This window comes from Impatiens glandulifera, chromosome 2 (genome assembly GCF_907164915.1).
Source record: "Impatiens glandulifera chromosome 2, dImpGla2.1, whole genome shotgun sequence".
Taxonomy (NCBI): domain Eukaryota; kingdom Viridiplantae; phylum Streptophyta; class Magnoliopsida; order Ericales; family Balsaminaceae; genus Impatiens; species Impatiens glandulifera.
The window spans coordinates 100,474-172,562 of record NC_061863.1 but is presented as its reverse complement, the minus strand read 5'-3'; the positions used below and the strand labels follow the sequence as shown (position 1 = coordinate 172,562).

The 72,089-nt window shown below is 33.9% G+C and overlaps 4 protein-coding genes and 1 non-coding gene across 5 annotated transcripts; 1 reads left to right on the top strand and 4 right to left on the bottom strand.

Moving 5' to 3' along the window:
* Positions 1-29,750: 29,750 nt before the first annotated feature.
* Positions 29,751-29,822, bottom strand: TRNAE-UUC. The gene has a single exon. It is a non-coding gene; the product is annotated as a tRNA-Glu (tRNA).
* A 2,579-nt stretch (positions 29,823-32,401) lies between these two features.
* LOC124926682 (reticulon-like protein B11) lies at positions 32,402-34,251 on the bottom strand. Its single transcript, XM_047466959.1, has 6 exons — positions 34,108-34,251; positions 33,712-33,892; positions 33,487-33,628; positions 33,324-33,393; positions 33,048-33,224; positions 32,402-32,714 (listed from the first exon to the last, which is right to left on the bottom strand). The coding sequence occupies exons 1-5, from the start codon at positions 34,157-34,159 to the stop codon at positions 33,058-33,060; spliced, it is 612 nt and encodes a 203-aa protein (XP_047322915.1). The 5' UTR covers positions 34,160-34,251; the 3' UTR covers positions 32,402-32,714; positions 33,048-33,057.
* A 1,229-nt stretch (positions 34,252-35,480) lies between these two features.
* Positions 35,481-42,233, bottom strand: LOC124928051 (probable phospholipid-transporting ATPase 4). Its single transcript, XM_047468583.1, has 12 exons — positions 41,844-42,233; positions 41,146-41,190; positions 38,902-40,773; positions 38,557-38,667; positions 38,208-38,484; positions 38,028-38,116; positions 37,434-37,527; positions 37,135-37,344; positions 36,930-37,055; positions 36,752-36,850; positions 36,463-36,654; positions 35,481-36,386 (listed from the first exon to the last, which is right to left on the bottom strand). The coding sequence occupies exons 3-12, from the start codon at positions 40,674-40,676 to the stop codon at positions 35,706-35,708; spliced, it is 3,654 nt and encodes a 1,217-aa protein (XP_047324539.1). The 5' UTR covers positions 40,677-40,773; positions 41,146-41,190; positions 41,844-42,233; the 3' UTR covers positions 35,481-35,705.
* A 12,723-nt stretch (positions 42,234-54,956) lies between these two features.
* On the bottom strand, positions 54,957-55,784 carry LOC124927407. Its single transcript, XM_047467812.1, has one exon. It carries the CDS (start codon positions 55,764-55,766, stop codon positions 55,014-55,016), a length of 753 nt encoding a protein of 250 aa, XP_047323768.1. The 5' UTR covers positions 55,767-55,784; the 3' UTR covers positions 54,957-55,013.
* A 2,857-nt stretch (positions 55,785-58,641) lies between these two features.
* LOC124926092 (protein ALP1-like) lies at positions 58,642-60,388 on the top strand. The gene has a single exon (XM_047466259.1). It carries the CDS (start codon positions 58,722-58,724, stop codon positions 60,066-60,068), a length of 1,347 nt encoding a protein of 448 aa, XP_047322215.1. The 5' UTR covers positions 58,642-58,721; the 3' UTR covers positions 60,069-60,388.
* Positions 60,389-72,089: the final 11,701 nt, after the last annotated feature.

Below are 72,089 nucleotides of genomic sequence, written 5' to 3'. Positions count from 1 at the left end.
CCGGTTTTAAAGAAAATTAACTTACTTAATTTTTCTATCATGAAGGCTTGGTCATTTTTAATTAAAAATTAAAATGACCAAGTATTACATCATTTATTAAATAAAGATTAAATCCCATTGGATTGAAAACTTGATTTAGTGACATGTCAAGTGGAGATTGCTCCATTATTTTAAACATTTGTAAATGTTTAAAATAGTTTTCTTTCCAACGGTCAAGTTTGTTAAATGGGCCTTTGGGCCCTAGGGTTTCATAGCTTGGCCTATAAATACCTCTCTTAACACCCTAGCAAAGAGGGGAATTTTCGACCTTCAATCTTCACCTTCTTCTCTCTCTTTACACATTAGGCTGCCGAATTAGACCCTACTTTTCTAAAAAACCTAAGCAAGAGCACCAACTAGATTTGTTGAGTCACAAGTCTCTTGATTAGGGTTTTCATTTTTTTGCAAGGATATAAAGAGTAACCCTTTGTAAGCTCTTTTTCCTTTCTTTTGTTTATTTAAATTTGAATTTGAATTTTACTTTCATTTGATTTTTATTTTCTTTGTACTTTATATTATGCATGATTTCCTTTAAATTTATTGTTTTGATAGGCGTATAGGTTTTATTTATGTACCTTAATCATGTAAATAAGTAGAATAGAAATAACATGTAAATAAATAAATAAAAAAGCAGAAAAAGTTTTCAAAAACACTACCAAAATAAAAAAAAATGTAAAATTTGCCTTATTTTGTATAGTTGATTTTTTTATTCTTTTAAGTAACTAGATCTAAGGTTATTTTTTATTTTTATTTTTATTTTATTTTATTTATTTTATAATCCTTAGTATTAAGATTTAGTATGGTAGGATCCAAAATGTCTAAAATGTAAAGTATAATAATATTTTTTTTTAAGGGCCAAAATTGTTAAAGTAGAGACTGTTTTTTAACAGGCATGTGAGACATAGCGCCAAAAGCCCTTTTTCACGTGTAACCAAGCACCGAACCTTTAAAGAATTTCTTTTTCAAAGGCGTTATTGTTTTACATGCCAAATAATTTATTTTCCTAGTTTTATAAAAATTTAGGTGGCGACTCTTTGGTCACAAACTGGTTTTTAAACAATTCACCAATTTGATTTTATTTCAATTTTGTTTAAGAGATTTTTATATGTTATATTTATTTCTTAAAAGTCAAGAAAATCATTTTTGGGGAAACGTTTTTAAACGCGCACAGAAAGAGAAGTTTCTGTGGGATCCTGGAGCAGATTGCACAGCAGCGAAGGTCCTTATGGAGGAGCAGGGACTTAGAATCAACATGTGTCTTATGGGGGATGCAGACCTCTATTGGAGGGCTTGGTTATTCGAAGGTACTTGTTCAAACCATAAGAAGATGGGCTTGTGGGAAGTCCTCTTAGGGGTTCTAAAGCGGGGATATGTTTGGTCCCAATATAAAGGCCGAGAGAAGGCCTTGAATTCCAAAGCAGCGCCGAGTAAAGGCGGGCAGATTGTTAATGTCCAGGTGGGATATTGGCCGGGGCAGATCAGGTGTGTTTCTGTCCTCCTAGATGTTGGTGATATCATCTTAGGAAAGATGTTTCTGGTCCAAGCAAAGGTGGAGGTGCAGGCTTATTTTGAAGTGCTGCCAAGTGGAGAGTCGGGTTCTCCCTCCTTTATGGCAGAAACATGCGATGCTCCAAGGAGAAAGAAATCGAGATGCCTCATAAATATTCAGCCAGTTGTAGGCCGAATGGGGGAGGAAGAGGCGGATGCGTCGGCTTGGATGGAGATGAGGGCCAACGAGGGCCAAGTGTCGGCCTATGTTAAAGGCCCGACGCTTAGGAAGTCCAGACTCTTGAAGGATGCTAAAAAGGTAACCAAGGGGGACTTCACACATCAGCTGTGGGGGAAGCTGATGGCTTGTTCAGTATGTAAACTGGGCAAGACCGAGAAGAAGATGGAAGTGGGTCTGCTGCAGCGACCATCACATATTCCGGGGAGAATGGGCAGATGTCTCTCAAAGGGCTTCGTTCTCGAATTCCCAAGGGCAAGTGGGAAGATCTCTACTCCGTGTGTGGGTAGATCAGCCAAGTATACGGTCTCAATGGGGGTGCTAAAGGTGTTTCCAGCAGAGGGGACCGAGGAATGTTTTCCTAAATACTTGGGTGCGGCGAAATTCCTGAAGGCGAGCAGGAAGACCTCGGTCCCAGGAGTGGGCCGATCATACAAGTATACGGTCTTATTGGAATGGCTGAAGGGATTCTCGGCCGAGAAGACTATTGAAGGGTGTTTCATATACTTGGATGCGGAAATATTCCCGAAGGCGAACAGGAAGACCTCTATCCAGGGTGCGGATAGATTTGCTGAGCACACGGTCCTGATGCGGATGCTAAAGGTGAGTTTGGCTAGGGGGACCGAGAAATTATATTCTAGGTGTTTGGGTGGGGCGAGTTTGGTGCAACCCACAACGAGGACGTTGTGTTCTTCTAGTGGGGGTGGTGTGTTACAAGCGTAACCTGCTGGCCTCGGTCCGGGCTTGATTGCGGATGGCCAGGACCGAGAGGTACCCAAAAAGAGTCGTGGGGGTGCGGCAGGGTACCGGAGATGAGAAGGCGATGAAACTAAAGCTGGTGTTCTGGCACTTGTGTGAAGCGCCAGGACCGAGAAGAAGCGTGCCGAGATGAAGTCGTGTGCGGGCGACTTAGGTGCAGGGTTTCAGCCGAGTTGTCTTGGCTGTGTGTTGGCCAGGACCGAGGGGTGCCGAGAAGAGTGTCGCGGGCGTGCGGCACTGGCGCCAGAATGCTATGTAATCAATGTTGCTGTCGGACCGAAGGGTTGAGTACCAGGACCGAGAGATTGATGTTAGCATGCGTTTGTCGTGGCCGGATTGCGGAAGGCCAAGACCGAGTGGAGGCCGAAGTGGGGTCGCGTGCGTGCGACCTAGGGCCGAAAGAATAACAACAGCCAGCGCATGGAGTGTGCGCGCAGCAGGTGGGAAAAGTGTGGAGAAGGTAGCATCAGACCGAGGGAAGGTCAGCCTTGCGGATGCATCCGACCGAGGGGGAAAGCTGACCAAGTGTAAGCATCAGACCGAGGACCGAGGACTGAGGACCGAGGACTGAGGACCGAGTATTTCAGACATGGGCCGGATCATTGTGCATGGGTTAGGCCTCGATCATGGATCGGGCCTTTGGCTGGTTTTGGACCGGTACCCGATCCGACCCACTGGGCGACCGAAGAGAAGCGCCGCGCCAGGTCAAAGAAGGAATAAGTCTCAGCCACGACCGAGTATTTCGGGAGGGCCCGGTCAAGATCCTATTATTTCGGAAGGCCAAGTCTTGGATGACTTTTTCAGCAACGACTTGGCCAAGGGTTGCTGCCTTAGTCTCTAGGTTTCCCATTGTTGTATTCTTAGGCTATAAATATATCATGAGCTGCACAAGACGTTTTGTTGGGATCCAGTTGGGTTTTGGTTGGATTTTTGGAGAGAAAAATATCCCCCACAAGTGAGAGTCATTTTGTGTGCAGCCTTGATAATTTATAGCCTCTTTGTAATTGATATTTGTGAGTGAATAGAATACAAAGTTGGGCATTTGCCCGTAATCTGGTGTGTGTTTATCTTTGCTGAATGTTTGATTTATCATTGTGGGTCTGGGCAGAATTGTTGAGTGAGTTATTTGTTTATTTCTTTGTGAGAAGTGAACCTCGGAGTTGGCTGACTGTTTTGGTGCGCAAAACAGGCCGCACAAGGGCGAAAAACTTAGTAAAAATTCCGCTGCATAATTGCCTTTGTGACACCAAACACATAAATCATCGGTCTTAACACATAAATAATAAGTCCTAAGTCTCATATTTGATTCGGTCCTAATTTTCAATCACAAGAGTGCTTGGTCTTGGCCAGGACCGAAGGCATTCGGTCAAATATGAATTTTAGGGTGTGACAGTTTTGGTGCACAAAACAAGCCGCACAAGGGCGAACAAGTTAGTAAAATTCCGCTGCGTTATTTTCCCGTGTGACACTAAGCATGAGGTGGCTAAGCATGAGGTGGCTATAAGTCTCGGTCGGACCCCTCCGCCCAAACCAGAATTCCTCGGTCCTAAGACATATATCCTCGGTCATAACACATATTTACTCAGTCTTAACATATTTCCTCAGTCCTAACATATATTTCCTTGGTCCTAACACATATATACTCGGTCCTAACACATATATCTCGGCCCTGACCCATATTTCTCGGCCCTGGTACATATTTCTAGGCCCTGACACATATTTATCGGCACTAACACATATTTCCTCGTCCCAAACACATAAATCATCGGTCTTAACACATAAATAATCAGTCCTAAGTCTCATATTTGATTCGGTCCTAATTTTCAATCACAAGAGTGCTTGGTCTTGGCCAGGACCGAAGGCATTCGGTCAAATATGAATTTTAGGGTGTGACAGTTTTGGTGCACAAAACAAGCCGCACAAGGGCGAACAAGTTAGTAAAATTCCGCTGCGTTATTTGCCCGTGTGACACTAAGCATGAGGTGGCTATAAATCTCGGTCGGACCCCTCCGCCCAAACCAGAATTCCTCGGTCCTAAGACATATATTCTCGGTCATAACACATATTTACTCAGTCTTAACATATTTCCTCGGTCCTAACATATATTTCTTTGGTCCTAACACATATATACTCGGTCCTAACACATATATCTCGGCCCTGACCCATATTTTTCGGCCCTGACACATATTTCTAGACCCTGACACATATTTATCGGCACTAACACATATTTCCTCGTCCCAAACACATAAATCAACGGTCTTAACACATAAATAATCAGTCCCAAGTCTCATATTTGATTCGGTCCTAATTTTCAATCACAAGAGTGCTTGGTCTTGGCCAGGACCGAAGGCATTCGGTCAAATATGAATTTTAGGGTGTGACAGTTTTGGTGCACAAAACAAGCCGCACAAGGGCGAACAAGTTAGTAAAATTCCGCTGCGTTATTTGCCCGTTTGACACTAAGCATGAGGTGTCTAAGCATGAGGTGGCTATAAGTCTCGGTCGGACCCCTCCGCCCAAACCAGAATTCCTCGGTCCTAAGACATATATTCTCGGTCATAACACATATTTACTCAGTCTTAACATATTTCCTCGGTCCTAACATATATTTCCTTGGTCCTAACACATATATACTCGGTCCTAACAAATATATCTCGGCCCTGACCCATATTTCTCGGCCCTGGCCCATATTTCTCGGCCCTGACACACATATTTCTAGGCCCTGACACATATTTACTCGGCCCAAACACATAAATCATCGGTCTTAACACATAAATCATCGGTCCTAAGTCTCAGATTTTCCTCGGTCCTAATTTCCAATCACATGGGTGCTTGGTCTTGGTCAAGACCGAAGGCATTTGGTCAAATATGCATTTTAGGGTGTGACAATTCTACCCCACTTAAAGGAATTTTGACCTCGAAATTAAACTTATTTAGCACTATTGATGCAGTTTTAATGAAAACAGTTTTATAATGAACTTTATTTAAAACAATTTACCAACCTGAAGGTCAGCTCTTGGAGGTGCAATTGCAGGAGCATGTGTGAAAGTACTAAGGTTCGGAACCGTTGCTCTGATACCAACTGTCACACCGAAAATTTCATTTTAGACTGAGTAAACTTCGGTCTTGGCAGTAACCAAGGGCCCAGGTCAAATCAGGGTCGGGGCCGAGGTTAAATCTATGTCATGACCGAGGGGGTCCGACCGAGGGAAAATCTATGTCACGACCGAGGGAGTCCGACCGTGGGGGTCCGACTGTTTATATTTTTCCACCTCATGTTTATTCCACCTCATGCTTAGCACCCATACTTATTCAACAAGTAGGTGACAAGCTGGTGACCAGCCCTTTTTATTATTATATTATTAAACCCAAGTGATGACAAGCAGGTGACCGACCATCTTTTCTTAGCCATGCCTAAGACAAGCAGGTGACCAACCCTTTTTATTATTATATTATTAAACCCAAGTGATGACAAGCAGGTAACCAGCCATCTTTTGTTAGCCCATGCCTAAGACAAACAGGTGACCAGCCCTTTGTATTATTATATTATTAAACCCAAGTGATGACAAGCAGGTTACCAGCCATCTTTTGTTAGCCCATGCCTAAGACAAGCAGGTGACCAACCCTTTGTATTATTATATTATTAAACCCAGTTGGTGACAAGCAGGTGACCAGCCTTCTTTTAGTACTATACATAGGGCACCCCTTCCTTCATTATTTTCTTTTCCACCATCTCTCTACTAAGAAAATCAGAGGCACACTTTTAGAAGCAAGACCATAGCACCTTTAGGAGCAGGATCATAACATAGCTGCAAGATCATCTTATAAGGCAAGCTCTTTTCTCAACTCATCTTTAGAAATCCACACTTGTTTATATAATCTGTATTTGCAAAGTATATTTTGTGTTAGGATCGGGGACGCCCTTGGAGGACCGGGGTGTATTTTCCGGTTTTGAGTAAGGGAGGCCGCTTACAACAACACACACAACTTGGTGATAGTCCGGTTAAAGACTAAAACCGTTCTCAGCACTGCACAACCTGTCACAGACTCTTGAACCGGTGTTCAAGGGCGGAAGTGTCTATTTCAGGTTGAAGTAACGTTTGCGACTCTTAGATGATGTTTAAGGAGGAGGATATTTAATGAGAGTGATTGACCGGTTTTGGAAGTATGGTTTTGCGGTTTTAAGGAAAGATAGCGGGAATTGAAAAACGAAATGAAAGAACACAAGACACGGAATTTGTTTATGGATGTTCGGAGCAAACCCTCCTACGTCACCCCTTCTTCTCAGGTTATGAGAAGGATCTCCACTAACTCTTTAGAGTTACAATTACACTTCCGGTCGAGCCCAACTTCGCTACTCGCCGGTTACACCAAACTCACACTTTGATGTAATACAACACAACACAATAATCACACACAAGGATTTCCGGTTTTAGGCAAACCGGCTTTAGAATATAAGACTTTATCTCTCTAGAATTTAATGCTTTGATACTTTGTTTTTCGTAATCTGTCACTTGTAGAACTTGCATTTAATGAAGACGATCCGTCTTCCTTTTATAGCTGAAAGTAGCTAACGGCTACTTTCTTCTCTCTCTTGCGGATTGGTTGACCATTAGCACGCCTATCTGCAGGAGGGTTTCTTGCACGCTTCAACTTCCTCAACACCTGGCATTCATGCAGGTGACTCTGAACAAATGATGACATAACCGGTTTTCAGATTGATACACGTGTTGAGCATCCGCTTCCGGTCGTCAGCATCGGATCACCAAGGCATCATTGCTTTCCTCCCATGCTTCTGATCGGATCCGATCTTCTTTTATCTTTTCGAGACACGTTTCCTCCGTCACAGTACGTCACTCTTGAGATTTGAATCTTCCGACTTTTGATCTGTACTTTCCGGTTTCTGTGTCTTTGTGCATTATGATCCGGTTGAGGTGTATTCTTCTGTCTTGGCTAACCGGTTGCTTGAGAAGGTGAAGCCGGTTCCTGTGATCATTTATCTTGATCACTTGAAACCGGTTTCTTTGAAGTGATAGCAGCTGGTTATTGATGCACGATTTCCGGTTCCGGTTTGTTCAGTACCTGCACATGAAGTTTAATTTCTGTTTAGTTTGTCTGGCCGGTTCCAAAATTAATCTACTTAATTTTTCTATCATTTTGTTTTCAAAGGCATGATCTATTTCAAAGGTAAGTTCTGTTTTCCAAAGGTATAATACGTTATTTATGAACAATGAGATATGGACTGGACGGATCTGGGCAGAGGGCTAGCCAGGTTGAGCTCTAGTAGTCTGAAGCCAAAATATGTGATGGGGTTCTATTGGGACTGGACTTCTGGGACGAGCTCTAGAAGATCCTACCCACACAGACAAGTGTCTATTCAGGTTGTGGACTTTAGGGATAGACTCCGAAGAGTGCCCTTCCAACTATGTGCTCAACAGGATTCCTAACTTTCAGGATCAGCTCTGAAATATAAAGGGCCAGTATGTGCTCAAGGATGTTTCTGTTCTAACCATTTTATAAATTGTTTTACAAGGCAACACATCAATATCAGTCAGCTTTTACTTGTCTTTTTATATACTCTTTAAAATATGCTTGTTGGGTCTTTAGACTCACTATACTTGTGTAGTGTAGGTACACAACCACATCATTCTGTTGATCCATGAAGGGAGGCTTGGAGGGTGGGCAGGGGAGGTGTGTGTGTGGGAGGAGGGACAGATGTATTTCAAGTGCTTTTAAGGTCTGGCACTTAATGACCAAACGTTTTATATTTCAAGTGCTTTTAAGGTCTGGCACTTATTGACCAATGTTTTTATATTTAAAGTGCTTTTAAGGTCTGGCACTTAAAGACCAATGTTTTGTATTAAGGGACCATGTTATAATTATTTTTAATGTAAAGGGCCTTTGCTGTTTTTAAAGGGTCTGGTTTTGTAATGACAATCATATTTTTATAACTCTTCCGCAAATGTTTCTGTTTTCCGCTTAAATATATACGTTTTTAAAAATCCAGCACTCGGTCTAATTAAAGTGAGAGTCAAGGTTGTTACACCAATTGTGACACCTCTGACTCCTAATTTACTTAGACCGAGTGAAGGATGTTTGAAAACGTACATACATAAGCGGAAAAATAGAAACATGTGTGGAAGCGTTTTGTCATTTATAAAAGTGGTGCTACAAAATTTCGGTTTTAAAAAAACAAGACAAGGTCCTTTGCTTATAAAATACAGACTTTTAATAATAGACCCAAGAAAGGACTTGGTCTTCTGCCTTGGTCCCTCCTTTCACACACAACCCTGCACCTTGCCCCACTCCAAGCCTCCCTTCACTTGACATAAAAAGACTATGGATGTGTACCTACACCACACAAGCATAGTGAGTCTAAAGACCCAACAAGTTATAAAAAGATTTATAGAAAATACTTTTAAAAGCTTCTTTGGATCCATATGCTGGTTTATAAAGTGATTTATAATAATGATGGTACAGCTATATTCTTGAGCACATATTTGGCCCTTTACTATTCAGAGTTGATCCTGAAAGTTAGGAATCCGGTTTGAGCACATTTTTGGATAGGCACTCTTCGGAGTTTATCCCTAAAGCCCACAACCTGGTTCGACACTTGTCTGTGTGGGTAGGATCTTGCAGAGCTCATCCCCGAAGTCCAATCCCAATAGAAACTTCATCACATATTTTGGAATTAGACTACCAGAGTTCATCCTGAGTAGCCCTCCTCCCATTCCGTCAATTCTCATGCATCATTGTTCACAATGATTCTATAAAACGTTTCATACTTTGGAAAACAGATCCTTGTTTAGAAAAGAGGTGGTACTTTGGAAAACAGTTTGTCCTTTGAAAAACAGATTATCTTTTGGAAAACAGATTGTCCTTTGAAAAACAGTTATTTATCTTTAAAGATATGGATATGCAATGAAATCATGCTATAAAAACAGTATGCATAATTTATAGAATATACATGAATTATATAAAGCATGTGTGGGTTTCTAAAGAGTGATATAGAAAGGTTTTCTTGCCTTATACTTTGAAGATGTTAAGGATTGATCTTAATATGAAGAGTGGTTGTTCTTCAATGCTTCTAGAGGACGTCTAATGATTCTTAGTGAAGAGGGAAGATGAATTGATATCATTTAAAGAATCCACGGTGAAGTATATATATATATATATATAAAGAGCTAAGGTCGATTATGGCAACATGAGGTGGTATCTTGCTAATTAAGATTGCAAAGCATGGGTATATCTAGCATGAGGTGGATACTTAATCATTAAGGGTGTTGGTAATAGGTTGGTCATAGCATGGGGAGGATACTTACTAATGTAGAGGGCTTGTCACTTGCTGGTCATAAGCATGGGATTAATAAAAGGTGATGAAGAGGACTGGTCACCTACTTGTCATGTCATGGGTTTAATAAAAAGGGCTGGTCACCTACTTTTCATGGCATGGGTTTAATAACAAGGGCTGGTCACCTACTTGTCATAGCATGGGATGGATGAAGCATGAGGTGGTTAAGCATGAGGTGGCTAATCATGAGGTGGCTAAGCATGAGGTGTCTAAGCATGAGGTGGCTAAGCATGAGGTGGCTAAGCATGAGGTGGCTAAGCATGAGGTGGATAAGCATGAGGTGGATAAGCATCAGGTGGCTAGGCATGAGGTGGCTAGGCATGAGGTGTACTAATCATGAGGTGTACTTAAGCATGAGGTGTATTTAAGCATGAGGTATATTAAGCATGGGGTGTATTTAAGCATGAGGTGGCTAAGCATGAGATGGCTATAAGTCTCGGTCGGACCCCTCGGTCCAAACCAGAATTCCTTAGTCCTAAGACATATATTATCGGTCATAACACATATTTACTCGGTCTTAACATATTTTCTACGTCCTAACATATATTTCCTTGGTCCTAACACATATATACTCGGTCCTAACACATATATACTCGGTCCTAACACATATATCTCGGACCTAACCCATATTTCTCGGCCCTGACACATATTTCTCGGCCCTGACACATATTTCTCGGCCCTAACACATATTTCCTCGGCCCAAACACATAAATCATCGGTAATAAGTCTCATATTTGTCTCGGTCATAATTTCCAATCGCATGGGTGCTTGGTCTTGGCCAGGACCGAAGGCATTTGGTCAAATATGCATTTTAGGGTGTGACAGATAGAGTCCTATGTAGTTGAGTCATAGTCCTAGGTAGTTGATTCATAGTCCATGGAAGATGCTAGGTCATGGCTAGCCTCAATTTTAAAATTTCTATTCACTATAAACACATCAATGTTTGTGTGATTGATATTTTACGTTGACAACAACATCTTGAAATGTTTTTCTGGGATCTCACTTTAAAAAAGATTGTTTTAGAAATAGTCAAATGTGAGGGAATTAATTTTAAGGTTCGAAAAATTTAAGTTTATAAAACGAGGCTTTGTAGACAACTCCATAACTTACCACCATCGAATCTGGAAGAGAATGAAAGTATTTTAATGGGAAGTATGTTACAGGTTTATTTAATTTTTTTTTTCAATTTTAATTTTCTCACGACTATAGAGTCGCCAACTAATTTTAATAATTAGGAATTATGAGATTGAGTTCTGCGTTTGGTTACGAGTGTGAAATTGGGTGCAAATCATAGCCCAAAGAGGCTAATATACAATATAAAAAATAAAAAAAAAAATAATAAAAAACAAAAAAGGTTAGCCCGAGGCTATGTCTTCTTGGCCGGATGAAGAGTCTCAGGTCTATTCTGTCGATCATAAGCGTCAGGAAAAATGTTTAAGGTGTAGAGCCAAGATAGTTTTCTTGGTCGTGTGTGCACAATAGCGTCCAAAAGCACTGGAAGCGTCGGGAAGGTGTCGATCTCTGCGTGCAGAGAAACTACTCGGTTGACTGGCACCCGCGTGCGCTTCAGGGTGCATATTTCTTAGTAGGAGGCTCTTCCAGTGCACTACAGGGCTAATTTCTTTGGTCCTAAGCGCCACTACTCAATAGAAGGTCTTCTGTTCTTCTAGTTTTTGACCTAACCTTAATCTAACTAAGTTTTGGTGATCCAAATAGGTCCCAATTTACACAAAAACTTCCATAATGACTATTAGCATGTATATAAACAATAATATCAATTAAAACCACAAGATCAAGGCATGCAAAATAGAAACAAATAAGAAGAGACAAAAACATTTATTTTGGGTTTTCTCGGTCAAGTGACCTAAATTTCCTTCAAAATATAATTCCAACTGGACTTAAATGATTAATTTTGCAAATAATTTAGAACAGCCCAGGACGAATTTTATTTTATTTTATTTCTAAAAGATATGACCGATAAAGTTTTATCGTTAAAGTTCATCCTCGGTCAAGTGATATTTTAAAATTTTAATTTTAGTTTTGGCTTGAGCTTAATCTATTTATTTTTAAAATAATTTAAATTAGTGCTAACTAAATTTATTTTTAAGTTTTTTAAATGTAAGATGACCGAAAAGGTTAAATCTTGGGCTAGTTTTCATGGTTTTCGGTTTTGATTTTAAAAAATGATAGAAATTTTATGTTTTTTTTTTGTTTTACTGTATAATTATATGTTACATATGTGCATATTTACAAGATCATGTACAAAATAAAGAATATCAAGCAATATTGAAATTTAAAGAATACAGATTTTTTTTTTTGTATTTTCTGTCTTTTAATTGTTTAATTATGTTACATATATTCACATAGAAAATAAATCCCTAAACACTTATCAAAATAGTAAGTTTAAAGGAAAAATCATGCATAATAGTGAATGTAAATAAAGAAAAATTAAAATTAAAATTAAAATTCAAAAAGGAAGGGAAACAGAGCTTACAAAAGGGGTTGTTCCTTTGACGTAAGGTGAATCTAGCCAAAACAGAAAGAGACTTGAGACACAACCACACTAGTTGGTACTCTTGTTTAAGTTTTAAAAATGGGCAGATTTGGTGTGTTTTGTGGAGAAAAGAAAATAACAGCCTAGGGGCGACTTGGAGGTGAGAAAATTGTGTTTATTGAAGGAGGGATTGCCTAGTCTTAAGGGATTGAATTTTTAATATAAAAAATGACTTAAGTCTTTTCTCCTATTTCCTTGCTAATTCATGTTCACTGTTGCAAGAGTGTCTTCTAAATTCTTCCACCGACCATGGACTTGAGAATCTTCTAGATTCTTCCATTGACTTTGAAAAATAAAATCAAAATTCTGAAATTGCCTTTTTTCAAAGATTTTGGTTTATCTTGATGGACCTAAAACCTTCTTGATGATTCTTGAATCCTTTTGATGGTTCTTGAATCTTCTTTCCCTTTTAATTTTCCTCTAACATTTTTCTAAAGTTCTACAAAATCATTGTTAAAATAAAAAAACAAACTATTAATTAACTTAATCAATTAACGAATTAATAATAAAAGGAAAAATATTAAGTTGCGACAACTTAGTCTTATACCCAAGAAGATTTTATTTCTTAATTAATCAAATTAAATCAACTAACCTAACTTAATCTAAAAAATAAACAACTAAATTAATTATTTAAAATAACTAATCTAATCTAATTAATAAAAATATAATTAACGAATTTTTATTTTTAAAAAATCTTTATAAAAACGTTAATATATACATTTTGTATTTTTTTGCTTTTATAAATACCCAAGATAATTAATTAAAACCTTGAATATTCTAAGTATAATAACTTTCCTAAGTGTTATAACTTAGACAAATTACTACATTAACTTATTAAAATCCCAAAGCAATTTTTTCTTGAAAAATCAGTTATTTCAAAGATAGTTGTTTGTAAACTATAAAAATGGGAGGGAGGCTAAAAATTGAGTGTCTACAAAATGCCCCTCTTGGACAAAATTTGTAGAAATCACTCGGTTTAGAAAAATGCATGTCCAAGCTTGAACATAGGCATTGCGTTTTGAAAATACCCAATTTATAATTTATTTTGGATTCCTTGAATGAAAAGAGAGCTAACTTGACGAGCCTTTCGGGAGACTCGTGTAATTTTACTCTTCATTCTTAAAAATTAGTTTATCATCCACTTGTTGATGATTCACCTTCGTTTATAATATACATCGCTCAAGGTTTATCGACCGTGTAGATCGAGCCTGGTTGTTTCGACTATATTTCTATGCACCTCACCTAGTCTTTAGATTGTACGTGAGTCCTCGGCCCTCGGTCCTGAGTTCTCGGTCTTGAGTCCTCGGTCCTGTGTCAGCTTCAGGTGCAGGCTGGAGGTCCTAAGCGTTGCTAAAACAGCAGACCTACTGTTCTTTCCAATTTTCACCTGACCCTAACGAACTATGACTTTGGTGATCCAAATTGTAACACCCTAAAATTCATATTTGACCGAAAGCCTTCGGTCCTGGCCAAGACCAAGCAACCATGTGATTGGAAATTAGGACCGAAGCAAATCCGAGACTTAGGACTGATTATTTATATGTTAATATCGATGATTTATGTGTTTGGGCCGAGGAAATATGTGTTAAGGCCGAGATATATGGGTCAGGGCCGAGAAATATATGTGTTAGGGCCGAGAAATATGGGTCAGGGCCGAGATATATGTGTTAGGACAGAGTATATATATGTTAGGAAATATATATATGTGTTATGACCGTGAATATATGTGTTAGGACCGTGAGTATATGTGTTAGGACTGAGAAGACCGAGGGAAATCTATTCACGACCCATAGGGTCCGACCGAGAGGGTCCGACCGAGAGGGTCTGACCGAGGTAGATCCGACCGAGACTTATACCCTTGATTTGCTTTTCCACCTCATGCTTTTCCACCTCATGCTTAAGTACACCTCATGCTTAAATACATCTCATGCTTAAGTACACCTCATGCTTAAATACACCTCATGCTAAGTACACCTCATGCATAAGTACACATCATGCTTAAGTACACCTCATTCTTAAATACACCTCATGCTTAAGTACACCTCATGCTTAAGTACACCTCATGCTTAAATACACCTCATGCTTAAATACACCTCATGCTTTAGTACACCTCATGCTTAAGTACACCTCATGCTTAAATACACCTCATGCTTAAGTACACCTCATGCTTAAGTACACCTCATGCTTAAATACACCTCATGCTTAAATACACCTCATGCTTTAGTACACCTCATGCTTAAATACACATCATGCTTAAGTACACATCATGCTTAAATACACCTCATGCTTAAAGAACACCTCATGCTTAAGTACACCTCATGCTTAGCCACCTCATGCTTATGCATCACATGCTAGGATATGCCCATGCTTTATTATCTTAAGTGTTAAGTATAATCCACCTCATGCTTCACCCACCCATGCCATGCCAAGTAGGTGACCAGCCCCTTCATCACCTTTTTATTAATCACATGTTTAGGACCAGCAGGTGACAAGCTGGTGACCAACCTATTTGTTCATCCCATACTTAGGACAGCAGGTGACAAGCCCTCTACATTAGTAAAGTGTCCTCCCCATGCTTTGACAAGTCTATGACCAGCCCCCTTAATAATTAAGTATCCACCTCATGCTTCATTAACCGACCTTAGTTTTTATATATATATACATCACCATGGATTGATTAAATGATATCAATCCATCTTTCCTCTTCACTAAGAATCATTAGACGTCCTCTAGAAGCCCTTGAAGAACAGCCACTCTTCAAGCTAGATCAAACCTTAGCATCTTCAAAGTATAAGGCAAGAAAACATTTCAATATCACTCTTTAGAAACCCACACATGCTTATATAATTCATGTATATTCTATAAATTATGCATACTGTTTTTATAGCATATTTTCCTTGCATATTCATATCTTTAATGATGAACCAAGTATGATCTGTTTCAAAAAGACATTCTGTTTTCCAAAGGCTGATCTGTTTTATAAACAAGGGTTTGTTTTCTAAAAGAATGGTCTGTTTTATAAACAATTGTATGTTTTATAAACAATTGTATGTTTTTAAAAGAGGGATCTATTTTACAAAGTATGAAACGTTTTATGGAATCATTGTGAACAAGGATGTATGAGTATTGACGGAATGGGAGGAGGGCTACTCAGGATGAGCTCTGGTAGTCTGATTCCAAAATATGTGTTGGGGTTTCTATTGGGACTGGACTTCTAGGACGAGCTCTAGAAGATCCTACCCACACAGACAAGTGTTTATTCAGGTTGTGGACTTTAGGGATAGACTCCGAAGAGTGCCCTTCCAGGTGTCTATTAAGGTTGTGGACTTTAGGGATAGACTCCGAAGAGTGCCCTTCCAACTATGTGCTCAACCGGATTCCTAACTTTCAGGATCAGCTCTGAATTGTAAAGGGCCAACTATGTGCTCAAGATCTTACTGTATTTTCACAAGTGATGCTTTACTTTACAAACCAGCAAGTGGACCCAAAGAAGCTTTTTAAATGTCTTTTCTACAATCTGTTTTATAACTTGCTGGGTCTTTAGACTCACTATGCTTGTGTGGTGTAGGTACACAACTTTAGACTTTATTTGAGAAGTGAAGGGAGGCTTGGAGTGGGGCAAGGTGCGGGGATGTGTGTGAAAGGAGGGACCAAGGCAGAAGACCGAGCCCTTTGTTGGGTCTTTTATTTAAAGTCTGTATTTTATAAGCAAAGGACCTTGTCTTGTTTTTATAAACCGGAATTTTGTAGCACCACTTTTATACTTAACAAAATGCTTCCGCAACGTTTCTGTTTTTCCGCTTAAGTTTGCACGGTCTCAAAACACGTCCCTCACTCGGTCTGAGTAGATTAGGAGTGAGGGGTGTCACACAAATTGATCACAAACTAAATGAAAACTTCCATAAAAACTATTAACATGCATATAAAAACCAATATCAATTAAAATCACAGGATCAGGGCATACAAAACAAAATCAAACAAAAAAGGCAAAAACATGTTTTTTTCTTTTTTTTTCGATCAAGTCATCTAAATTTCATCCAAAATAAAATTCCACTCGGAGTCATATGATTTATTTAGAAAATAATTTAGAATAGCCCAGGCCAATTTCGATTTTACTTCATTTTAATGGACATGACCGAAATTTTTAAATATTAAGGTTCATCCTAAGTCAAGTGTTGTTTTAAAAAGTTAAGTTTAGTTTTGGTTTGAGATGTATCTATTTATTTTTAAAAATATTAATATGAGTGCAAACAGAATTTAATTCTAGGTCTTTAAATGCAAGATGACCGAAAAAGATAAATCTTAGGCTAGTTTTCATGATTTCCAGTTTTGATTTTTTTTTAAAAAGGTAAGAAAGTCTATGTTTTTTTTACTTACTAACACCCATTTACAAGATCATGCATAAAATAAGGAAAGTCAAGAGATATTAAAATCAAAGCATGCAGATTTTTTTTTGTACTTTTTTGTGTGTTATGTATTATTGTTATATTATATTACATATGTACATACAGAAAAAAAATAGAATCCTACACGCCTATCAAAACAACAAACTTAAAAGGGAATCATGAATGGAAGGGAATAATAATAAAAAGGCAAGCAAAACTAAAATTCAAATTCAACAAAAATAAGAGGAAAAGGCAAATAGCTTACAAAGGGGCTACTCTTTTTATTGTGAAATTAAAACATAAATTTTCTAAGAAAAACGTATGACACAACTCTACAATGGTTGGTGTTTGCTTAGGGTTTCAGTTGTGGAAAAGATTGGGCAGCCTAGGGACACTTGAGAGTGAAAAGAATGTATTTTGCAAGGTGTTTATAGGAAAAACCATGAAACCCTAGGGTCAAAGTCCCACTTAACATCCTACACACACGGTTTGCCAAAATATTTTTTTTAATTAATTAAAATGGCCTAGTCTTAAGGGAATTCCTAGTAAGAGGCTGAATTTTTTTTAATTAATAAAAACTAAGTCAATTCTCTCTTCTTTGCTCACTCACAGTTGGGAGAGACTTCAAGATTCTTCAACCGTCACCAACATGAAGATGAACGTTGGATTCTCCTTTTTTTCTTTAGCACTTGATCTCATGGGTCGAATCTTGGGCATTGGTCGATCCATTGGTCAGGTCACTAGTCGTATCCATCAATTGGATCATTTCTTTGGTTTGACCCTTAAAAAGTCACACATCTCCCTTCATCCTACTATTTTTTTTTGTTAAAAAATAAATTTAAAACAAGAAATTTTATTTTTTATTTATTCCTATTTATAAGGAATAATTCTAATTATAATAAAATGCTAACTAAACTAACAATTTAAAACAACTATTTTAATTATCAAAATAATAAAATTATAACGATATTTTTTTATTTTTAAATTAAAAAACGTTAATATATATATATATATATATATTGTATGCTTTTTTATTTATTATAAATATCCAAGGTATTTACTTAAATGAAACCTTGAATATTCAAAGTATAATAACTTATTCTCTAAGTGTTGTTAACTTAGACAAATTTGCAAGCCCGTGAATGAATTTGAGAGATTTGTATAGGCTCAGATTTATTAAAATTATAAACTATAAAATTGGGGGTGATGAAAAATGAGTGTCTGATCTCAATGTGTTGATTGTATACATTGCTTCGTAATCTCAAAGTACCGATTTATCTCTTCTGATCTTAGTGTGCTGATGTAGACACTCATTTTTCACCTCCTAATTTTAAAGTTTATGCTTTTAATAAATCTGAACCTATACAAATTTCTCGAATTCATTCACTCATTACATTATTTATTTTAAAAATAATTGATTTTGGATTCTTAGTAAGTTAAGGTAGTAATTTATCTAAGTTACAACACTTAGATAAGCTATTATACTTTGAATATTCAAAGCTTCATTTAAATACCTTGCATATTTATAAAAAAAAACATACAAAATATATATATTAAAATAAAAAATTTCGTTATGTATAATTTTGCTATTTTTATAATTAAAATAGTTGTTTTGAATTGTTAGTTTAGTTGTCGACTTAATTGTTAGATTAGATTTTTCAATTTAATTTTTGAATTTGAATTAGTTAATTAGAATTTTTATTATTAATTAGAATTGTTCCTTAGAAGAAATATGAATAATTAAAAATAAAATTACTTATTTGTTTTAAACAAAAAAAATTTGTAAGATGAAGGGAGATATGTGACTCTTCAAAAGTAGGATATGTGAATGGAGCTAAGAAAATCCAAATCAAAGGTAAGTTAACCCGAAGTCAAGCCAAGGAAAGAATCTAATTGACGGATCCGATTGGTGACCCGACCTATGAACTGACCCATGCCCAAGATCCGACCCATGGAATCAAATGCTAAAAAGGAAAAGATGAATGGTGTTCATCTCCATGATGGTGACTGTTGAAAATCTTGAAGTTTCATTCCAATCGTGAGTGGCCAAGGGAAAAGGGAGAAGTTGCCATAAGACGAGGGAAATTTCCTTAGGACTAGGCATTTTAATTAAATTAAATTAAAAAAATGGACTAGGTTGTGAGGAACCTTTCCTCGTAGGGTGTTTAGTGGGCCTTTGGGCCTAGGGTTTCATAGTTTTGTCTATAAATACCCCTCTTAACACCTAGAAAAAGACACTTTTTTTCACTCTCAAGTTCCCCGCCCTTTCTATTTCTCCACAAAAACTGTCCACTTTAAAAACCTGAGCAAGAGCACTAACTAATGTGATTGTGTCTCAAGTTTATTGCTTAGAGTTTTCATCTGTCTTGTAAGATCTAAGAAGCAGCCCCATTGTAAGCTCCCTCTTGATCTTATATATATATATATATATATATATATATATATATATATATATATATTTCAATGCATTGTCTATTACACATTATAAGAAATGCATATATTTTAGGGTCCTAGGCAGTAGAGAACTAGCATAGGCGCAGATCTAGGCTAGTTTCGTCAGTCTTCATGTGTACAGAGGTGTCCAGAATTAACAGAAACGTTAGGAAGGCGTCGGATTTCGCATGTAGAGAGGTTGTTTTGGTCGGTTGGTGCTCGAGTATGCTTCAGGGTGCTTTTTTCGGTCAAATGCTACCCCAGGGCTAGCTTTTCCGGTCCTAAAGCAGCATACCTGCTATTCTACCGAGCTTTCCACCTAATCATAATCTAACTAACTTTTGGTGATCCAAATAGATCCCAACTTACAAAATAAAATTTGAAATGTTTAAAACATTTAAATAAAAAAACTTATATACATATATACATCCTAATTCTAATGTCATACAAATAATAAATTAAACCAAAATTAATTTTTTTTTTATATCTTTAAGTTTTTTCTCTTTTTTTTAACCTAACTAGATTATTAATAATATACAAGTAAATCCTAGATCTAATATTATATAAACAATGAATTAAATCAAAACAAATTTTTTAACTTTTCAGTCTTTTTAAATGGCCAATTCAAGGGCCGATTTTGGTTTCATAAAAAAAATGTTTTTTTCTTGGTCAAAGACCTTTAATTTATATTGAACTTTCTATTTTTTCGTTAGATTTTATTTATTTGCATGTTAAATTTATTATTAAGGTTTACATATTTACAAATATCAAAATAGAATCTTAAACTCCTATCAAAATAACAATCTTAAAAAGAAATCATGCATGGGATGGTATATATAGATAAAAAATAAAATTATAATCTAAAAAGATATATGCAAAGGGCTTACAATTGGGCTGCTCATTTACTTTTGGAATCAAAACCGAAATTTTCCAAGAAAAACTTGTGACACAACCCAAGAATGGTTGGTGTTTGCTTAGGGTTTTGGTTGTGGAAAAGGTTGGGTAGAAAAAGAGGTCAATTCAGCAGCCTAAGGGCGTTTTTTAATGTGTAAAAGAGAGGTCCTTTGCTAGGGTGTTAAGAGGCCTATTTATAGGCAAAGCTATGAAACCTTAGGACCCAAAGGCCCATTTAAACACTTGACGTTAGAAAAAGAAAATTATTTTAAACATTTACAAATGTTTAAAAACAATGGAGCAATCTCCACTTGACATGTCACTAAATGTCAAGTTTTCATGCAATAGGATTTAAGCTTTTAAATAATAATGATGTAATACATGGTCATTTTAATTTTAAATAAAAAAATATGACCAATCCTTCAAGCTTTTCTTCCACAGTGGTGAAACTTTATCCCTTGTAACTTCCTCCCCTATTTTAGCAACTTCTTTTTTTTTATTTTGACCGCACATGACAGGATTGGCATTTCAAGATTTGTGGTTGTCACCATTAAGAAGATGACTGCTGCCTTCACCTAATTCTTTTTAGCATTTGATTTCATGGGTCGAATCTTGGGCATGGGTCGGTCCATTAGTCGGGTCACCGGTCGAATCCGTCAATTGGATCCTTTCCTTGGCCTTTCTTCGGGTTGCCTTGCCTTTAGTTTGAATCTTCTTGGCCCATTGGCCCATTCACAAATCTAATCCGGATCTTGTATGTGGATCTTGGATTGACCAATTTCCCTTTTTCCTAAAACAAAATTAAAACATACAATTAAAGAAACAAAATTATTATTATTAATTATTCCTATTTCTAAGAAATAATTCTAATTATGAAAAGAAAATGCTAACCAACTTATAAAAATAAAATCGCAAAACATAATCTAACAAACTAATTTAACAACTAATCTAATTAAAAGAAAATAAAATATACCTAAATAAATTTTAAAAAACGTTAATATATATTTTGTAAAATAATTTATTTTTATTTTTTATAAATACCCAAAGTAATTAATTAAATAAAACCTTAAATATTCTAAGTATAATAACTTTCCTAAGTGTTGTAAAATAGACAAATTACTACCTTAACTTTATTAAGAATCTAAAAATCAATTATTTTTCAAAAACTCAAGTGTTCTAAAAAATAATTGGCTTTTTTTTAAAATAAATCGTGCAATGAGCCCGTGAATGAATTCGAGAAATCTATATAGGCTCGGATTTATTAAAAACAAAAACTATAAAATTAGAGGGCGAAATTGAGTGTCTACAATGATCCTTCAATTAGGACCGAGAGGTCCGACCGATGATCATATGCTTAACCCACCTTATACTTAAACCACCTCATGCTCAGTCAACCTTTAGAAGCAATTGAAGAACATCTATCCTTAGCAGTTCGAAATATATGACAAGCAATCTTTCTTAAACATCTTTAGAAACCCACACAATGCTATATTTTCATGTATTTTAAATAAATAATGCATACTATTTTTAAAGCATGATTTCATTGCAAATCCATGATTTTAATGAAAACCATGTTTTCCAAAGTATGATATATTTTATGGAACTTTAATGTTAAGGGTTATAGAATCATAGTGATAAAATACTGATGAAGGAATTGACGAATGAATATGGGAGGAGGGCTAACCAAGATGAGCTTTGGTAGTATGATTCCAAAATATTGACTGTGAATTGACGGATATAATAGTCTAAACAGTTTGTGGACATTAGGGATAGACTCCGAAAAGTGCCCTTTCAAAAAGGATTCCTCACCTACAGGATCAGCTTTTAAGGTCTAGGAACGAAATATGTCTCAAGATGTAACTGTACCTTCACTATTGATATTATACTCTTAAAAATCTACATATGAATACAATGTAGTTTAAATATCCTTTTATAATCTTGTAAATTCTTTTTGAGTCTATTGACTCACTATGCTTGTGTGGTGTAGGTACCCAGTAATAGTTTTTAGGTGATAGGTGAAAGGAGACTTGGAGTAGATCAAGATGTAAGAGATGTGTTTGGAAGGAGGGACCTAGAATGTACGACCGTAGTTTTGTATGAACATGTAGTGAATGACCGACTTTTATAACACCATTTTGATAGTAATGATAAAAGGTAGCACTTCCACATATGTGACTGAATTGGTTACGTTTCACCCCCTCTATCCTAGACTAGAATTTAGGAATTTAGGGTGTCACAATTTGGTATCAATCTTAGTACTTTTACACTCATGCTCCTGCAATTGCACCTCCAAAAGTTCACCTTCATGTTTGTAAATTGCTTTAAATAATGTTTTGCATGAAACTGTTTTCATGATGACAATAGTAGTACTACCAATAAGTTCGAATTTCGAGGTCGAAATTACTTATTAGTAGGGTAGTTTGTCACATCCTAAAAATCCATTTTTCTGACCGAACATCTTTGGTCCTGGCTAAGACCTAGGTCCGAGGAAATTGGAACACAGGACCGAGAGGTCCGACCGATGATCCTTCAATTAGGATCGAGAGGTCCGACCAACAAGTCCAACCGAGGATCATATGTTTAACCCACCTCATACTTAAACCACCTCATGCTCATCCAATCTTTAGAAGCAATTAAAGAACAACCATCCTTAGTAGTTCAAAATATAAGGCAAGCAATATTTTTTAAACATCTTTAGAAACCCACACAATGTTATATATTCATGTATTTTATATAAATGATGCATATTATTTTTAAAGCATGATTTCATTGCATGTCCATAATTTTAATGAAACTCATGTTCTCCAAAGTATGATCTATTTTATGGAACTTTAATGTTAAGGATTATGGAATCATAGTGATAAAATATTAATGAAGAAATTGACGATTGAATACGGGAGGAGGGCTAACCAAGATGAGCTTTGGTAGTCTGATTCCAAAATACTAGCTGCAAATTGACGGATATAATGGTCTAAACAGGTTGTGGACTTTAGACATAGACTCCGAAAAGTGTCCTTCCAAAAATATAAGAACCTAAATATGGTTCAAGATGTTACTGTACCTTCATTGTCGATGATATACTCTTAAAAACCCACATATGGATGCAATGTAGTTTAAATGTTATTTTTATAATCTTTTAAATGATTGTTGAGTCTATTGACTCACTATGCTTGTGTGGTGTAGGTACCCAACAACAGTTTTTAGGTGACATATGAAGAGAGACTTGGAGTAGAGCAAGGTGTAGGAGATGTGTATGGAAGGAGGGATCGAGACTGTATGGTTGTAGTTTTGTAGGAACATATAGTGAACGGTCGAATTTTATAACACCATTTTACTAGTAATGATAAAAAAACACCACTTAGCTTCCGCATATGTGATTGAATTGGTTACGTTTCACACCCTCTATCCTAGACTAGAATTTAGGATTTTAGGGTGTCATAATACGTCTCTCCGTAATTTTAGTGTGTTGATTGTCGCTCTAGATCTCAGTGTGTTGATTGTAAATGTCGCTCAGTAATCTTAGTGTGCTGATTGTCGCTCCTAATCTCAATGTGTTGACTATATACGTCGCTTCGTAATCTCAGTGTGCTAATTGTATGCATTTGGAATATACATCATTCCTAGTTTATCAATCGCGTCGATCGACACCTGATTAGTTCGACTATATTACTACATATCTTGCCTCGCCTTTGGATTGTACGTGAGTACACATCTTAACTTAGTTTTCTGATTGTGTTCATTTGGTCTCCTCATTGAACAAGAAAACTTAATGATTATTCTAACTACAACTCTACTTAGTGATTATTTTCGTGTCACTTCTCTCATTTAGCGATAAATAAGTATTATAATCATAATTCATTTAGTAGTTATATTCATGCCACTCCTCTCATTAAGCAATAAATAATTATTCTAATCAAAATTATGTTTAGTGATTATATTTGTGTTGCTCCTCTCATTGAACGAGAAATTTAAAGATTATGTCACTCCTCTCATTGAGCAAGAAATTTTAATGATTATTCTAATCACAATTCTACTTACTGATTATGTTTGAAGTTAGACTCCCTCAATTTTTAAGGTACTAGCGTCTTCTTCATCGGTCTTAAAATACTTTCAAGAATCAGTTTCGTACTTCCTTCCTTGGAGTGTGTATAGAGGAAACTGCATATAACTGATGTTCTTTGAGGTTGGTACTATAAATTTAGGGACTTTTATTTTTCCATGATGTTTTGTCCTGAGTTCTTTGAGAGATTTGTTCAATCGAACGCTTATTTTTTCAACCATGCATCATGAAGTTGAGTCTCGTTTCTCTAATTCAGAGGTTAGTGTGTTATTAGATTATAAGATCTTTGGGCTCTTTTTATACTCGGGGTATATTTAATCGAATCAGTACATTCTTGTTCTTGCATTGACCATTTAGACAAGGGTCTAAATGAACAACAAATGGTGATTTCAATATCTCAACCTTTGTGAGTATTGTTCTATTTTTTGGCTTTTTTTCTTGATGATCGGGGTGTATCTGATAGACTCGGACACTTTGTTCTTGCTTGGTAATTAGATAAAAAAAATCTTAATGAACAACATTATTGTATTCATATCTCAACCAAGACAGTCTTTTTTGATTGATTGATTTTACTTGAGGTCTTAGATTTTGCACTTGACCTCTAGTTGAGATGAGACCTCGTCTCTATTGATGATATGGTTCCGAGTTTAGGCATTCATCTTTTATGATCTCTTTCTTAAACATCAGTAGTTTATGTTTTCGTCTGGGCTCGAGGTAGATCCATTTGTGAAGCGCCTTACTCAGATCTCTCTAGTTACATTGAATCGTCAAGAAACATTCGTTGGGAAGAAATATCTTTTTCCGCTTCCCTACTTATTTTTTGTGATCACTCATTAGTTTGTTTGGTACTAGAAAGGTCTAAGGGTATAATTTATTTTATCTTCCAAAAATTCCCTAATATTGATCTAAGGGTTTGATTGTTTTGGATAGATTTGTAATCTCATATTCTTGTTGCTTGAACTCTGTCATGATATATTTTGTCCCAGCGCAATAATTGACTTGTTGGGGATTTTATTTTGTTTGGGACCGAGCTCGTGACAATCTGCCTACGTATTCTTATAACAAGGAGAAATCAGGTCTGAACGTAGTTACCAAATTGTATTACAGATAGATTGTGATTCCGCATTTCGTTGATGATAGTTTCTTAAGTTTCTACTGGAATGACAATTGACTTGAGATATAGAAAATTCTTAAATGACTACTGGAATGTCAATTGACTTAAGTTGTGGGGATTTCTTGAGTATCTACTAGAGTGGAAATTGACTTGAGTTAAGAAAATATATTAAGTGTATGTTGGAGTGACAATTGACTTAAGGTTAGGGGAGTGACGATTTATTTTCATTTTTTCAAAAATACCACTAGTGTTGACAAATGGATTTGGTTATTTTAGGTTTATTGGGACCGAGCTCGTGATAAGTTGCCTACGTATTCTCATAAAAGGAGAACTTAGGTCTAAACGTATTTCCGAAATTGTATCACGGGTAGATTGTGACTCTAAGTTTCATTGGGGGTCAGCAAATGAGTTTGTTATGAAATTACTAGATGTTTAGTCTCTTGTGTGAACCGTTGGGGATTATTTTTATCATCCAGGTTTGTTGATGATTTGTTTTGTTTTATTTTATATAGACTTGTATCCTTGGAAAAACCCTTTTAATTTATGTTTTGCAAAAATGTTCGAGGTTCGAGAATTTCAATATCAGTTTGCGTGTCAAGAATTTTTTTAAATCATTTTAAAAGATTTTTAAATGATCCCTGACAAGTTTTAAAATTAATTAAAAATAATTAATTTGGGGTTCCATTTTTAAATAATCAGGAGATTTACGCAAATCAAAACAAAATTTGATTTTTTAGAAATCCTTTAGTTTAAATTAATTAAACATAATTAATTTAAAAAATTATTTATTTAGAAACAGAGTCGCTAATTGATTTCAGAAAATCAATAAAAGTTTACATACATGTACAAACGTATTGTCCATAGTTTTCTTTTAGTTCGTAGTTTGGTGATACTCGGGAAAGAGCTTTTGTGCTTCATTCTCCGTAACCGTTTTAAAAATGATCTCTATTTATAAAGTTGGTTTTTGAAAATTGGTTGTATAACGTTTGAGTTTTAAGCAATTATTCTTCCGATCCTAGTTATGCTTCTAGGTTTTAGCATTATTTAAAATATTGAAACAACAATATTTAAATGATGGTATTTGTTGTTGATGATAACTAAGGAGGATTATACCTAAAGAACATCAGTCATTTTTAAGGGTGTTGGGGTTTAGAAATAAACACTAAACAGGCCTTAATCAAAATATTTTTTATGGAAACATCCCAAAAATATTTTGAAATCATTTTCTAATTTTTTGGGATTTATAGAAAATGGTTTAGGATTCCAAAATTTCAAAAATACTTTTAGGTTTTGAAAATTGGAACCAAACAAGCATTAAAACCAGAGTCCTAAGCCTTGGGTCCGTTTTTATCGATCAGGGTCTAAAAATCCTCGATATTGGTGTTAAGGACTCTCGGTCATTGGCTGAGATTATCGGTCTGTGCGTATAAACCCATCGATCCTAGGTTAACCCCGGACTAAGTCCCTCGATCTCGGGTTTAGGAATTCTTGATCTTGAGTCGAGATTCCTCGGTCTTGGGTTTGGACCTCTCGGTCCTAGGCTCTAATATTCTCGATCCTAGGTGGGACCTCTCGGTCCTAGATAAAAATCATTGGTCGGACCTCTTGGTCCTGTTTAAATTCTCGGTCCTAGGTCTCGGTCCTAGGTCTTGGTCCGGACTGATGATCGCCGTTCGGACTTCTCAGTCCTCAAGAACACAAAAATGCAAATTTTGTATTTTGATTTAAGCTTAGATTCTTCGATCTAAGGGTTTTGGTAGCTTCACAAAGCTCTCATAAATATGTTGATCATCATCTCAATGTATTAATCAACTTGAATTCGAAACAAGTGGTGCCCCTACCTTTGGATTCGGAACAACTACTGCCTCGGCTTTAGTCGCTTCCACACCTTCCTTCGGAACAACTGGTTTCTCGTCTTCAGTCACTTCCACACCTTCATTTGGATTTGGCGCAACTAGAGCCTCTGCTCTTTTCGGGTCTAGATTAACCAACACACCGACTTCCACAACCTCCACTCTTTCATTAGGATTTGGATCAATTGTCGTTTGTTCTTCGTCATCTCCTCCTTTTGGAATGGAAACTAGTGCATCGTCGTCTCCTTTTGGTGCATCTACTTTCGGATCATTTGCGACCTTAGTAGCGCTTAGATCTTCATTTGTTGTTACTCTGATTGTGACACCTTCTTCGGCTTCGGCTACTACACCATCGTTGTTTAGGGTTTCTTCAGGGTTTTTTGAAGAGTTTTGATTCAATCTCAGCATACATCGCTCACCTGCTTCGATTGCAGGGGTGTAATAAATATAATCAATCTAATATATTGGAGATATAATATAAAGATAATATATTTGTAAGATATTATTACAATATGATAAATTGTGATAATATCGATATTATATTATATTAATTTTCTTATAAGTCTAATTTAATGTCTATATAAGAGACATACCATATGTAATTCAGAAATCATTCAATACAATCTCATTCTATATTCTTATAGTTACAACCGAATTTGCAGCCATCGGATGAGCATCAGATCTCCATCCGACGCTCCAAACGCGCCTACATAGCTTGTTGTAGCGGAAGGAGCGTGCGCCCGAGCTATAGGGGATAAGCTAACGCGGATGTTAGCTTTGTTAGCTATGACGCTAACGAAACACCCAAACGTCAACAACGCTAGACAAAACACCTGAACAAGCTCAAAATGACGTCATTTTGAGCGCAAACATCGTCTTCGTCGCGATGCCATAGTGGATAAGAACAATCCGCTTTTGATTTTCTAAAAAAATGGAACTCCTTCCATAGTCAACCAAAATGGATGATTCAAAAGGTAAAATGATCACCCTACTTTGGTGATCATTTCCCCTATAAATATAGGCACAATTAGTGCCTATGTCTTCAAGTGGGATCAAGAAAAGCCAAAACGTCATTAATGGCTTTTAGCTGATTCGATCCACTTGAAGCTCACAACCGACCTTGGATAGCTATAAATAGCCCCCTGAGTCAATCTAAAACCAAGGAATCCAATCTCAACCTTCAAATCACGATTTACAGAAAAAAAAATCCTCCATTGAAGCTCAAAGCTTTTGGATTTTTCGAAAATCCATTTAAAACTTTAAAGCTCCAAAAACTTCCCTAAGGATCAAGAAGTGTTCTCTAATCCTTGATAAGGTTGCAATCACCCTATAATTCATACTTACAGTTTGAATTTGAAATTTATATATTTCAAATTGTATAAGCTTGTATGTTTGATGTTCATGGTATTTTATGGTTGGATATTGATCTTATGATCATTTATGAACTTTCTGGATAGGTTAGAAATAATCAATCAACCTAAAACAGAAAAAATCCAAATTTAAATTTTTAAAATAAAAAAATGTATTTGTTCTTGAGTTAATTATGTTGAATCACGACACATAAAGCATCCCAACATGATTGTAATGATGTTGGGCAACTTTTTGGATCATGTTTGATCCATCCCTATCATTTTTAATCAAAATCAAAATTTTCAAAATAATTGAAATTTTTGAATTCTTGATTTGGTTAAAACGAACCGTCAGTATTTTTTTTTTATCAATCAACTATATAAGATATAAGGAAGTTATTGTATAGCTTCTTTATTCTCAAAACGACTTTAAAAACAAAAATCTATTTTTTTATCACAAATTGTTTTGAACAATTTGATCATCATCCATGTTGATTGATACCTTGATATGTTAATCAACATGTTCTTGAGAACTTTGTGAAGCTACTCAAACCTTTGGATCAAAGAATTCAAGCTAATATTTTTTTATAAAATTGCACTTTGGTGTTCTTGAGGACCATAGAGGTCCGACCAATAATCATCGGTCCAGACCTTGACCTAGGACCGAGAAAATCGAACATAAGACCAAGAAGTCCGATCGATGTTCTTCTCCAATGTAGTCATTCAGTCTACAAATGAACCTAAGACCGAGAAGTTCGACCGATGTTCTTCTCCAATGTAGTCATTCAGTCTACAAATGAACTGAAATACCAAAGAAACTATGAAAGGTGAACTTCTATAAGGTATATAAGAGTTTAACTTTTTTTTCATGTAAAAAAATAAATTCTGATGCCGGGAATTCCTTGAGATGATAATCAACATGTTCCTGAGAACTTTTTGAAGCTACTCAAACCCTTGGATCAAAGAATTCAAGCTAATTTTTTTTTATAAAATTGCACTTTGGTGTTCTTGAGGACCAAAGAGGTTCGACCAATAATCATCGGTCCGGACCTTAGCCTATGATCGAGAAAATCGAACCTAATACCGAGAAGTCCGACCGATGTTCTTCTCCAATGTAGTCATTCAAGCTACAAATGAACTGAAATATCAAAGAAACTATGAAAGGTGAGCTTCTATAAGGTATATAAGAGTTAACTTTTTTTCATGTAAAAAAATAAACCCTAAAAAAATAAATTCCGATGCCGGGAATCGAACCCGGGTCCCCTGGGTGAAAGCCAGATATCCTAACCGCTGGACGACATCGGATATTGAGATGCTTTATTTATTATATATAATTTGAAAGTTATATAGAAGAGGAAAAACAAAAAATTGAAAATAAAGAACATACAAATCAGTACAAACAAAATATAGTATTGTTATCTCAACTGCCTCAATACAGATAACAATACTACCTATATTTATTTAATAATACCAAGACCTATTTATTATCCAAAAAAGCGGATAGAGAACAGGACAGAGAAAAAGAGTATGTCATTGACAATTTTCTATTAAAAAACTTCTTATGTGACCCTCTCCGGTTTTGATTTCAAATTTTTTATTTAATTTTTCAAAAATATATTTATTTTTTATAATAAAGAAGAATGACGAACTACATGAATTAAGAATGAAGGCATTTTCATATAGATTTACCACCAAAACGTGGAAAACAAGGATGAAGCAGCCTTGTTTACAACATTTTCATCTATACGTGGTTAATCTTAAATAAATAAAATAAATTTTTAAAAAATAAAAATGAAACGAGTCTTGGAAATATTAAAAACCTTTAAATTCAAAACAACACTTTCAAACATTATTCTCTCTCGCTCGCAAAAAGTATAATTATAACTCTTAATGTAAAAGTGTTATGAACTCTCCTTTGTTGCCTAAAAACTCACGTTTAATTATGCCTTATTTTTTTTAGAGTAGATCCTCTGTTACCATTTTCTCCATATTCCCTCTTTCTTACCGTAGGGGTAAAACTGTTATTAAAAAAATACAAAGTAAAAATATTATAATTTTGCTTCTTTCCTGTTAGAGGGAAGTTATGGAGCAGAGAGAAAATTTACTTATTTTGTGGGCGAGAGATATAGTCTAATTTCATATGTGAGAGTTTGACGAAGGTGTTTTAATTTTTTAGTTTTTTACTGAGATTTTACATTACATAAATAAAATGGACATGGACTCAAATTCTCACGTTGTTTCAAAGGGTTTAGGGTTTGGACTAAAGCATGGATAGCTCTATTCAACTTTCTCATGTTTTATTTCTAATAAAAAGAAATATAACTTAAAGAAAATACATTTTAAGGAAAAATATATATTCTTAAAGCAAATTTTAACTTAAATGTTGATTAATCATATTTATTTTTAATTTTTTCAAATTATATTTATTAAATAATTTTTTATTTCAAATTTTATTTAATAATACATATTTTTAATAATATTATTAATTACTAAAACAAAAATATATGTAAAAATTATTTTAAAATATCAAAATATTATGTATTGACTATATTTTTTAAATTATTATTTTGAAATTATTAATTAATCATATAAATAAATGATAAAATACTACTAATATATAAAGACGATCTTAAATTGTGCATATATTGACAATTAATTTACAACCATAACTTTATTTCCACGGTTTGAAGTAGTTAAAAAAAATTATCTTTTAATTTGGATTATTTTTTAGAGAAACTTAGGTAGAGGAGAGATGAAAAATAATAAAGCTTGTTTGTTTGGTTAAATTTATTTAAAGCATTTTTTATTTTTATTTTTAAATTAAAAAATATATATACCAAACAAGGTTGAACAAAACTTTTAAAAACATGATAAGACTTCTCCGAATTCATTTGATTGAGATTTGAAACTGATTATCTGAAAAGTAAATATGGTAATTATTTTGTTGGAGGAAGGATAATTTTGTGATAAAAAACTTTTAAGATATTAATATTTATATGTAGATAAAATAGAGAAATAATTGTGTTTTGCTAGAACATGAATAAATTAAAACTAAAATAACATAGTACATTCATTATCCTTTTTGATGTTTATCAACTTCTCATAACTTATTTTGAATTGAACTTTAACAAGAATATTCTTCAGTTTTATATTAAAAATGATTTGCAAAACCTAGTACATGTTTTGGTTTGATATAATTCCTTTTATACTAGTCATTACAATTTCCTATATTTGCAAAACAAGATGAAGCAAGCGATTCCAAATCTCATTGCACTTTCACACATTTTAATAATCATAGACAATAATTCTCTCTCATCTTGTAATTAGATAATTCATCGTAAGAGAAACTAGTTGTTTGTTAATAGATAAACATTTAATCTGTTATAATTAGATTAAAACACTCATACTTTAACTTAAAACATTTTAAGTGAAAATTGAACTTAGATGTTTAATATCTTAAAGAAAAGACTATTTCCACTTAAACTATAACGAGCATTTCAAAACTTTTGATTATTAATTTTTTAAGTCTAAAAATTATTCCTTTTGGTAAACAACCAAGCAAAGCCGTGCATCATGCAAATTTTCACCTAAAGAAGTTTAAGCTTTTGAAAAATCGAAATTAAAAATGGAAAAAAAATATGAAACAACTTTCTCCTCTTCATAGAGCACACCCTGAGTTACATAAAGAACTTGTTTCCTTGCTTTGTTCAAGGCTTAAGCCTTGATTGGAGCTTCTGTTGGTTGCTGGGTTGTAACTCTTTTATTATATGTTGTTGGTCTCAAAAACAAAATCTGGCATTGCCTCTGCCCAGATGAGTAATTCTATCTATCGTTGAGCCGAACCAAGTTTTGATTCCAGAAATTTGGATGAAATAGTACTGGTGTTTTCCCATCTAATAATAGGCAATGCAATAACTACAATTTTGAATGTGCCAAGTAATTAAGAGTTGGAAAAATGTCAAACAAAGTTGGAATATTTCACAAAGAAAAACCGTAGCTACACCCTATTGCAGAACAGAAAAAAGAAATACATCAGACTGTTGTCTTTGCTGTGCTACTCATCTAAGAAATTCGTGCCCAAAAGAAAACATAGGAAGACTCGGAGCATAATAGATGCATCAACCAAAAGAGTCTTGTAAGTTGCAATTGATGATAATACCAGATGATATCAACAATCATCATTCAGCAAATGGAAACCTGAATCATTTTTATACACACATCAAGAAACCCAACTAGTCAACAATCTAGTATTTGATGGTTTGCATAACACATAAATACCTATGTCAAATGATTCATTTTTTTAAGATATCAAATGATTCTTCATAGAATTACAAACATGAGACCCTCGCAAGAAACCTAGGTTAGGTTTTTAACATATTAGATCCAAATAAAATTTAGTTTCCAAACGTTTCCATCTAGGATTTAGAAATAAAAAATAAAAAAGTGTTCAATATTGATATAAGACCAACCATTTCAGAATATAAGACAAGTGAAGAAAAACTAGCATGAATGCAGAAGAAAGAGACTTACAATTAGTCTATTAGATCTTCTTTTCCTTTTGAAATGGCATTTTAATCCTTCTAAGAATCTTGTCATCAAAACTCCTGCATTGCGTCTCAATCATTTTGTGAGCTACAGTCAATTTATCATCGACTGGATCCTGATATTTTTCATACAATGCTGGTAACGACAGGCTGACAAGAATGCCTACAGGTGAATAAGGAAGAAGAATCAAAGTGAAATTTGAGAACAATTTATAAGATTTTTTCCAGTCAAACAGCGAGAAACAAACAAACAAACACTCACCCAGATAGACTAAAGTGATGAAGTTGAAGAAACTACCAATAAAGGATATAACCCAAAGCCCAAAAGCAACCTGTTTCAATATTATTCAAATACATTTGAGGATGCAGCAAAGACAAAAAGAAAAGGGGAGGGAGGGAGGGAGGTTTATTTCCTTGATGTTTACCTTTAGAAAAAGTTTCAGATTCCCATCAACTGCAATTTCTCTAGCAACAGATAAAACACAATTCACTATTGGTTGGATTGTATCAGCAAGAACCAATACATATTCCTGGGAGATTTCCAGATTTGGCAATGGAGGCAGAGGTCTGAAATAATAATAACAACAACATCCTTCTTCAATAAGTTAAACAACAACAACAATGAAATCCAAATCTATATACAAGCTAACCTATTTAGAAGAGAAGCACATTTAGCCCAAAGGAAGAGGATGACAACAAGAAGTAATAGAACATTTGAAACAAACGATAGGATGTTGTAACCAGCTCGCTCAAAGAGTAACCATAAGGAAGTCGAAGCAACTAGTATAAACACACTTCCAACTCGTCTCCTCCAAAGCAACACGTCGGCAACTACATTGAAACGTATTACAAAAGTTAAAGCTAATACAAAGACGAACTAGACACATATATCTGGCATTTGCACAGAATTACTATTGACATCATAACGAATCAATAGATCAATGAATCAATACATCGAAGTGAACTCTCAATTGCGTAGATACCACATTCTATAGAACAGTATAAATATACAAGTGTTGAGTACAGTGATAATCGAGGAAGAGAACCTTGGCCACCACCAAGTGCTTGATGTACAGAACTTCGATGAGATTCATTCATGGCGATTAGGGTTTTCCGTCACCAAGATTGTTAGGAGGAAGATCGGACTGATGGATCCGATCGATTGAATTGGAAAAGGCGAAGATTGTAATTTGGTTAACAAAGAAACTGTTTCACTTTTAATTAGGATTAAAGTCTTATTTACCCCTAAACTTTTTAAAATAGAATATATTCATCTTTATACTTTTTCAAGAGAGGAAAATAAGCTTTTGGTAGCCATCGATCGCTATTTTTATTCTTTGTAGCCCAACAATGGCGTATTGAGTGAGTAATTTTGATGGCTGAATGGAAATTTATAACATCGTTGTTAGTGGTATTTGAAAAATAATGATGGGCAGTGATTTTAAAAACGTAAAATATATTTAAGTAAAACAATTTAAAAGATATTATAATATAATAAGAAAATAAAATTTAATAATTTAAAATAAATAATATTTTAATATTTTAGTTAATAAATTAAATTATACGATAAAGGGAAGGATAAAGGAAAGGAAAGTGAAAAAATATTTTTTTTAATTTGAATTATTTAAATAATTCAAACATAATAAGGACCTAAATGAGATGTATAAATAGAAGGAAAAAAATATATACATAATTAAACCAACTAAATCTAAAATTGTGAAGTTAGATTTAAACTGTTTTTTTAACCCATATTATTAAATTTCTTAATATATATAATTAAAGTATATTTCAAAAATGATATCATTTCATTTAGATTATGTTAATTCATTTTTTTGTAACCTAATTTATTATTATTGATCACAGTTTCTGAATTAAAATGTTCTTAAATAAGAATTGAGTCAAAATAGTCTTCGCTTTGTAATATTGTCTTACTTTTTTTGAAATTAAAGGAGAACTAATATGACACCTTATAGTCATGACTTCCCGCTTAAATTCAAAAGGCTTTTAGATAAAATTGAATTCGTGATATTTTGATCTCTTAAGTCGACCTCTTACCACCGAACTACCTTGGTGTTGGTGGGGTAATATTGTTTTGCTGTTACACTATTTTTTTTTTTTTTAATTGACTTATTGTCAAAAGGGAAATAACATTGATTTCAAGTTCTTTCTCATTTGTGAATTGAGAGTGTACATTTACATTTGAACATATTCATGGTCAATCTTCCATGTTTAGGAATATTCATGTTTGCTTACCAAGTTTGGGAAAAAATTCATTGTGGCAAATTTTTAGATTTGTTTTAATGAAGTATTTTTTTTTGTTCAAATTGTTTTCAATGTGCATGATTCCCATATGGTGTTAGGGGTTGTAAATCTAGTTAGAAAGTTGGAGAAGTTTGGAAGATTGATTGTGGAGAAACACTTTACAAACTAGTATTATGTAATTAAATCTTGCAAATAGCAACTATAATGGTAAATACAACTTCTTCAAGGTTCTTGATATGAAAACCTTAACAAAACCAACCCACCGATGGACATATTCACATGATGGAGGACAATGAATTGGTAAATAATAATGAGAGGCTAAAATTGGAAGAAAAAAAAAAAAAAACGCCAAAACCCTACATAAAAATGCACTCAAGTGATTCTAACCACCTGAAGGTGACATTGGGATGTTCGAACCTAACGACGACAAATACTTCCTAGAAAACCTCCCTTTCAAATGTCTTATCTTAGCATCCACTCTAGCCGTGAATCCAATCATAGTCTTTTGTCTCGCCCTGGACCTTTCCCTACTCCACATGATCCGATCCTCCACATCTTTCTTATAATACTTGATCTCTTGAATGATATGATGATCCATTGGATGAAAACATCTTTGGAATGATATATGGACAAGGTAAGGCAGGTTGCATAGAACCGCCACAAGGAGGGTCGTTGACCAATATATAGGAGCTGGGGCTAGTTTTTCAATTAAAAGCCTGAACGCGTCTCCAGAGTGTACAGCAGGAAGCAATCCGTAAAGTAGTAAAAATAAATACCAACCGGCAACACTTCCCCAAACGATGAAATGTTGGATCCATGTGAAGTGACTCATTGTGAGAGCTATCTGGAGGTTCACTGCCCAAATTATGCAAGTAAACATTGTCGTCCCGACTGCTGATCTGTCGGGAGTCTGTCCACTTTCACGAAAAGGTTGATCGTAGAAAATAAGAATGTTGAGGAAGAAAATAATTATAGAAGAGTATAGACCATTTCCCATCCATCCAAATATCCTGTGCCAGTCAAAGAACAAGTTTCTTGGCCCTTGCTGATAAAGTGCCGGGAACTACAAGAAAAGAAAAGAAAAAAAAAATCATTATTAACATGTGATTTAAGATTATAAAAATAAAAAATAAACTGACCTGTAAACAAATTTCTGAAGAAACGTCCTGCTCAAATACTCCAAGTGAAATGACAGGTAAGGAGGTGAGGACAACATTGAACAGAAGCATATACCAGTCATCGTAAACTGATTGCCCAGAGAAGCCAGCAAATGACTCAAAGTAGAAGAGCGTAAGACCAAAAGCTATGTTCTTGTAAAAGAAATAGCATATCTGCCCAATTAACAAACAGAATTAATTTATTCCAAAATAGGATCTTATAACATATTAGAAGGATACCCGAAAAAAGATTTTTTTACTGATTCTTTACCATTTGAGCAATTCTTTTGTAGCACCAATGTCCGTGTACAACCAGAAGTCTTTCCAGGAATCGAAACTGAGCAATGGAGAAATCGCTAGCCATCACAGCCTGTAAAAGACTGTCGGTTCTTACTAATAGACCAAAAAGAATAATTACTGACAAAACTAACAATAGAAGAAAAACAAACCTGCATGCCTTCAACCCCACTTATGCCAACACCGATATCTGCTTCTTGAATCATTCCAACATCATTTGCACCGTCACCGATTGCTAAGGTGGTCTTTCCTGTTCCTTCTTTCACTAATCTTGTCACCTAAAACCAGAAAGTTAATCAATAAATGCAAAATAGATTAAAAAAAAGGATAAATAGTTAATTGGAAAAGAAAAATTACCAAGGCCTTTTGTATAGGAGAGACACGACAACATATAACCGATGCACAACCGACTGCTAAGTTTAAGAATTGATGTTTCACATCATCCTCCAAAGCATATGCTAATGTTTTTCCATCAACTATCAATGCAAATGCTGCATTGGGGTCCTTCTCAAGCTTGACCATTTGAGTTGCATTAGTGATTTGCAGCAAAACATTCTCCTTTGCAGCCTAATCATTTGTTAAAATAGAAGGCAATGTGAGGAAAAATTATAGATGGAGTGCCAAAGAAAGGCATACTCTTTTCACATATAATCTACCTTTTTGGGATCTTGTGCTAATATATCTGTGTTCATGTTCGTTGATGATATACAAATCCGTTTCATGCCCTGTCTAAGCAAACTACACGCAAATCTGCATCAAGGACGCAATAACATTGTTTAAGTTGTTAAAATAAACGTTGTAGCAATCAGATAATGGCACTAATTGATAACACATTTATTTCTAAATTTGAATCCGGATCCAAATATGAGATAAACTGTGCATTTTTGTATGTGTCATATTAAGGCCTTGTTTGATGTGGGTTATTTGAGATTGGTCTTCAAATAACTCACTATCCAATGAAGCAGTTAACTCAACCCTCACATCATTCAAATAATCGACCAAAATGTCCACCCATAATGTTGTTTTTACCCAAATAACCTGATTTTTAATAACACCTAAATCAAACAAGATTATTTGAAAATAACCCAATATCAAACAAAACCTAAGTTTAGATGCATCATATTTTCAAATGTGATCCCATCTGAATCCACACATGTGATCCCATCTGAATCCACACATAGCTAAGAAATCTGAAAGAAATGATTCTTTCAAATGAAGTCAAATTATCTTTAATTGTTAGAGATACATACCCAATATTGATTGCAGTCTCCATCTTATCTCCAGTCAAGACCCAGATTTTAAGTCCAGCTTGGGCCAGTTTATCTATGCATTGTGGCACCTAAACGAAAAAAGATATATTAGAGACGAGCTAAAAAATACACCAACAAAATGCATGAATTGAAAAAATGTTTAGAAATGCAAACAAGTACCCCTTTCTGCAGTTTGTCTTCCACAGCAGTTGCACCAACTAGTGTTAAGTCCTTCTCCATTATATCGGACAACCTTTCAAGTAATGCATCCCTATCACCTCCAATAGTGGTCTTCGCCTTAACAAATTCACAGTTCCAAGAAGAATATTCGTCTTCTTCAAGCTTCTTGTATGCAAGTGCCAATGTACGCAACCCAGCCTCTCCATAATCATTTAGGTGCTTAGTGGTAGCTTCTTCGAATATTCTCCCATTTTTTGCCAAACGATCAAAGATGATGCTGATAAGAAAGCAATAACGTCAAAAGAGTGAAATTCAATTGGATTGAAGATGGTTATAATATGATTCATACCTGTCAGCCCCTTTACACAAAAGAAAGATCTGACCTTCCTCGTCCCGAACTATAACAGACATTCTCTTCCTCTTGCTAGTGAAATCCAATAGATTGAGAATTTTGAACTCCCTGAAAATACAAGAAATTTAAAATAATATTTAATGTTGAAAACAATTGTTTATGTTTATGTTTATGTTTATGTATCTTGATACATTTTCAAATAGAGAAACAAAATAAATTTTGGAATCTTTTTATGACCAAAGTCAGTTTCCAAACGTTTTTACCTGAAAATGTATCCAGATACTGAAATAGAAACAATAAGTGTTTCCTAATGGGGCAAATAGAAACAAAATTTAAATTAACCTCTCAATTGGCTCGTTGTAAGATGGATATCTTTCACGTACATAAATGCTGGATTGTGTTCTTCGACAGAATTCAAACCCGAACTCCTTTGCTGCCACAAGAAAAGCTCCTTCATCGGGAGATTCAGCTTCATAAGTCAATTCTCCAGTCTCTTCATTTTGTTCAGGAATTGCAGTATGACAAATAGATAGTATCCTGAAAAACAATAAAATGATGTCCGAATTCGGTTCACTCGTCCAATTTCCCTTCATTAGGCGGCTGTCCTCAAAGTTAAAACTTTTTATCGCATGCTTACGAGGTTGTTCAGTGTTAATCGCTTCTAGTTCAATCTCCGAAGTGTCTGCATCAACCCCATTCATATTAGGATCCTGTCCTTCGAGGTCTACAGCCATCTTTTCTGCAGCAGCAAGTTCCACTTCACTCGCTCGTGTTCCATACACATTTCCAGCAATTGAACACTTGAGGAAGTCCATTTGGTTGCACGTTAAAGTGCCTGTTTTATCAGAAAGGATGGTGTCAACCTGACCTAACTCTTCGTTCAAATTAGACGTACGAGCTTGAGCAGGAGTTCCTGTATCTTCATCAAACATATGAATGTCCTGGTTAATGAAGATTGCTTGAAGAACCTTCACTACTTCGATTGAAACATAAAGAGATATTGGAATCAGATACCCATAGAGGATAAGAGCAGTAACGAGATGGAATAAACCAGACAAAGCAGGTTTCTTAGGATTATAAAATTCGGATTTGTTAAATGGTTGCATGTACCACCAATCTGGCATCTTCTTTTCTGTCCTATCTGCAAAAGCTATTGAGCTCGCGAAGGATAATAAGAGAAGAAGGCTGAATAGAATATAAATGATCTTGTCCATTTGCTTTTCGATTGTACTCCGTTTAGACGGTGATCTAGTCGAGTTTTGCATGACTTTACTGTCATGGCCAGTGAATATTACAACTCCGTAAACGTAAGTCGTATTCCTAAGCTTCGAATCTCTAAGCAAAATCTGGTTTGGATCAAGAGGATACACCTGACGATCATACTCGAGATTTCCCACAAAAGTGTAGAGATTGGGGTTTGGATCCTCGCATCTAATTCTCCCAACGAAATCCTTAAACATTTTATCATCGTCCAAAGGTAACGTCACCTCCATAGCTCGCTTTACTTTAAGATTAGTTTCTCCATCTAAGTTCATCGTCTCGACATAACAGATTCCATCCACGTAGCTAGACGACAACAGGAGTAGGTCTGCAGGAAAGAAGCGATCTTTTTCGACTTTCACGACATCCCCAACCCGAAGTTTCATCCACGGCTTTTGACCAAACAAGCCATCACCCTTGTGAACACTAGCTTTCCGCATATTGACCTTCATATCCTGAATAAACCTTCGCCAATCTTCTAATGCCTCTTTTGCCATACTAAGTCCGACGACAAAGACCAAAGGGACGACCATACTAGCAGCGGTGAAAGGAGAAAGTGGCGTGAGGGACAGAAGGGTAGTGAAGAGAAAGTACATGTTGGCTACACGCCTGAATTGTTCAAACAGGGCCTTGGGTAGGAAAGTGATGAAGTTGTACTTTGTTGTTGAGATGTAGTTTGAACAATACCTAAGAGGCTTTTTTTCATGGAGTTTTGGTTGGTTACATTGCACAATTCTAGAGAATCCCGGGCCAGTGAATTGATGAGGCTCGTCACCTTCCTCAGCACGGGGTCGAACACATCCAAATGTGTAGAGACTGCTCAGACGGAGCCTTGCCCTTATTCTCCCCCGTGCCATTCTTTTTTTTCTCAACTCAATTTATGTATTTTCCTTCACCCAACACTGCATTTGGCGGGGATAGTCAAAGGCATGATCTACTGCTGAAACATCTAGCCTGTCAGAACACAAATGTTTGGGTAGTCAGAGCATTATGTGATTTAAAATTCGTTACCTTAACAAAATTTTGAATCAGACCAATAATCATTCACTCAACTATTCTCATCAAACAATCTTCCACTAATCATACTGTGCATAATAAATTGGATTAGAAGGCACTCACACACACATTGCCGTAGCTTTAGAAACAAATTGTGATGACTTATTACAGACAATTCAAAACATTCAAAATGGAGCCAAACAATGTCAAGGAATATTTAATGCTTCAGCAAAGTAAAGCATTGTATCAATCCAAAATATTCACAGGCTCGCCAAACAACATTTTAGAATTGAAATCATTTCATCGACTCGAATAGGGAAGATCATGTACCTGTTGCTGGAGTGAAGTGATTCAATCGGTCAACTCCTAATCTTCCTGATGCCGATTCGGAAAAAACAAAATACAAAAGTGGACCACTTCAGTCTTTCTGTCTAGATTCACAAAAGATTCAAATGCAAGTACACGAAAAAGAAAAAAAAAATACATTTGAACAGACTGCTCATTTTCAGTCAACAAGTAGTTCAACAAAAGAGGAAAGAAGACAACTACAAAATCAATATAAGAATTGTAAGAATGTTTAGAACATAAAAATTAAAATGCCAATTCAAATTAGTCATCTAAAAGCATAGAAACTAAGACAAAAGCTTCAATTCAACTAATAAAGTTGATTTCTCTTCATTAAAACTGGAAGAAAGAGTTGAGTATAACCAGGACCGCATTTCTCTTTCATGAACCAATATCCATTCCAGCCCTAAAAATCTAACAAATATATATTGGTTTATCCCTAGTTCCAAATTTGTGGATACCCAATTCTCAAAATTTGTCTCAATCATCACTCACAGATATTTATGCTTATTCAAGTAAATAAATAAAAAAATTGACTTTGAGCAGGAAGCAATTGAGCACCTGTCAGTTAGTTTCAGCCAGAAAACTCATATAATTGACTAATTCACAGTCAATTCTTCCAATATTGTGGCAATCACATTAAGTTACAGAGAGAGGGAGTGAAGGAATAACAATTTTTTTACCTGAATAGAGTTTCCTAGTTGAACATGTGAATCTCTTACAAAAATGACTTGCTTGAACAATGCAAGTGAAAGATCTGCAGAAGTAATTGTTAGGTGAAGCTAACAGCTAGGGTTTTTCTTCAATCAATCTTGTAAATTATTACATTAGAAGAAATTGTAGGGGTGAAATAGAGACAAAGAAACTAGTAAGGTATGGATTTTGAGAGGTCTGGCCGGCCGGCCGGCAGGAAGACCAAATTAACAAGGAGTTATAGAGAGAGAGAGAGAATCTAGAGGGAGGGAGGGAGGAAATGAGAAAAAGATATTTCGCCGTTCAAATCGGAGGGAAATGAGGGTAAGATAGCATGGGAAAGGTCTTCTTCTTCCTTGAGATCAAGAAACCACACTTGTATCTTCCCCCCTTTGACTGTAATAACTTTTTCATCTATTTATTTATTTATTTATTTATACTTAATTACACTAATTATAATGTCTTAAAATATATATTTTTTTTTTATTCGATTTTACGAAATCAAACTAGACTGAAAATAAATCCATACAGCACGTAAAACGTTGACAACTGCTCCTCAATGGAGGAGTCGTGTTGGTGATGTTTCACTACTACCTAATAAAATTGACTAATTTATTTATTTATTTATTTTTAAAAAATAAAATAAAATCATTTTCTCATAAAATTCTCAAGTGCAAAATGATCGTGACAGCCTGCAACTGACGGCACGCGCTGAATGAGTATGTTTATTAATTAATATTTACAACTATATCTATATATTATTATCTCTTAACTCTAATTTATAAAGAACCAATATACTTTAATTTACATAATACATATCATGTACTGTATAAAATATATTAAGTTAAATAAATTATCATAATCTAAGTCAATACTATAATTTAATTTGATTGGTAGGTTAAATGATATTAAAAAAGAAGTTAATAAACCCTTTTATTCATAAATAAAATAATATTAACCATTCATTTTTTTAAAATTATTTAAATATGAAAAATTTTAAAATTATTTTAAAATCATTTACATTGTTAACGTAGTTGGCCTGGATTTGGATTATTGTTATAATTTGGATTATTTGAAAATAAAGATGGTGGTGTTTTGATAAGATATAAAATATTTTTTATAAAAATATTTGAAGGGTATTAATATATAATAATAAAATAATAAAATAATAATTTAAAAGTATATATATATATATATTGTAGTATTTTATTAACGAATTGAACTATGTTAAAAAGATAATGAGTGAAAATATGTTTTTTGAATTTAGGTTATTTAAATAATTGAAACCCGAATAATGCTAATGAGTTCGAGTTTTACAAAATAAAAAATAATAATTTAAATTTACCTTTTCAATTTTCTGATTTCTTAATTCATCATTCTTGATTTTAACCAAAGTAATAAGTAACTATCATACAATCATACAATAAAAGAAATTATTATTATAATATCCTTCACTAAATATGATATAAAGTTTTATAGAAGATCGGTCACATACGTTAAAAGCTTATTCTTTCAATGCTTTACTTTTATTAAAAATTAAGCAATGCATGGGAGAAGTTTTCAATGTTTAGCCTGATTAATAAGTATTATTAATTAAGACAAAAGCCCCTCATTTTTTTTTTAAAAAAAAAAACTCCATTGTTACAATACACCTCTTAATTATATGCCTTTAAATTACATGTATCCTTTTTTTTATAAGTTTCTTTGAAGAGACTATTATATGCAGTGGCGGACCTACAAGGGGGGCCTTGGGGGGCCCGGGCCTCCCCCAACTAGGGTAAAAGTTTTAAGATATTATATATATATGTTTATCAAATAAGGCTTTGCCTGAGTGGTTTTGGAGTTGAAATCTATGGTAGAGGTCAGGTGATCAAACCCTGCCTCTACTATAATTATAACCTCACACTACTTTTTATACATACACTATTTTCTAATATTTATAATAAATTAACCCTTCCTTTTATAAAAATTAATAATAAAACTAATTCATAATTATATTATTCTAATTTCAAATATAATTTTATTAAAGTAATTATTATTAATATTTTATTTTGTACAAAAAAAAATATTTTCTAAAATACAATATTTATAATAATACATAAATTTTAGTTAATATATAAATAACATTTATTTATATAAGTTAAAATATAAAGAATTATATATAAAATAATGAAAATCATATAATATTATTATTTATTTTAAAACTACATTTATATTATAATTTATATATATATATATATTTATTAATTTTAATATAATTAATAATACAAATTACTTATAAATATAAAGGTAAAATAACCATTTATATAAATATAAGGGTAAAATATTATTTTATATTTCTTAATTTTAAATTAATTTTAAATTATTTCAACAAATAAATGTATTTGTTAGATTTTATTTAGGGGTTGTGACACATATTTATTTTTAATCATTTATTTTATGTAGGATATAGAATAATGAAGATGTTCTATAAACGAATTTGTACTTCTACATCACATGACCAACATGAGTCTTCTCAATCAATTAATGAGCTTATTAATGAGTCTAATGTTACTGATCAAATATACATGGTTAGAATATAGCATATCAAAAGATGCATCATTTTATTTTTGGTAATATCTTTTCAAACCTTTAAATAGAGAAAACGTAGATGATACATTTATAGGAGATGAGTACAAAAATTGGAAAAGAGCATTAGAAAGATTCAATCGTCATATGAGAACTTCAAATAGTTGTCATATTGAAGCTAGAATTCAATTTGAATCATTTTAAGATCAAAGACATAACGTGAGAAACGTTTTACGTACACATGGTCGTGATATATAAATAAATTATCACACATGTTTAACGATAATATTTGATGTAACACGCTTTCTATTGAGGCAAGGATTACCTTTCGAGGACATGATGAGTCAAGTAGTTCATCAAATAAATGAAATTTTCTTGAATTGATTGATTGGTATTGTCAACGTTATACAGATATTTGTCTTCTTTTGTACCGACTCATGGACAAGAATAATTTAGTAATTGTGCTTATTAGTATTTTTATGTAATTATCGAGTAAAATTTTAATTAAAAAATGCATTTATTTGATAGCCAAAAAATGCTACGTTATTATGTATTTGGCCCCCCCGAGAAAATTTTTCTGGGTCCGCCACTAATTATATGAAAGTCTATATTCTTCGATTTATTTTTATAACTATTTTTTTTTCAATTTTTTGGAGGAGGTTAATAGTATTGTTCAGTACAATAACTCTCCAATCTAAATTTAGACTTAAAAAAAACTTAAAAACATACAAACTTTAGAGTTAATCAAACAATAATATACATTTTTATATCGGGTTTAGTATGTTTAATATTGGTACAATTTTATACCTTTTACATCATAATAGATTATAAAAAATTTAACTAGCCTTCAAAGCTCACTTCTTTTTTATACCACTTAACTTTTAATAACATCATACAATTTATTAATATCATTATTATATATAACTTAATTTATATAATATATTAAACATATTTTTTATTTTAATATTGTTATATATATATATATATATATATATATATATAATGTGTCATATATTATAATTAAATATACATATTATTATGATGATTCATTCTTAAAAAAATCTCATCGTGACGTTATAAGTTGACAAAAAAAAAAAACATGAATAGTTTATATAAGACATTACTACAAGTTGTTCGTAACGATAAGTTAATATATTTTTTTGTTGGGAGAAACTTTGAGAGTAAAATATTTAATTTAATATCTCATTATTTGGATAAAACGTTATTCATGATAGAAATCTTATGGATAATATGTGCATTAAAAAAAAATATATTATTGTTAGTCGTTGTCGTATATGTTACGAGAATGTTGAATCGGAAACTCACTTATTTTTGCATTGTCCAGAGGTGCCTATTATTTAGAGTCTTAGAGTATCATTGTGATTCATTAGGTGATGCCCCGTGAGTCTTTGAATAGTTGTTGAGAAATTTAGATTGATGCGACTAATATGATATGCTTACCTAATTGGATTACTATGTTAATTATATTTTAGTGTGATATTTGGTTACAGAAAAATTTTCGATCTTTTATTTAAATATATATAAATAAAATGCTTAATTTTAGAATTACTCAATAAGTCTACTTATGAATATAAGTTATACCATCTCTCTTTTTAATTATATAAATTTTAAAAATTCAAACAAAAAATATTTTAATTATATTTAATATTTTTTTAATAATTAATTATATTTATTTGTATTAATAATTTTATAATATATATATATATATAACCTATATAAAATTAATTCGTGATATATTAAAATATCAACTGATGAATGCTTAAAGTTGAAAATATATCAAATTTTTCAAATATAATTTTGAAATATTTGGTATATCTTTAAATGCTTTACTTTTTCAACAATAAAAAATCTTCTTTGTTCTATAATTACATTATTTGTGTTTTGTACTATGTCTGAGATCTCTAAAGATATAATTTTTGATTAATGTATGTCTAAATTGTTAAAAATCTTTAACAAATTTAAAAATATTTGTACAAGAATTAAAGATGTGCTCCACAAAACTTATACTATAATTAAACATTTATTCTATCTAGATTTTGCTAGCTTATATTTGTTAGAATTTATATAAACATTTTACTTTTAGTCACATATATTTTTATAAAATTTAATGAATGTGGGCATAAAATTGAGTTGTTTTAGATAATTTTATTAACATGTTTATATTTTAGAATTCTTCTAATATATATGATTTAGGGAATAAGTTGGACATAATTAAGAAGGTGAATAAAAAACTAAACCTTAACATGTACTTCCCGGCGACTATCTCAGAGCTAAATTTCCGCCGCAGTCTCGACATCCGGTCAACACACGACGTGCACCTCCATTTCCTAAACGTGTCACCTCCACCACTACAACCTCTCTCTCTCTCTCTAAATATATATTATTATTGTAAGATTTATTAAAAAAAAAAAAATCAATCTCTCTTTTTATAATATTAAATATCTTCTGTGTGTCTCTTTCTATACTTTAATATATTCTCTCCTATCTCTTTCTATAATTTATTAATATTGATATCTATCTATCTATAAGATCAAATTCAAGAAAAGAATTCAAAGGAGAAACATTTCAGAGACACAACCAGTTCAAACCTTTTTTAAATAAATAAATTACAATAACTGGCAGCCGGCTGCCGGAACTCTGTCACAAGAATTTGGAATTATTATTTTAATTGTTGGGTATCTAATTGAGAGAGAGAAAAAAATTAATTAAAATTGATTTTGGTAATATAAATTGAAATAATAGAGCATATATATTCAAGATGCATGACCCATTATTATTAGTTTGATTAACTTCTACAGAAATTAAATTAATTAATTGACATTATTGGTATGGTTTGCAGTCGTAATTGTAGGTCCTATCTATTTTGGGCTTTTTTTTTATGTAATCAAATCCAAATTAACTAAGGTTTAGTTTGATTATGATAGATTTGGGAAGAAAATGTTTGTTTTGATGACTTAGATGAAAGAATTATAATTTTAATATATATAATTTCCTTTTTATTTTGTTATATTTAACAATTCTTTATTTTAATTTAACTAAATCTCAACTTTATTAAAACATAAATATCTTTAAATTTTTATTTTTTTTTCACTTCAGAATTAAATAAATAAGATTTCTCACGTTAAAATTGAATTATAATTTATATTTAATTATTAGAAAAATGAAATATAATTTATTTGTCTATTTGAAAAATATAATTTAATCGGTTTATAATATTTATTTATTAAAAACAGCTTTCTTTGTATGCGTGACTTTAATTTAAGAGATAGAGAGCCACGATGAGATTGCTTGCAAAAACATAAATTATTCTACTTTTTAAGAAGATTGCATCTCAATTATTTTATTGTCATTCTTAAATATAGTAAGAGAAAAAACTCTTAATATTACTTTTATACATGTTTATCTTATGACAAATTTTTTAAAAGTTCAAAAATTACGAATTTAATTTTTATTTAAAACTAAACTAGGTTGGAGTAGAGATTATGAGTGTGTAATCATGTTAATTTTTTACATTAAAAAAAAAAACTTATAACATACCAATAGTATGCTCGAATTGGTAAAAGAGTTTGAAATTTTTGCTTCAAACAATGTTATGAATTTTACTTGCAGTCAGTTGAATAATTTTGTTTATCTAAAGAAAGAAACAAATAACAAATAGTTGGTGCATAATGTAACCGTTATTGCTATCACAAGTTTGATTGAGTTAGGGTTGGATACTCATAATGTAAGAATACTTAGGAGAGCATTTTTTTTTGAAAATATAGTTTTTGATAGGGACTATCAAAACGTTTCCGAAAGTTATCACGTCACCATAACTAGTTGATGATCAATTAGGATTTCAGGAGGCTCCTTCTCCACGAGAGAGGAAGCCCAATTTTGCCCCGAACAATTTGAGGGCGCACGAACAATTTGAGGGCAAAATGGAGAAATAAAAATTTGGACTTCGAGGATTAGAATGATGATCTAGGTGGTTGGTTTAAATAGGATTCCAAGGTTTTATTTGAGGAGGTTGGCAAATCTTAGAGTGTGAGAGAGGTTATTTTGTGATCTGTCATTGAAGCTCCATTGAAGCTTTTCGGGTTTTTAAGATTTTTCGAGACGAGTGCTTAAGAAAGCGAGATAAAAGTCTAGAAAGATGTATGTTGCGGAAAATAAGATCTTATCTTAACATCTATTCAGGATGTTCATGCATTTAGCGATTAAAAACATTATCGAAAAGGTGATACTTTGATGCGTGAATTCGGTATATCTTGTAGTATAAAGGATGAGAGCCCCACGTGTTACTCCTAGGGTTGCAAATGAGCCGAGCTGAGTTCAAACTTGTTGGAACTCGAACTCGACTCGATTAAGTATTTATTAGCTCGACTCGAACTCGAGCTCGAACGAGCTTATAAATTTGAGCTCGAGTTCGACTCGACTATATTACCCAAAAACTCGACTTGACTCGAAAGCTTGAACCAAAATTGAATTATATATAATAAATTATTTTTTTTTTTATTTTTTTATATTATATATATTATATACTTTTATTATATATAATATATTAACTTTTTTTTTTATCCTTTTTAATATTATATAAAATATATTCATTATTACGTCCTTAGTATTTACTTTTATTATATATATATATATATTAATATATATTTTTATCTTTTTAATATTATATATAACATATTAGTTATTATATCTCTAATATTTAATTTTATTATATATAATATATTAATATTTATTTCTCTTTCATTATTATTTATAATATACATTTATTATATATATAATATATTAACATTTTTTTATCAAAAATCCCTAATATTGTTTGTCAATTTTTTTATAATCTCAATCAATTGAAAATTAGTGCTTTTTATATTTAGTGTTTTTTATATTTATTCAACTTTATCCGTATAAACATAAGTTTCTCCTAATACATGAAAAAACTATCTAAAAGCAAAAACAAAAGCAAAAACAATAACTATAAAATAAGTTTAAACAAATTTAATTATCAATAGGATTTTGTAAATTAATGAGATGTGAAGATTGAATAAAGAAAAAAAAAAGAGTAAAAGAAATTGTGAAAACTGAATAAGAAGTATATAAAAACTAAAAAGAAGAGATAAAAGAGTGACGAAGAAGAAGAATAACTAAAGAATAAGAAGAATAATAATTAAAGAATAAGAAGAAAAACTAAAGAAGATAGATAAGAGTTATTGAAGAAAAAGAGTAATTGATGAAGAAGATGAAGAGTAACTTGAAGAAAAAGAGTAACTAATGAAGAAGATGGATGAAGAGTAACTTATGAAGAAGATGAGATGAAGAGTGATGAAGAAGATGAAGAGTAACTGAAGAAGAAGAGATGAAGAGTAATGGTAGAATATTGATGAAGAAGAAGAGATGAAGAGTGACAGTAGAATATTGATGAAGAAGAAGAGATGAATAGTGACAGTAGAATATTGATGAAGAAGAAGAGATGAAGACCGACAGTAGAATATGATGAATGAACTATATATTAAAAATTAGAGTTTTACTTTAGGGATTATGGGCCTTCATATTGGGCTTTGAAGAGAGAGGGAAATAAAAAAATATTGTGTAAAATTTTAATATTAAATAAATAAAAAATATTTAATTATTTTGAGGCTCGAAAAAGCTCGACAAGTCATCGAGCAAGCTTTATATGGGCTCGAGTTCGACTCGAATAATAAATGAGTCAGCTCGAGCTCGACTCGAACTCGGTCAAAGTCAAGCTCAAGTCAAGCTTTGACCGAGCAGTTTGCGAGCGGCTCACGAGCGACTTGACTCATTTGCAGCCAACTTTCTCTTCTAATTGGTCCACACGAGCTCGTCAAGATTCAGTGGACTTCGACTGCTAGGACGAAAGAACAACAGAAGCAATCTAATTGCTTATGGAAAAAAATGAGTTTTTCAAATCCCCTATTCACCATATTCCAAATCCCTGTTTTAAGCTGTTAAATTAGAGAGTCAGGAAAAAAGAAAACCAAAAGACCATCTTTTGACATTCCTCCGTTTTGCAATTAATATTTATGATAAATGTTTTATTTCTTAAATAAAATCTATTTCAAATCATTATATTCATAATTAATTTGATATATCACGTTTCCATAATCAATTTACCATGGTTAATTATTTTATTTCATAAATAAAATATTATATATTATTTCTAATTATTAATAATTTGATTTCATTTCCATTAATCTATTCTGCCAACTCTAAGTGTGTGACCTCATAAGACCCAATTATATTAGTTATGGGTTTAACCCCATTAATCGTAGTTGGCTTATAGCAAAACACTACGACTCCTAACATAATCGAATTAAATTATCACCGTTAATTGTCCTATCCAGGTTTAGTCATTGCATATTAAATTAAAGGACATATTTCCTTCAGTTGACAAATCTTAGAGTGTGAGAGAGTTTATTTTGTGATCCGTCATTGAAGCTCCATTGAAGCTTTTCGGGTTTTTAAGATTTTTCGAGATGAGTGCTTAAGGAAGCGAGATAAAAGTCTAGAAAGTTTGAGGAAGCTTCTAGGAAGTCTTCTCGATCAGTTATAAGGATGAAGTCGCAAAAATCGGTGTGTGATTTGATTGAGGATTGAGGAATCCATGAAACCTACAAATTATTGCTACCGTCGTTAGTTGAAGAATATGTTCTTTGGCCGTGACTTGGTTTTTTACTGAGAAAACTAGTCACAAATGAGAGTTTTCTAGCTATGCGACTAAGAAATCTAGTAGCCTCACATCCAAACAAAGGCCAACATCCTCATGGTATAGTTTTCGACCAAACTTCTAAACGCGTTCACGCTCACGCCTATGCCCGCAACCCACACTTGCTTCTCCGCTTGCGCCCGATCCAAGACCCACGTAGCGCATGATCGCCCCGTTGACCTCCCTTAGGGCTGATTTGTTTTTCTGTTTTGATTTTAGTTTATTTTTCTAATTTTATATACCATTAATTTCTTTTTTCCTTAAGTCGTGTTTGTAAACGTAAAAATTTGACATACACCAATTTATAATAATATTAATAATTTATAATAATATTTTAATTTTTAAATTCAAAATAATCAAAAAGAGAGGATAAAATTAAATTAGGATTAATTATTGTGATAATTAAAAATTAGAAAAATTAAAACCAAAAATAACTTGGGATTAAAATATTGTATTTAATTTTACCCAAATTAAACTCAAAAAGGGGTTGAAATAATTTAATTATAATTTTAGGCATAAATTATGTGTAATTTATAGTCTAAAATAATTAAATATATACCCCAAAATACCAAAAAAAAAATTAAAAAAATTAACATATTTTTTATTATGTTGTGAAAAATATATTTGTGTATTAATTTGGTGAAGAAAAATGAAAGAAACGGTTAAAAATTTGATTTCAAATAACAATTTTATTAAAATAAAAACGGATGATCCAATATGTCTGAAATTAAAGAAATCGTCTGCAACAGGAATTTCATCCATTGAATCAGTGTTGGATTTTCATCTAGCGCCAAGAAACACATCGCGTAGCCAGTTGTAACTAGAGCAACACGTGCCCGGGCCGCAGCGGAATGACTAACGTCTCGTTAGCTAGGACACTAATGGAAGGCCAATAATTGATGGATCGTCAACGGAACACAACAACGTGTTTCATATTTGTAAGGATACCCCCGGTCTATTTCCCGTTCCATAGTTTATCACGTGTCAAGAGACACATAGCAATATAGAAGGACTACCGCGAGGAAACTCGAGGTTCTATGAGTTTCAACATTGGTTTGCGTGTCAAACATCTTTTAAAATAAAACATTTAGTTTTTAAAATTTTTTGAAAATACCTAGAGCGGTAAGAAATTAATTATATAAAAATAATTAATCATTTGTTCTAATTTTAATAATTTGGGAGGCTAAATAACAATTTAATTAGGCCCGATTTAACTTAGCCTGGGACCGATGTTTCTAACCTAGGATTGAACCATGTTTTAACCTAGGACCGAGAGTCTTTAGCCTATGACTATGAACTAAGACCGAGAACCTCTAGCCTAGGATCGATGATTAGGACCGAGCCTCCTAGACCTAGGATTGATGATTATGACTGAGCCTACTAGACCTAGGACTAATGATTAGGACTAAGCCTCCAAGACCTAGGACCGGTGAAACTAACCCTAACCTTAGACCTAGGACCGATAGTTGCCTAACCCTATGACAGAATACCTAAACCAGTAAACTTGACATGGGACCGAGCCTCTTGAGCCCAGGACCGAGCTCTTTAGTCCCTTGACCCATACGACTAAGCCTTAGTCCAGACCACCCTAGTCTCGACCGAGCTCAACCGAGCCTAGATCGATGAAACCGAACCTAAACCCTAAGACTCTAGTCCTAAGGCCTGTTTGGTTCCACTTTTCAAAATCCAAAATTATTTTTGTAATTTTAGAATACGAACTCATTTTCAAATAATCCTGAAAGGTTAGAAATTGATATTTTTATATTTCGAGATGTTTTCTAAACTAATGTTTTGGATAAGGCCCCGTTTGAGATTTATTTTTTAATTCTAACATTCACCTGTGATATTTTCAAATTTTGTTAAATTTAAATACTAGCGTAATAGGTACACACCCCTTTTAAATAATTTTGTACAATTATTTAAAGTCATCCTTGCTTAGGACCCTTGTACTACTAATTAAAGGTAATAAATGTTATAATTGGATTTATAAAAGCCAGATTGTGTATTTTAGAAGATTTTTTTAAAACCGTCCTTAGGCGGGCGCAGAGGATATAGCGTGAAATCCATTTTCCAAATGTAAACAGACCACAAACCACCATTTTTCAGAAACTTTGGTATAAATACGTTTATACACGTATCATTTTTTGATTTTCATAAAATCTCTTAGTTACTCTAATTTTTAAATAAATAATCTTTTAAGTTAGTTATGTTTGATTAATTTAAATCGGGTCTAAGTTAAATTGTTATTTAGCCTCCCAAATTATTTAAAATTTGAACAAGGAATTAATTATTTTTATATAATTAATTTCTTACCGTTCTAGGTATTTTCAAAATCTTTTAAAAACTAAATGTTTCATTTTAAAAGATGTCTTACACGCAAACTAAGGTTGAAACGCATCGAACCTCGAGCCATTCCGATATATGATATTTCCTCCCATATTGTGACGCGTCCGCCTCGCCGCGACACGTGCTAAGCTTTGGGACTAGGAGATAGAGATCTCGTAGAGAGATACATCACCTTCAAATAATTTTGTACAATTATTTACGTAATATAAATTTATCCTTATTTAGGACCATCAGACTACTAATTAAGAGAAATAAATGTTAAAAATAAATCTTTTGATAGACATACTTTTAAAAAATAAAATTGTTTTCAACGGGCGCAGAGGACATAGCGTGCAAGCCCTTTTCCGAGCGTAACTAAATAACAAACCCCTTATGAAAACTCTAGTATAAAGTATATTTATACACGTACATTTTACTGTTTTATCTAAAATCAATTGGCGACGCTATTTTCAAATAAATAATCTTTTATTAAATTAATTATATTCAGATTTCAAATCAAGTCATCACTTGGTTACAACAAATCCCATAATTATTAAAATTTGAACAAAATTAATTATTTTTACATAATTGATTTTAAAAGTTTCTAGGTACTGTCAAAATATGTCTAACACGCAAACCAAGGTTGAAACCATCGAATCTCGAGCCACCCCGAATCCCTGTAATGCCACGTGTCATTCAACGCGTGTTAAGCTATGGACCATGAATTTTCTCAGGATTACAATGTTTTTTTTTTTTTTTTTTTTTTTTTTTTTTTTTTTTGCCTAATACCATAAGAAAAATATATATATATTTAAGATTATTAATATTTTTTATATTTTTTTTAAATCAATTAGGGCCTTACAAATAAAGAAAATCTAAATAAACTAAAATTAGAAAGCAAAAAGGACTCAGGGTCAGGGTCAGCGGGTAGGCGATTCAACCCGCGTGTATATGAATCAGATGGTCAAAGGGGCTTCAGGCCAATCAGTTCAGTTCATGGTCCGGGCAGGTCAACGAACATGACTTCTTCTTCTTCAGCAGACGCTTTGATCGCAGACATGGCGTGGTTTCCTCTTGTCTCGGTCACCTGGGCAGCTACATTGGTCATACAATAGATGGATGGATGGATGTATATTCGGTCATAACTGAGGTCGGGCTCCCAATTGCATCGTTCATAAATGGAGGCTCATGGTCAAGAAAAAAGTCAAGCTTATCATATTCTTCGACTTCCCGACTGCACCTACAATTCATCTATCGAATTTGTTGCAAATTAACTCCAAAATGATCCACGGTTCGACCAGCTAATCAATTAGGCATACTCTCCATTTCCATTGCATTTGCAAGGAACATTTATACATAATCCAGACCTCATGAAACTGCCAAAATAAAATATCGAAAATCTTGATTTGATTTATGAATAAATTGTTGATTGTAGGATGAATTATTTAATATTTTCAATTAGACATTCTATATATATATGAGGTTAAGAAATACATGTAATTAATTATATAAGTAGATAATAATTAATAAGTTAGGATTTAGAGACGAGAGTTGCAACGACACCAACAATGAGAGCAGTCGGATCACCAAGAATAGCCGACAGAATAAACTGAAAAGCAATCCCAGCCATCTCAGAAAACTTGTTCTTCCCTTTCTTCTTCTTCTTCTTCCCTTTCTTGTTACCATCATCATCATCATCATCATCATCTTTATCATGGTCAATCTGAAGAATCTCCTTCAAGTTTAATGGAACCCTTGTAATCTCATTCTCATGCCATCTCTCCACAAGCATCTCCTTCACACAAGCCACATGAAGACTATACCTGTTACAACTAGATCTGTAACTCCAGCTCTGCCCTTTCTTTCCGCAACGTTGACATTTAGAGCTCACTTTCTCGAACAAATTCAACTTCACTTTCCCTTGATGATCATCAACCAGAACCATCGGAAGCCTCGCACAACATGGGTGCAAATCGAAGCCACACTTTCGACAGTGGTAGAGAAAACCCGTCACTCGTTTCTCGCAGGCGTTGCAGTTACGTTCGATGGTCCCCGGGGGTTGGGAAAGGAACTGGAAAGAGCACTCGGTGTAGAACGGATGGGAAATTGAAGGTTTGGGGATAGCGCAGTGAGTGTGGAGATCGAAGTCGCATGAGGAGGAGCAGTTGTAGTGGGAACCGATTCCGATTTCTTTGCAGCCGTTGCATTTGAATGGGATGTTGGTGTAGTTTAATCTAAGTTTGTGTCGAGGATGGCTCAAGTGTGTGATTTCATTGTACTTCATTTCTTTTGCACTCAACTTATGATCAGTCATATTGTTCATTTCTTGTCTTAAAAATACTAGCAGTGAAACATGCCTAGAATAATTTGCTTTCATAATTTGGAATCTATTTATGCCCCACTCAAGAATAAGAATGTCTACTTTTTTTTTTTCTTTTTTTTTCTAATGGATGGTAACATAATGCATTATTATGCTGCCCTAATAAATGCACATAAATTTGTCTGGCTCTATTTTTACCATTATATAATTGGCAAAACCAAAAATTATATAAAGTTGTTGTTTTCTTTTTTTTTAATATGTTTGTCATGAATTTCTCTGTAAAATCGCAGTCTTAGTCAAAATCTTTCCTTTTGCATTTGATTGATTTTAAACTAGTACTAACTATTTTTATTTCAAAAGAGTTCCAAGGTTATTATTTAAGTAAAGACAAACCATTCCACGATTTGTTAGATGAAATATGTTTAGACAAATCACGATTTGAAGAAATGGGTTTTCTCAATAAGGGGATTTTGTTAGGTAATGGATTTATAGAAAATTGCTATATTATTCCATATATATGAACTTGGTTGGATATACACGCATCATCCATATCATGATTGTTTGAATTTATGAAGTTATTGAGCTTACGAAAGGCATATTTCTTATAGATTCTCATCCTTTTAATTTGAAGTGACATTTGGTGGCCCGTGGAATCAGTTCTCTCATGGCAATGCAAGTTAAGAATAAAATTTAAAACCCCACTTGAGTTGAAAAACCTTTTATATCATCTATATATGTCTTGAAATATTTACATGTATGATATCATGTTTATTATGAGTGATATTGTTAATTGTAGCTTTGAATTGACATGCCCTTTATTGTTAATTGCAGCTTTGAATTATTAGGATAAAGTTTAATAATAAAACTAGTGATTGCAAATCATATACTAAACAAATAAAATATGTAAAAAATATTTGTACATTCATATTTCAGAAGAGTATAATAGATGCATTATTTTCTGGTCTTTTTTTTTTTATTTCAAATGGTTAATATTTGTGTTATCAGATGTCTATTTTAATTTTTAAGATGGTAGTTGATAAACCAATCCAATTGTCCGTCTAATCGAAAAATATTTCGTAACTTGGTCTAAGGTACAAAACTTACTTGTGAATACATTATTAAAAATCTCAATTTAACTTTTCAAATTTCATTATCTCCTTACAAAACTTGTTGAATAAAATATTTATATAATAATCTAAGAAAAAAATTGGAATGATGTAATATTTAAGATAAGTGATCAAATTATATACTTATAGATTACCTTAAGGCCGTGTTTGTTATGCAGTAATAAAATGTAGATATAAGATTATAATACTAATAGTAAATTTAGTTAGTTGTTTGGTTTATTATTTTGTATAAACAGTATTTAAAAGGGATATAATTTATACTTTAAACCAGGTACTATCTTGTACTTAGTAAAACCAGTTATAAACATATATAAAAAATATATTTACATATTTACCCTTAAATTTGATTATGTATTTTTTCTTTAAAAGTCTTATTTTCATATTTATCTTTTTATTTTGATTATTTTTTTTCTTAATCATCCATATTTGATATGTTATCTTAATTATAATTTTGATAATTATATTTGTCTGAATTTATATAATTATGTTATTATCTTATGATTCTTATTAATTATGTGAGCAGTGTAAGCAGTTTGGTTTTGAATCATTTTTTTTAACAACTAGTATATTTTTAAATGAGATAAAAAAATTACTTATTACTAAAGTCCATGATAAGAAACTTAATTTTTTAAATTAGATAAAAGAGTATAAGATTTCCCAATGAATATAGAAATACAAAAACTGGAAAGTCTTATTATTTAACATGAACAAAGATCTCCTTTTTGTTAACAACATTTTATAACATAACAAAAAAAATGTGTTTACAAATTAAAAGTAATAATAAAAAAACACAAGAATAAAGAGAAATATTAAAAAAAATTAAAATTAAGTAAATATCAATTTAACAATTAAATTAAATTTATATAAATATAAAGGGTAAAATCGTCTTTTACATTTTATACAATATTTTTATACTACCCACCAAACGCAAAATCATTAAATTTATATAATTTATAACTCTCTTATACTTTCAACCAAATACAAATAACATATATAACTTATACCTCTTAATACCCCTTTACAACTTATACCCCTTACAATTAATACCTATATAACAAATATAGTCTACGTAATTGATTTTAGTATGATTTTTTAGTGTTCTTTCTATTTTTTTTAAAATTAATTTTTATTCAACAGAACAAAAGATGAGTTCAAACGTTATAAAAAATAAAATGATAAATAAGAAAACAACGTAAATATTTTAAATGTCAATAAGGGCGATAAAATCACATCCCGTACTGTACAAGTCCAATTTTACGGAATGAAACGAATGCGTGTAACATTATTCCTTTGAGACACTCGTATCCATATTTTTTTTCTTCAAAAACTCTTTTGTTTCTTTATTTATTTTTAGATCGTCCACCCCATGATGAGGAGGGAAATTAATGATTTTTAGTTGTGAGAAATTTTATTGCTTGAAGTACCTCTAACCCTGAATTTGGTAACCATTGTTGTTGTATTTTTTTAATTTTTTTTCTAATTTTAATTGATTAGGGTAACTTAGAAAGAGTAGCAAGATGTTAAATTGAAATCTAATTTTACATAAAAATATGGGCTGGGCAATGTTAGTTATATGAGCTGAGCCCATCCAAAGATTGCCAAATATAAAATAAAACCGGTCTGTTGAGCAAAGCAGCCCAGTCTAAGTATGACTTTAACGGAAGCAACGACGTCGTATTAGCTAGCATCTCTCTTCTTCATCTTCTTCTTCTTCTCCTTCGATCTGTGAAAAGTGAAAACTAGGGTTTTGGTACAGATGAGCAAATTGTAATCGAAAGAGAAATTGAGATCCATGGATGAATCCTTACTGCTTATGCTTTCGAATCTTCTTCACCTCCATAACCACCTTGATCCGACCTCCTCCCTCCTCTCTGAAACTCACTCTCCATCCTCCTCCTCCTCCTCCGCCATTTCCCCCACCTCCCTTCTCACATCCACCTCCGCCGCCCCTCTCCTTTTCTTCGCCATCGCCTCCGTCCTCTCCTACATCGCCTCTTCCCGATCTTCTTCTACCTCCTCCTCCTCCTCCTCCTCCACCGATCCCCTTCCCGCCGCCAATGATTCCAACTCCGAATTCTCCGTCGCAGCCTTCCGCGCCCTCTCCACTGAACGAATCTGGGACATGGAAGCTCCCTTAAGAGACTCCCATTGGAGATCTTCATACGGCGTCTCCTACACCGTCTTCACCACTGTCGTCGATAAACTCAAACCCTACATCGCTCAATCAAACCTCTCTCTCCCTTCCGATTACGCCGTCGCTATGGTTCTCTCCCGTCTCACTCACGGCCTCTCCGTCAAAACCCTAGCTTCCAGATACTCACTCGAACCCTATTTGATTTCCAAAATCACAAATATGGTCACTCGCTTACTCGCTACCAAACTCTACCCAGAATTCATCAAAATCCCCGTCAGCCGCGGCCGCCTTAACGCCACCACCCAAGCATTCGACCAAATCACTTCCTTACCTAACATGTGCGGCGCAATCGACGGTACCGCAGTCAAGCTCCGTCATCTCCCCTCCGATGTTAACCCTTCCGCATATAGATGCCGACACGGTTACCCTTCCGTTCTCCTCCAGGTCGTCGCCGATCATAAAAAGATGTTCTGGGATGTCTGCGTCAAGGCTCCGGGCGGGTACGACGACGCCACCCATTTAAGAGAGAGTCTTCTGTACAACAAGCTAACTTCCGGAGACGTCGTTTGGGACAAGGGTGTCAACGTAAGGGGTCATCATGTAAGACCGTATATAGTCGGAGATTGGTGCTATCCATTGATGTCGTTCCTACTCACTCCCTTCACTTGGAACGGGACTGGAACTCCAGCGCAGAATGCATTCGACCAAGTGATTTTGAGTGGGAGGAAAGTGGTGGAAGAAGCGATTGGATTGCTTAAAGCGAGGTGGAAGATTCTTCAAGAATTGAACGTGGGTTTGAATCATGCCCCTCAGACGATCGTTGCTTGTTGTGTTTTGCATAATCTGTGTCAGATAGCTAGAGAGCCTGAACCGGAGCTTTGGAAGGAGCCGGAGGAGAGTGGGCCGCCTCCTAGGGTTTTGGATAGTGAGAAGTCTCTGTACTATTTGGGAGAGAATGTGAGGCAGGCATTGGCTGATGACTTGTATCAAAGGCTTTCAAGATGAGTTCTTTTTACATCCTCCTCCTCCAGGTTTTAATTGCATATGCAGTGTAGAAATTTTTAATGGAGAGACAGCATCCATCCATCCATCCAAGAAGAAGAAGTTGTATGCTTTCTTTCTTTCAGTATATCATTTTCTTGAGAAAAAGAGCAAAATTACTTTTTGACTATCAGTGCTACTAGTAAGTAGAGTGTTAACTGTTAATTAGTCAGTCAGTCAGTCATCTTGATATGGTAGCCACTGGACTTGTATAATTGTATTTCATTCCAACAAAGCTATTAAATTACTATTGATAAGAGATGCGCATGTTTATTATATGTTACAACATTCATTGTGTTTTAAGCAATTTCTCTCTAAGAAAGAACCCTAGCTAGCTTTTTGCAGCAGCTTTGATTTTGTGGTTTTGGTTTGGTGGTCTGGCTCTCTAAGAAAGAACTATGTGTTCACATTTCCTTGCATACTTTATGATCTAATCCGAATGTTTGTTTGATCATTTAGTTGATCAACGAGTGATGTGTATCCATTTCATTTTGAATACAATCCAGAATGTAACCGTTAATCATATCTGCAAACTTGGGGCAACCGACAGGATCAAGAAGACTCAAAGATATTAGGTTCTTACTCTCTTCTGGAACCAAGGTTCTAACAACTTCCTCCAGAAAAGGAGAGTCACTTAGATGTTGCTAGGTCCTCGCCGTCTTTACTTGGAGGCCCCTTTCACTCCACGAAGTAGCCAGGCCTGAAGGGCTGTTTTGTTGATATATTCAAGTGCCCCGTCTAATTCGGGAGAATAAGTCCTAATTGTTGGTAATACTCATAACTCATTCATTAACAAACTGAATAAGGAGATATATGGGGGACATCTTTTGCTAACACTGTCCCTTTGTCCACCATAGAGGTGCTTGCTCCATTATTTATTTTGATTCTACTAATTTTGTCAACTACTTTGTCGATAATCTTTCTCAACTAAATTAATTATATTATTCTCTTTAATGTACACATGTCATCATCAATCCATTGTTTTGACTTGTGGGTTTTCTTCTTTCTTGGATAAGCTAAACAAATAAATACCATTGAACATCTGAATACGATGATCCATTTGGGACAGGGGCAGGCCTCTTTTTATATTAACTAATTAGGTCAAGGTTTTGTATTTATCTTATACATTTAGCCTCCATTTGGTATGATATAACCTATCTATAGGAAATTAAAATTTTATTAATATTAATATAAACAGTATTATGAAGGTATAAGGGTATAAGATAATAACCTGTCTATAGGAAATTAAAATTTTATTAATATTAATATAAACAGTATTATGAAGGTATAAGGGTATAAGATAGTACCTACTACACCTGTTACAAATAATGTATAACCTTACAAAAAAAAAAAAAATTCTACCCTTTACATTTATAAAATTTTAATATAAATAATAATAATAATAATACGTAATTACATATTTTAATTTGATTTTTAAATAAATATATATATGATAGAAAAAATTATATTATTTTGAAGTATAAAAATTTAGAAGTTATAATTTTACATAATTAAATATAATAATTAATAATTTTAATTAAAAATATAAAAAGGATAATTTTACATCATTAATAATGTTAATTAAAAATATAAAATTATTAAAATTTTAATTTCTTTATTATAAAATATAATAATAATAATAAACAATAACTAAATATTATTATTATTAATTAATACAATTTATATCTATATAGTTTATTTAAAATTAATTATAATTATACATTCTAATTTTAAATATTATTTTATAAAATTATTATTATTATTATTATTATTATTAATAATAATATTTTATAATATATAAGTTAAATTATATATAAAATTACGATAAACCATGTAACAATATTATTTATTTTTTTAAAATATTTATAAGATAACTATATATATTATTATTATTTTTAGTAATTTTAATATAATTAAAAATACAACTACTTGTAAGATAAATATTAAAATAATAATTAAAAATAAATTTAAAAATAAAATAATTTTTTACATTTTTTACTAATTTTTTATATCAACAACCATACATAAAAAAAAATAAAATATATATAATTTATTCTTATTTTATATTTTCAACCAAACACTAATAACTTATATAATTTAGACCTTCTAAACTCCTTAAAATTTATATCTTTTACAATTTATATTATATAATTAATACTATGTACCAAAACTTACCTTATTGAAATTGTTATCCACAATCATTTTTTATCCCCTATGCCTCCTCATCAATGATTATTATTTATTTTCCTCTTCTTTTTATACTAATTGATATAACTTTTAAAATTTATTGTATTTCTACTTTAAACTAATTTCTTTCTTTTCAATATCTCTTTCCTGGTTTCAGATCTTCTGCTACCGATTGCCGTGTTCCCCTGTGGCGGACCAATCAGATTGCAGCATTATTAATTTATTAATAAATCAATCTGGGCAGGAGACGGAGGGAGGGAGAATCCGGAATCCGGGTTTAGGCCCGGGTTCACACAAGACGCCGTTAACGGAAGCGCCCGTTAACGCCATGAAATAATATAATATTCAGATGATAAACAGATAAGATATCTTCGCTCTGATCTACACGCCCGTTGCCATGACCCTCATGTAAACCCCGCATACCCACCCATGAGAAGACCGCCTGCCGTTCATGAAAATACACTTACACGTCCATGTAAAGACCGAATTGAGAGGGATTTTATATTTACGTTTATTAAATATTCATTTAATTCATTAAAAAACACATGCAGCGATATAATATTCGCTTCAAGTAATTCATTCATTTAATTTTTTTCTATGAATTTTTATTTAATTTTTGTATTTAATTTTTTTTGCATCGAGACTCTCTGGAGCGAAGATATATTTGCTTCAATTAATGTTAATAAAAACCTCATGTAAAACCCCCCTACCCACCCATGTAAAGTCCGCTTGCCTACCATGTAAAGACACTAACCCGTTTATGTAAAGACCAAAATGACATGGATTTTATATTTCCGTTTATTAAATATTAATTCAATTAATTGAAGATGACATGACATGCAGCAAGCGAACAAATCTTCGCCTCAATTACCGGCTCGATTTTTTTCCTTTTTTTTTTTTTCCGTTTATTAATAACTGTTAATTTGATTAATTTAAAATGACAATCAGTAAACGACCAAATATTCGCTTTAATTTTATTTTTCGAGTAGCCGATTGAAAGCGCAAATTTCTTCTTTTCAAATATTTCTAGCCTGACGTTCATGTAAAACCACCACACCTCCCATGAGAAGCCCACTGTCCTGTCATGTAAATTCACTTACCCGTGCATTTACATTCAGCGAATAATTCTTCGCTTCTATGAATATTTTTTATTTTCCATTTAATATATATTTTTTTTAATTTACGCTATCGAACGAATATTTATTCGCTTCCATGACTAGTTGATATAATTTCAATTTCCCGCTACAAGCCGACTCTCCCTCAATTTCATTTTCATAAGCAACTGTTCATATTCTTCTCTCTCTAACTCCCGACGATAATCCAAACACTGAACGTCGAAACCCTAGATATTTCGTTTATACTACAAGGATTTCGTCTGAACATGTCGGGTAACCAAGGCAACAACATGGAAGTGGATCATCCCATCGACTCCCGAGAGGTCGTATTGCAAGTTTGTAGGAGCATAAACGAAAACGAAACTGCACCCAATCCGGCATCCAACGTCAACCCCAGCAATAAACCAGAGAGGTATGTTAATCTTATTGTGTTTATACTAATTTTACACATGTTTATTCAATTTATTTCGTATAATACTGATTTATGCTATCCCACCAAAATTAATGACTTCGAGGACATATGAAAGGAAGAGGAAGAGAAATCCGAAGACGAATACTAAGTCGTCATCGACTGCTGAATCAGTTTCCACAGTTGCTGTCGAAGCTACTGATGTTGCTGCAGGTACTGATGAGATTTTACCACCACCTTTTCCCCCTAAAAAAACTAAAAAAAAAACAAATGTTATTCCTACCTCCACTCCAACAGTCGATGAAGAGTTACCAGAACCACCCCCAGAAACCACTAATATTTCTCCGTCTACTACCCCCTTCGATGAAGAGTTTCCCCCATCTCCCCAAAAAACCAAAACCATCAAGAAACGTAAACTTACATTTCTAACCAGATCATCACCTCATGGCCTCGCTCAACTCATTCCTAAATTGAGCGTAGAACAGAGGGAAGCCGTGAAGGAAATCGGGTTTGGTTCTCTTCTTACAATGGGCGTCTCCAAGTGCCTGGCTCATTTTTCCAGACACGTAGTCCAATGTTTTGACCCGGATAAGAGTTCTCTGGTATTGTCCAACGGTGATGAGATCCGTATCGATGAAGATCTCGTACAGCTCGTGATGAACCTCCCTAGAGGGGCAATGAACGTAGTCGAGTCCGTTGGGTTGGACAAGATTAAGGACCCTGATTATTTTAATTTCTTGAGGGATTGAAAGACCAGATGGACCGGGGATGACTCAAAACCTCCCGAAACACTTTCTATGATCCCCAAGATGTTAAGTAACACAAGTGCAGACAACGATTTCAAAATCGACTTTGTTGTCTTTGTTGTCTCAAGTTTTTTATGTCCAGTTCAAAATTCACGAGCAAGGTAAACATGTATTCAAACCTATTATATATGTAATTGTATTTGTGAATACTAACCCTTGTATTTGTTTCATTTCAGGTTCAAAATTCTCAAATCCTTAATGAATGTTGATAACATAAAGGAACTGAACTGGTGCCACTTCACACTACAACGATTGCTTGACAGTGTAAGAAGTTGGAAAGAAAAAGCAAGTAAAGATAAAAATCCATATTTCGATGGACCTATAACCCTTTTATCGGTAAGTATTGTTGCCTCTCTTATATATGATTTTTAGATATGTAATATTTTCTAACATGTTTCCCACTCCTTTACTCCAGATTTGCTACCTAGATGGTGTTTTTGTGGAAGGCGAACGTATCCCCTACGAAAGAAAATTTCCAATTATCTCCTGTTGGGATGACGTAACCGTTTTAGAGTTCACCAACTTAGAAGTTCGTGCCGGTGGTTTTGGCCTGGGCAGGGCAAGGGCGCGCCTAGCAGCTACACAACCCGAGAATCAAGTGGACTCGGTTGAAGTAAAAGAAGACGATAATGAGGTATGTGGAAACAATAAATTGACTCCCATTGTTCTTTATTATCCTGTTTTCAAGATTAATGAACTCTGTTTTTCATACTGTACAGATGTTGACATCCAAAATCCTGCAAACTTTTAAAGATACAGCCCAACAACTGAATTACCTATCAGGGGAGTTGGAGAAACGCAACATCGATCCGAAGCCCTTTTTTGAGGCAGGTTTCCTGAACCTCAGAGAGTCTGAAGGGTTCATGAAACACTTGAAGGTGGTGATCGATGGTCCGGTGCATGTAGGTGTGGAAGATCCTACAAAGGATGCACTTGGGGACACTTTACAGTGTGCGGGCTTGAAAGTCAATAGTCCCCGGGTTGATTACACATGTGAGACTGCAGTGGAGGACCGTGCAGAGAATCCAACAGCACTGGGTGAACTGAATGATTTTGAGGATGCAGTGATGTCAAATCAAGACAATCCATCAGATCACGTTGAACAGAATGATCTCGATGTTCCCGTTCTGCACAATGAAGCTCCGTCACCCCCTGTTCAACAGAAATCTGTTGAGGATGTAGATGAGGACATTGAAGATGAATCACTCCCTGTTGAACAGGAAGATGTAGAGGCTGTATTTCAGCACAGTCAAGCCAAGTCCCCCCCTCCTCAGCAGGACGAACATGAGGAGGATTCATTTCTGCCCAACAAAGATGACTCACCCAGTGTTGAACCAACTGATCATGAGGGTGAATGGAATGAACCGGATGGGGCACACAAAGTGCAGACAACCACTGTTGAAGACGATGATCAGGTTGAAGGGAAGGAACAGGTTGATGAACCAAAATCTCTGCATGAAAATCCAAATGATTAGGGGGCAGGGAAGGAAAATGTTGAGGAACCCCAAGCTCAGTCTGTTGCACCAAGTGATCAGGGTGAAGGCAAGCAACAGGTTGAGGAACCCAAATCTCAGCATTTTGAACCAAATGATCATGGTGCAGGGAAGGAAAATGTTGAGGAACCCCAAGCTCAGTCTGTTGCACCAACTGATCAGGGTGAAGGCAAGCAACAAGGTGAGGCTTCTAAGGCCGTTGAATCTTCTGAAGATGAAGATGAATGTGATGGGGGGGGATGCATCAACATTAGAGAATATCCTAAGAGGAAGATCACGAAAATTCCTGTGCACCTTCGATCCCCTTACATGCAACAGGTTGCGGATATGTTGGACCACAACATAACCAACAAGGAACAGAGATTAGCCGATTTTGTGTTTGATGAAGACCTGCCTCCAATGTAAGTTACCTCTCATGCTTTTCGGAATTTCAAATATGAAATTAGTTAGTTATGGTCTTGTAAATGAATGTATTTTGCAGGGACGTTCTGTACGAAGGTGCACCGGGTAATATCACCCGTCAATTACTTCGTTCAATGAAAATGGGTGAAGAAATTTCGAGCGAAGTGATTGACGCTTGGTCCATAATCGTGCACTTCAAATGCCGTAGGTTGCCAAGGCATGAACCAAGAATAATTTGTTTCTCATCATGTTCACATGTAAGTGCATCACTTTTTTTTTCCTATGTATCCTTCAATGTTCATGACTTTGATGCTCTGCCCTTATTTTGCAGGTTAATATGCAACATGATGCCACCTTATTTTCCCAATCCATTGAAGAAGACATGAGAAACTACCAAGTCACAAAAGAAGACCTCATCTTCGCTGACGTGGTCTGTACATATCCCTCAATTCCAAGTAACGAATATGCAATAAAGTAATAAATGTTTGTGTTCTTTTTGCAGATACTCCTACCCGTTGTCTTTTCCCGACATTTCTTCCTTGTTTGTGTGAATATTAAGGACTCCAAAATCGTTGTACTTGACAACTCCGGCCGTCCTCATGGAATGAAAATTATGGACAAGTATGTCACTTTGAGTAAACAACTCGATTGTTTTGTGAAATTCTTGTCAAGTCAAGGCATGGAAAGAATGGCTGCAAAGGTTAAAAAATACAGGATAACGGCCCCAAAGCTGGACTGGCAAGACAAAACAAACAAGACAGACTGTGGTGTATATTTAATGAGACATATGGAAACATATAGAGGAACGGCGAAGAATTGGTCTATTGACATCAACGAAAATAATGTAAGTGTTATACCATATTTTAGTAGATGACATTGAACAATTTTAGATGTTCTTATACTTTCTCTTGTTCTTTTGAAGGCCGGAGAAGCTTTGAGTACGTTGAGGATAAAATATTTATACAAAATTCTTATGTCTGAGCACAATGTCAATAGGTTCAAGTTAAAGACTGCAATTAGATCAAGATATTAGGGATTTTTATGTCTTATACGGAATTATACTTGTACAGTAATTCTTATGTTTACACATGTCAATTCCCATTTTTTTAATGTATGGATGTTTGATAGTGAATTATAACTTATAATGCAATTCAGATCTTAATGTATGGACTGCAATTCAGATGTTAATGTATGGAGTTATAATGTATTGATGTTTGATGTGTCTTCTTGTACCAATTTTCTTAAAATCATAAACGAGGATATTTTCTTCACTGGGTGTTTTAATATTCTAAAACGAAGATATATTGTCAACATCATGAAACTGAAAACCTTGCAACCGTAATATCTTCTTAACTGAAAAATTTGAAATTCCTAAACGAAGATATCTTCTTATGTTCATTTTTGGTGCAATCCATATTTTGAAAATCCGAGACGAAGATATCTTCTTCACTATATGTTTTTAAATTCATAAACGAAGATATCCTCTTAACTATAAATTTTCAAAATCCTAAACGAAGATATCTTCTTATGTTCATTTTTGGTGCAATCCATATTTTGAAAATCCGAGACGAAGATATCTTCTTCACTATATGTTTTCAAATTCATAAACGAAGATATCCTCGCAACTATAAATTTTCAAAATCCGAAACGAAGATATCTTCTTATGTTATTTTTTGGTGCAATCCATATTTTGAAAATCCGAGACGAAGATATCTACTTCACTATATGTTTTCAAATTCATAAACGAAGATATCCTCGCAACTATAAATTTTCAAAATCCGAAACGAAGATATCTTCTTATGTTCTTTTTTGGTGCAATCCATCTTTTGAAAATCCGAGACGAAGATATCTTCTTCACTATATGTTTGCCAATTCATAAACGAAGATATCCTCGCAACATGTAATGCCCCTACCTGTGGTATGTATTGATGTCAATTCAAGAATGAAAACTCATTTATTACTTCAACTACTGCTGTATCAAGATCATCCCTCTCATACCCTCACTCTCACTCTCACTCTCACACAACACTCTCACTCTCACCTCTCTCTCTGTTTTGACTCTTTCCTTCCCGAATCTCAATCTACCGTTGTCTTTCCTTCAGTCATTTAGTGTAAAACTCATAAGATGGATGTAGAGATGGACCCAGACATGCTGGTTTTATCGCAGCAACAACTAGAGCGATACTTAAGTCTGATCAACGATGACCCGGTCCCTTTTAGTGTCTATCATGTAGATGAGATTCTTCCTCTATTACGAATAAATGTTAACGACGGACTGATGGCCCACATGCAAAGCAGATGGAATACGGACTCTCGTTCTTTTGTTATTGGGGAAATGCACATATGCCCGACGCTAGAGGACTTTGCTTCAATCCTTAGGTGTGGTACAAATGCACTCATGATCTTGCCTGTCCATCAAGATCCTCATATGGCCGTCCACATTTGCGACAGCTTCTATGGATGTACAATGTTTGATGCTCTCTTGTTTACCCTCCAACATGGATTTCTGAATATGACAAACATAGACGAGTACATTTGGCGTGTCCAGGGAGCTGAGAGGACCATCAACCACACACAAAGCAAACTGATCATGCTTGTGGTTCTGGCTCATTTCTTTTTATGTCCGGCTGCAGGACGCCGGCCTTCGGAAAGGATCCTGCGGGTAGTTCCTGCACTGATGGGAAACGCCCCAAACCTGGCTAGCCTGGTACTTGCTGAGACATTACTTGGTCTTAACGAATTTGTTCCCGAGGAAAACAACTATTCTCGCCGTGGATCACCTTTGGTTCTATACCTCTGGTTGTTAGACAAGTTGCATTGGTTGCCCCGTCCTTCAATTCCCTACACTTCCTTTGCCAATCTACAAGTGCAAAGGGTCAATGGACTCGTGCCTCCGAATTTTATTTCGGATATTCACCCAATTAGGTTCATTGTTCCGTGGTATCTGTTTACTGAAATGATGTACGAGATGAGGGGTTCTCCATTCATCATTTTGTTGGGCCTTCAGGGAACTACCTCCTACTGCACAAGTGTCATATACAGACAATTTGGCCTACGGAATCCCCTACCTTCAAATGGACACAATCCTCCGGAGGACTTCATGTTTACTCCTCAACATCTTTACTTAGAGTACGCATCAATAATTGAAAATTCTTTGACGGTTTTCATCCCCAACCGATGGATCAATGCTGTGAACGAAGCCATTCAGCTATACATTCCACCCGTCATCGAACATGAGGTCGTGTCGCTGACAGGACCGATAGACGAGTCATCCTCTCATGAATCAGACTAGAGCTTCCTTTGTATTGTTGAACAGCTATATTTTTGGTTAATCTGTGCAGTACTTATGTAAACGGATTATGGAATGTTTTTGTGTATTCAACAATATTATGAATTTATGTTTGATTATAGTCTGAAGTTATATTTTACATTATGTAGTGAGTTTATTGTGGAGTGATATAAATCGACTCATTGTCGTTATGTTTGATTCTATGATTGCAATTTGGATGTCATGATCAATTCAAAGTATAATGTAAAACAACTGATCTCTTCATGTAAACCCCTTAGATTGATCCATCGATTGGTTGCTCGCTTCCTTACACAGTATCTAATCAGTAAAACGGACATTTCTTCGCATGTAAAACCCTTGAAAACGAAGATGATGGCGCATCCAATCTTTGAAGTTACATATTATTGTTGACACTTTCATGTCATACTCTAATGAATTTGAAAACGAAGAATCATTCGCCTGTGAGTTTCTATATTAAACACAACATTGTCACGAAACGAAATACTATTCGCTTGATCTTCATATTTGAGGTCGACCACAGTGAACGGAAATGTATTGAAATTATATTTCATCATTGAAAAAAGAAGTGTGTTTTCGAATAAAACCCTATAACGAAATCATTTCATATCTATGGATTACTGTATTAAGCCTGTAATGACATATCAAATCGGAACAGTGTGCAGTATTGTTGTCACATCACAAAAAGTAAAAAATAGTATATTTTAATGAAGTTGCAAATTATGGGTTTTTTTCAATTTTTAAACACATGAAATCATCTCATTACATATGAAAATAAGCGAACATATATTCGTGTACAGTGAAAATTGCAAAATTTGAGGAAATAATTTGAAGCGAATAAATCTTCGCTAGAATGAATTCTAAGTGGACGTACATGTGAAACACACAACCCTTACATGAGAAGACCCTTTACACCTGATGTAAGTACACCGACGCTTGTATGTGAAGACCAAAATGATGAATGAATGTGGGTGGAAAATACACGTCGCGAATAAATCTTCGCTACAAACAATTTTTCAATTTCTATCCCGTGGATCACATTTCATTTTTATTTATAATCATTACACATCGAATCGGACCAAAACTTACATTTAAAATTATGGCATGATATGACTTATGGGCAATGTATACTTAGCCAGAAGAGTAGATATGATAATACTTTATTATTTCTAACAAACTCGTTATTTTTTTAATGTTTAATGACATGTGCATGAAAATATAAATAACAAATAATTATTATAATTCGACGTACAAATTTTCATTACAAGTTTCATAAACATTTCCCCGTTTCATAAACATTTGTACATTTTAACAATATTCATCTGCATCTCCAGCTTCAAGGCATCTCCATTGAAGCAACCACGGCGGATCTCTCACGCATAACTGGGGTCATACACCTGTTGAGTTATCTCTTGAGATGTTTTCCATCCCAGGGAATCTCCCAAAGCTGGCTCTTCCCGCCAGCAGTGTACACGAATGATCTTCATTTGATCGGTAGTTTCTACTTGAGTTACCAAGCATTCGTGTACACATGTTTTCCACCAGTTGATCTTCATTGTACAAGTTTTCCATCACAGAGAATCTCCCAAATGATACATCCCAACAAACTATATGAAAAAAACACACACTCTCAACAACAACGCTCAATAGATATTTCATACTGCCGACGAAGATTGTTCATGTAATCACTACATTTATAGGAAACAGAAATTCTGTTTTCTTCATAAATTATTTAGATCTATTGATTCAGAAAAAGTAAATGTCCCGTGATGAAATATCAAATCGGTACAGTGTGTAGTCACTTTGTCACATCATTAAAAAGTAATTTCATTCACGAAAAAGTAATAACACTTCATAATATTAAATAAAAGAAATAATTCAATATTGTCATTCAACACATTATATTAGATAATAAATTATTTCAATATTAATAAAAATATTTTCATGAATAATTATAAAATTATATTCAATATAATACTATAATAGTATTGCTATATGAACAGGGAAGAGATCTGAGCTTCATTAACTCCCTAAGCGAAGAAATCTTCGCCACAATTGTGTTCGACCTGTCCCCCGTGTACATCCCCCATACACAACAATGAGAAGCCCGCTTGTTTGTCATGGAAAGACACTAAACCGTGTATGTGTAGACCAAAATTAAATGTATTATAAATTTCCCTTTATTTCATATTATATGAAATTATTATAACTGACATTAAGCGAACAAATATTCGCTCAAATGACTTGGCGGATCAGTAGGCAGTCC

What these genes read in the sequence shown, in the direction of transcription:
- LOC124926682 (XM_047466959.1), bottom strand. Translation starts at nt 34,159, where the DNA reads ATGAATGAATCTCATCGAAGTTCTGTACATCAAGCACTTGGTGGTGGC. An exon ending in ATCTGAAACTTTTTCTAAAG is followed by an intron (nt 33,394 to 33,486) that starts GTAAACATCAAG and finishes ATATTGAAACAG; the next exon opens with GTTGCTTTTGGGCTTTGGGT. An exon ending in CATCACTTTAGTCTATCTGG is followed by an intron (nt 33,225 to 33,323) that starts GTGAGTGTTTGT and finishes ATTCACCTGTAG; the next exon opens with GCATTCTTGTCAGCCTGTCG.
- LOC124928051 (XM_047468583.1), bottom strand. Translation starts at nt 40,676, where the DNA reads ATGGCACGGGGGAGAATAAGGGCAAGGCTCCGTCTGAGCAGTCTCTAC. An exon ending in GTGGGGTTGAAGGCATGCAG is followed by an intron (nt 36,851 to 36,929) that starts GTTTGTTTTTCT and finishes AGTCTTTTACAG; the next exon opens with GCTGTGATGGCTAGCGATTT. An exon ending in ACAAAAGAATTGCTCAAATG is followed by an intron (nt 36,655 to 36,751) that starts GTAAAGAATCAG and finishes TTAATTGGGCAG; the next exon opens with ATATGCTATTTCTTTTACAA.
- LOC124927407 (XM_047467812.1), bottom strand. Translation starts at nt 55,766, where the DNA reads ATGAAGTACAATGAAATCACACACTTGAGCCATCCTCGACACAAACTT.
- LOC124926092 (XM_047466259.1), top strand. Translation starts at nt 58,722, where the DNA reads ATGGATGAATCCTTACTGCTTATGCTTTCGAATCTTCTTCACCTCCAT.